The sequence below is a fragment of the Oryx dammah genome, unplaced genomic scaffold, assembly GCF_014754425.2.
Source record: "Oryx dammah isolate SB20612 unplaced genomic scaffold, SCBI_Odam_1.1 HiC_scaffold_11077, whole genome shotgun sequence".
NCBI classification, from domain to species: domain Eukaryota; kingdom Metazoa; phylum Chordata; class Mammalia; order Artiodactyla; family Bovidae; genus Oryx; species Oryx dammah.
This window is the reverse complement of record NW_024080471.1, coordinates 173,605-245,693: the sequence shown is the minus strand read 5'-3', so window position 1 is coordinate 245,693 and position 72,089 is coordinate 173,605. Positions and strand designations below refer to the sequence as shown.

At 40.9% G+C, this 72,089-nt stretch overlaps 1 protein-coding gene across 1 annotated transcript; it reads right to left on the bottom strand.

The window, feature by feature from the left end:
* Positions 1-23,494: 23,494 nt before the first annotated feature.
* On the bottom strand, positions 23,495-69,868 carry LOC120860510 (monocarboxylate transporter 9). The gene is made up of 5 exons (XM_040236344.1): positions 69,529-69,868; positions 52,291-52,434; positions 32,782-32,877; positions 26,561-27,469; positions 23,495-25,626 (listed from the first exon to the last, which is right to left on the bottom strand). The coding sequence occupies exons 1-5, from the start codon at positions 69,722-69,724 to the stop codon at positions 25,439-25,441; spliced, it is 1,533 nt and encodes a 510-aa protein (XP_040092278.1). The 5' UTR covers positions 69,725-69,868; the 3' UTR covers positions 23,495-25,438.
* Positions 69,869-72,089: the final 2,221 nt, after the last annotated feature.

The window sequence follows — 72,089 nt, the reverse complement described above, 5'->3', positions numbered from 1 at the left end:
TCGTTCTTGTCTATTCTCTCACCTATAACCATCAGATTGTACACTTTACCAGCAAATGGAGGAAGGGGCAAAATTCTTGCCCCTGCCATTGAATTTTGCTGTTGAACTGAGAATCTCTTATTTCTCATGTGAAAATTCATATAAGCACATTTGGATTTTCAGTTCATTACCCAAAAGACAAGGATCTTTTGAACCAGAGGAGGGCATTCCCCAAGAAACAAAGCAGTAAGAGGGGGTCAAGACTGTGGGCAGGAGTGGCACCTGCTTCACTGTACCCCTCGCACCCACAAAGAAGAGATGATAAGTAAATATACGACAGACAAATTACTGGTAGAAAGAAACCAAGGCTCAGGCATCAGGAAGCCTGTGTGCCCGTCCTCTAACCAGCTGTCTGTCCTGGAGTAATCATTTCCTTAATCAGGATCTCAGTTTTTCTCGGGCAGGGATATGGAGAAGCAGTTCTTTCCAGCTATTAAAAGCAAAAGCATTCAATATACCTTGCCCTGCCTTTGCTGGGTGGAAGTAGCCAGATTGATTACAACTGCATGACAGTCACAGAAAATATTTAGGGCGGCCACTTCCAGCAGCTTCAGTGATTGCTCCTAAAGGGAAAAGGGGAGTGAGAATAAACAATGCAGCTAGTTTTCATAGCTATTTTTCCAGATCAAGCCACTTTTCAGCAAATCAAGAATTAAACAGGCAAGACTTTTTCATTCTCTTATTTTAAAGGACTTATTATTTAAAGATTTCTTTAAAAATTCTGGTTTTGCCTTAAAGAATTTTAAAAATTCTTCTTTTAACAATTTGGTTTAATAATTTTTAAAAGCAACTTGTTATTTACAGAAATATGACCTATGCATAGTGGAAAATAATAAAAAGCAAACAAGAAAAACTTAAAAAAAAATCACATTTTTACCATGCAGAGATCACCCCTATTACACCTTAGGGCAAGTCATTTGGGGTCATTTTCTACATATATTTGTATGCATGTTTTAGCTGACATGAGACTATACACTATTGTCTATTTTTTCAATGAATGATCTTTATTATATCAGCTAAAATCCAGATTAACATTCAAATTTTCTGAACTGACCCCAAAATTTCCTTCAGCTGGTTTTTTTCAAGCCGATATCTAATCCAGAATGACTCACTGCATCTTTTCCTTTTTCCCTGCAGTCTTGCTTAACTTGGCCGCCATGAAATAGATGGCCCCAAGTGTCCTGGGAAATGCCCCCCCTTCTGGATTTGGATCTATCTTTGTGCTGTTTAACTGTCCCTGTACAATAGAGGCTCAGTCTGAAGGGCTGAACGGATTCAAGGTGCATCAGGAGGCTGGAACTATCTTGGCATGACATGAATGGCGCCAAGTCTGATCCTCGATTAGACGGTCTGCCTCACACTGCGCTGTGCAGTTCGTGCCTTCCTCTGAGGATGTCTCCCCCAAATCCATATGCTGAAACCCTAACCCTCAATGTGATGGGAAGAGGAGGTGGGGCCTTTGGGAGGTGACTGGGTCCTGAGGGTGGAACCTCCATGTTGGGATTAATGTTCATATAAAGAGGGAGAGCCATCTCTCCTCCCTGCCATGAAAGGATCCAACAAGACATCCACAAACCAGACAGACCCTGATCTCAGACTTCCAGTCTCCAGAACCACAAAAAATAAATTTTTCTTGTTTATAAACCACCCAGTCTATGGTCCTTAGATACAGCGGCCCAGACTGACTAAGGCAAACACCGTGTCAGTATGAGCTTCATCTTCATCATCAGGCACCCACTTTCAGAGTCATTTTGTACCTCACTTATCTCATCTCAGTCCTAGCCCTAGTTATCAACATCAGTGAATTCTTAGCAGGTCCAAGTAAAGGCCTTTACATGTTCATAAATTCATTTAATGGGAAGAGGAAATTGAGGCACAGAAATCTCACCAGTAAACATTCTGCCCAAGTTACACAGCTAATGAAGAATAGAGTTTGGATTTGAATGGGTGACAACAGTTAAATGTGTCCCCTAAGGCTTTGGTGTTTGGACACTGGGGCCTCTGGATACCGACTCTATTTATTGCTCTTTAGTATGAGCATATCTCTGCAAAAAAAAAAAAAAAATCTGAGGACTTATTTTTAACAGAAATCCGTGGGATGAAGAGGTCAATCATTAAGAGTGGTAAGTTACTCAGAAGAATCTGCCAGAGACTAATGGTGTGACCACAGGCAATCAATTGTCTCTCTCTGAACCAGTAAGGAAATTGCAAATGGTCATACCTTTCTGCCAGAAGTAAATGATACAGGGATAAAGGAGTATGGGTGCCAGATAATAGGGAATAAGTGAGGTTATGGAGGTTAGGCTTCTGCCCCATCTTTCTGTTTTCTAATGCCATTTATTTTCAACCAGTCCTGGCCAAACCCACAAGTCTTAGAAAAATTCATCTGCAGGTCGAGTGAATGCAATTTCCAGGGTGTATCATCAACGGCCAGGGGCTAACTCCTGACTTGGAGCAACTGAAAACATGAGCTCAACGTTTTACAGTAACAGCAGCCGGAGATGCCAAGTTCCCTGGCTAAGCCAAGTCATCTGTGAAATGTGGACACAATTCAATTTAAATAATAGAACAGTAGCAGCCCGGATTTATGTTTCTGTGTGACTCTCTGCTTAATTCAAATTGGACCCACTACACTGCCTGATTTCTCAGCAGGCAGTTAGCCTGTAGGAGATGTTCCATATCCAATAACAAATCTCATTTCCTCTCAGACTCAAGGAGACAACAAAAGCCAGATGGCCCTTCAAGGCTGTTAATTATGCTCAAGGATCCCAAGATGGATGCGGCCTACTTCAGGACTTTTTCCTCTAAACCACAAGGTGGCACTGAAGCACAGGAAATGCTTCTGAAGCTTTGGGCGTCACCTGCCAGGAGCAGTGGAGAAAAAGGAAAGCAAACAACTCAACTGAGGTCGCTGAACTGAAAAGGACACCAGCTCAGGAGGCCTAGCAAAGAAGGTCTCAGCATGCAGCAAATTCCCAGTTAGACATCTAAATCCACAGGTGCCCAAGTTTCAGGCTGCAGGTAAATTACATCTGAAAATGCAAAGCTTAAAGAGCAATTAAGTCATGCTCTGGTTTGTTAATGAAGCCAGCACTAAGCAATGGGGCAGGTAATTAATGTAACTGAGCTCCAAACTGAAAAAGCTACCAAGGCTCTTGTCATAAATTCTACACCTGTTAAGGGATGTGTGCCCATATAGGTGAGCTGAACGGTGGGGAAAAAACCCTGGGAAGACCCTGCAGAAAATCACAGACAACTGGGAGGTCACCTCCCCCAAAATCCAGGAAGCAGAGAGAGAGAAAGAAAACAGCTTTCCCCACAGTCTTTCTAGACCTGTGCTGTCATACAGTACCCACGTGTGCCCACTGGGTACTTTCTGAACTGAGAAGGGCTGTAATTTCCAAATATACACTAGATTTTTTTTTTTTAAAGCAAACTATCTCATTAAGCACACTATGTATTAGTTACATGTTGAAATGATAGCATTTTGGATCAATTGAGTGAAATCAAATATTAAAATTAATTTCCCATTTAGTTCCTAAAAAACTGTAAATTACATATGTGCCTCTCATTGTATTTCTACTGCATATTGCTGCTCTAGAAGCAAGAGCTTCCCTAGTGGCTCAGATGGTAAACAATCTGCCTGCAATGCAGGAGACCCGGGTTCAATACCTGGGTCGGGAAGATCCCCTGGAGAAGGAAATGGCAACTCGCTCCAGTATTCTTGCCTGGAGAATTCCGTGGACAGAGGAGCCTGGCGGGCTACAGTCCATGAGGTTGCAAAGGGTCAGATACCAGCAAGCAATTAACACACATTAGGAGCGAGGCACTGGTACAACCGTATTGTTTGTAAAATACTGAAATACCAGTGGAATGGTAACCCTGCCCTTGTCCCCCAATTCCTCTTTGAGTTCTCACTACCTTGGCTGCTGAAGTCCCTCAGTCTTACAGTGCCTGCCACCCAGCCAGCTCGTGGTAAGCCCCTCATTTCCTTGTGTCCATCCCAGCAATCCCAGATTGACCCTGGATCCGCAAGAGAGTTGACAGTCCTGGGGGTGGTGCTAGCCCCCTGCAGACAATGCCCCGTGTCCATCTGGCCTCCACCTAGTCATCCTGCCTTGCTTGTTGGTGAGAAATGCAGACTTCACAGTGACTCTGCCTGTCAAATATTTTGCATCTCACCCACACCTATAAAGCTTGCACTTAGCTCCATCGTGATTTTTCTCAATTTGCGCTCTGTTTATATGCTGATTTCCCTAAGTAGAACGTGAGCTCATGGGTGGCAGGGCAAATTTTAACCAGCCTTTTATTCCGTGTTCGCAGTACGGGGAGTAAATGCATAGATACATGTTACACATATGTTCTTTGTATATACGTTGGTGAAAGTAAGAAATGGGAAGACTCTTGAGCAGCGTCAGGAGGCCACACAGTGGTCCTCAGATCAGTCTCCACATCCAGAAAGGAGGCTGACTTCTCCCTAAGAGACTTCAAGGTCAGTTTCCCTCTTGGGGTTATGCTACTTTGGAAAAACAAGGAGGAGGAAATCTCTGAAGGGTTTGCAAGGTGAAGAAAGAATCTCAATTTGTTTTGTTGAAAATCCTCATGGAGTAAGATGACAGAGTCACTTTTAGTCTGTACTTCAAGGTCTCAATCTGATTCTTCAAATTCCTGTTCAGTTTCTCACCTATAGTTGTCTCTCTGAAACCAAGTCCCCCTAAAACCGAGTTCATGATTAATGTCTCTATCCAAAAGTTTATTCCCATTCTTATCTTCAATCCTGCACTGAGCACTAATCAAGAGTTAGATGATTGAAATTGTTGGTTGCCGATAACATCATTAATGTACTGAAGTTGCTATTACATACATCATCATTAACAAACAAACTCAGGTCCCTTCTACAGGGCAAGACAAGCTAACAGGCCCACGAGTGATGGACCACCTAGCCAGAGTATCCTAAACCAAAGACATCCTGACTCCTGAAACCACGATTAAGAAATGTCACAGAAATGTCACAATGATTAATCCCAGCCTCCATATTCCTCTCCCTTAAAAACCCTCCTCACTCCAAGACCAACTGGAGTAGACCTGAGGCTCATCTCCCACCCCTTCACTTGGCACACGCGATAAACACGGTACTTTCCATCCCCACACCTGCTGTCAGCAGACTGGCTTTGCTGCATGTCAGCTAATGGACCCAAGTCCAGTTTGGTAATACCTCCAAGCTGTCACTGGACTCAAAATTTCCAAGACACAGGACAGTTAAGTTTTCACTTCTCAGACTACATTTGAAAAAGTCCTTGCAGCAAAAGGTCTTAGAAATGAAGCCATGTTAACCTTGATCTTTGAAAGAAGAACAGAGATTCTGCCCTTGCTCCCCAGTGATGAATCCCTTGTCAGCTTGAAAAGACGGGATTACTGTGCCCCCTGGGGGAGATGGAAGAGACTCAGAGGCCCCACACCTGGCAAGCACAGTGAGGCGTTCAGTACTGTGGAGAGGAAGAACTCCCCCAGGGCTGCTCTCTCTTAGCCCTCCAGTCATAGCTGCCATGGAGCTGACAGAAGGTATGGAGGAAATGGCTTGCCCATCTAAGTGCACAGCACTTGAAGTGATCCCCCAGACTCCCAGGGCTTCCACTGGATGAGGCAGAAGCAGCAGATGTGAGCCCACAGTAACAAAAGCAGGGTGGCTGTGACTAAAGAGGAACATGGTGCCTTCCAGATAGGACCCCAGCTGTGGCCAGCCTCACAGTTATTACCCTTTATCGAGTGCTCATGAGGCCCCAGGATCCCTGCTAAGGTATTTCCAAACCTCAATCATCATTCCAAAGAGATGAGTACTTTCATTTATCCCTACTTTACAAAGGAGGAAACAGACACTCGGAGGGGTTAAGCAACTTGCTTAATATCATGCAGCAAATCAGTGCTGAGGTGTATCAAAATTCAAAGTCCATGTTCTTAATCACTACAAAATGTTACTCCTCATACATGGGAGGTATGGATTAGCCAAGAAGGGACTACACAAAACTATGCCTGGCAGAAAGGTAAGTCTCAGCAGCATCTCTCTACACAAGTGATGTGGAGGGGATGAGACTCTGCACTGAAGGAGGGGAAGGGTACCACCTTGCAGGTGTGGGGTCAAGTTAACCCCTGACGATTCTTCTTTGAATTCATGTGGCTGACTGGGGGGGGGGGGGGTGGTGTTTGATGAGCGTGATACCTGCCAATCAATTGTGAATGAGAAAGACAGTTATGGTCACCCACTGGTGAAAGGTACAGAAGAAGGGAAGAAAAAGAAAGCTTATCAGGATACATATACACACCACTTCAATCTAACCTTCACAGCAGAGAGGCCCAGAGAGGTTGACTTTGGAATTGTTCACATAGTTGGTAAGAAGCAAAGAAAGGATCCAACTCAGGACACAATATCCGAAGTTACAGGTGGCTGCTCTAGAGACCTTTCTCAAACCGATGATCCTGCACCCCTTCCCAATAAAGTCTTTTGCTTTGTCAGTATGTGTCTCCTCAGACAACTCATTTTCCAGTGTTAGACAAGCGCCCACTCTTAGGCCCTAGAAGGGGTCCCCTCATCATCTATACTACCCTAGGCTGTAAATTCCTGGAGGGCAAAGACCTCTCCTCTTTGAATTCACGCATGCAATAAATATAAAGCACCTAGCAACCATTATTTGGAGAAGGCAATGGCAACCCACTCCAGTGTTCTTGCCTGGAGAATCCCAGGGACGGAGAAGCCTGGTGGGCTGCCGTCTATAGGGTCGCACAGAGTCGGACATGACTGAAGCGACTTAGCAGCAGCAGCAACCATTATAACCATCCACAAAAGAAGGAACCAACTCCAATCTCTTAATTCCCTACAAGAAGTTCAATACTTTAAACTTTTTTCAAATACAGTATTAAATACATGTGCATACACATAAAAGTTTTTCAAATGGTCAGAAAAGAATGAAGAAGTCTCCTTCACATCCTAGTTGCACAGTTGCCCTAACCTTCAGAAATAGTCACTACATCTTATTCTAGATCATTCCAGAAATGTATGCATAAGCAAGCATATCTTATGTATATCCATGAATTATATGCATATATAATGAATATATATATTCCTGCATGTATGTATATACCTACATATTCCTCTGGTTTATATAAATGGAAGATACTGTGCTACTTGGGATTCCCAGGTGTCTCAGCATTTAAGAATCCGCCTGCCAATGCAGGAGACATGGGTTCAATCCCTGGGTTGGAAAGATCCCCTAGAGTAGGAAATGGAAACCCACTCCAGTATTCTCACCTGGGAAATCCTATGGACAGAAGAGCCTGGTGGGCTACAGTCCATGGGGTTGCAAAAATCGGACACTGCTTGGCGACTAAACAACTTTGCTACTTATTCTCCGTTTGCCACTCCCATTCTCAAGCCATTTTATGTCCTATTTGCCCCCAAGAGGTGGCCCCTGTGTACTTCATTACCCAGTCTCCCTTGCTGGCTGGTTTCCAGTTGAGTCTCCAATGACTGGCACAGAAGGAAGGAAGCTGGAGGATGGAGAGAGACAGAGGTTTGGGTATTGTTTCTTTCCCTGTTCTGGCCCCCTGTACCTGATGGTAGCTGCACACCTCCACACCTAAAGCTCCAATATGCAACCCACACTCCAGGCTCCAGCATTCAGCCCCTTTAACTCCAAGGATGTACCTTAATCTAGGTTTCCTGGAAACAGACTGAGATGGGGAGGTACATGCGCATAGCGTAATGAGGAGCATCATAGGAGACATAACTGTAAGGAAAGGAAGAAAGCAGGACTGGCCAGAAGAAGTTAACATGAAATACAGTTCAATGGGACCTCCGATGATGCTACAGGGAGCTCTGGACCTGTGGTGGTCCTTCAGAAACGCCCCAAATTGAGAAAAGGGGGTTGGGCTTTTGTAGGTCTGCATCAGATAGTCACTGGCCATGGCTATCCCCGGGAGAGAGTGTAACCTGAAAGAAGCTGTCCCTTGTGATGGCTGAAGGCAACCAAATGAGCAGACAGCTGCGAGCCAGCTGGGGTTGATATTCCCAGCCCCTGGGAACAGGTGCATCAGCCCTAGAAAGGAGACCTGGGTGGAGAGCCTCCGTTTCCATTATAAGGAGGCAGTGGCTTCTCCCACTGATGCTGGTGTCTAAATGCCTCTGCCCATACCGCTATACACAGTCCATTCATTACAGTCTCCACATCTGAACCAGCTGGGGAAATTTTTGTTTCCTGATGGGATCCTGACCAACACACCTACAATACATGAAACCCCTGCCTCTACTCACACACACAGACTCACACTTTCATTTAATATGCCTTGAAACACATTCCATCTCAGTCTATAATTATCAAATGGCTGCACTGTGATTCACTGCTTCAACAGAATATAATGCAATTACCAACTGCTTAGACACTGAGGCTAATTCCAGCTTTGCTCTTGCAAACAGTTCTGCAATGAGCTTTTGTACACACCAACAAGCAAAGGACAAATACCTCAGAGTGAAACTACTGGATCAAACAGTATGTACCTTTTAATTGTGATAGATATTGCCGCCATGAATAGTTTACTTCATTATCTGTTATCGTGAGCATATGAGAGTGGTTATATCAGTACCACATGTGTTCACCACTTTCACGGCAGCCGGTTGGATCTGAGATTTCCCAAGTATATCTACCTCTTACCCTTCTCGTTCCTCACCTGCCCCACATGACTTTTTTGGATATATCCTTATTACTGGCCTGCAGGGAGAACCCACTAAGACAAGCACAGATTTGCCAGCCATTTTTCCCAGCGTCTTTTTGTCTTTCCTTCATGTAGACTGACCTGTGATGCTGACTGCGGCCTCAAGGCCACGTGTCGAGTGCGATAAGTGAGGGAATATCCAACTGTTCTCTCTCCTCTCAGAGTTCAGATCCACTTAGTAATTCCATCAAGTGTCTAGGGCCAGAAAACCGGAAGTTCATCTGGAATAATGAAACTTGGCATGCGTAAATGCACCATACTGTGTAATTAGTAATCAGACCAGTGCCCCACATTCTACACATTCTCACATACTCTATATGGGTTTGCTGCTTGAGGATACGAGCAATCTCACAACAATGCCTTTTTAAATAACATCTTAAAGGAGGCATGATGCATGGCAGAAAAAATTCAGCTTCATCAATTCCACCACCTCAGCTCCAAATTTCCCCCTTTAATGCCCTCCTACCCAAGCATAACATATAGCTGCATTTCATTTGTTTTGACTGGGGACACTGATATGTAAATTACACTCTCTAAAATTAGTTCTGGAACATTCTTGGAAAATGGAAGAAAAGTTACCTAACTTCAGGAACATAAAATGAAGGGCCTCCTGTCATTTTATCTAATGCTTTAATCTCTTGGTTTTAAAAGGAGCTACGTTTGATTTTAATAGAAGTGGAATCATCCAGCACAACCTGAGAGTCTTGTCAAAGCCCATCAAATGCTGAGATACAACCAGTGAAAAACAGACAATCTAACCTAGAAGAGCCCAAGAGAAGAGAGCAGAGCTTACAGTTGATGACTTTCAGAAACCAGGGCGGGGAAGCCTCAGGCTCTTCAAGGACCACAGTAAGAGCTAAGTGCTGCCCTTCTTTCCCTTCATCTTACCAGGAACACGTGACATAGGGAAGCAGATCTAGGTTCTGATCACTCCTACTAAGTACAATAGTGCTGATTTGGCCAGTGGAATCTGACTGAATAAAACAGTCAGAAGTCCTAGGTGCTACTCCCAGCTCTGCGCTGTAAAGCAACACCTCAGTCACTGAAGTGGAGTCCTCTGTTTCCTCCTCTGTAAGATGCTGAGAGCATCATCTGCCTGGGTGACATCACATGGCTTTTATGAGGATCCAATGAGATACCAGATAGGAAAGCAGTCTGTAAACCAGGCAGTGCTGTACAATCAAAGGGGGCTACTATTTTCTACCCTCATCCAGGGCACCTGCCGTTCAGCAGGCCCAGTCAGAATGATTTGCCCCAGTTTACTTCACATTGTAGAGAGAACTTTCAGAGCAGAGAAGGCCAGCAGCCACTCATTAATCAGACAAACACTTCAGGCTGGTTCTCCAGAACTATGGTTGAGTTTGTAATGGTTTATATACAGCTCTCTCATGTTATCCCCAGAGGTGATTAACATGCATGATCAAAGTCAGGAATTTGTTTTTGGCCACAAAACAAAGCAAAACTAATTGGCCCTGTCTTGAAGGCTCACAGAGGGACAAACACAGTAATTTGGGGCTAATTAACACCAGGCCCAAGTCACTTCAGGCTTCCTTGCTGGCTCAGTTGGGAGAGAATCTGCCTGCAATGCAGAAGACCCAGGGTTGGGAAGATCCCCTGAAGAAGGGAATGGCAACCCACTCTAGTATTCCTGCCTGGAGAATCCCAGGGACAGAGGAGCCTGGCGGACTATAGTCCATGGGGTCACAAAGATTATTCATCATACTTAAGAATAAATCTCCTTAAGAGTCATTTATACTCATGATCTCCCATCACCCATTCTCTTTTGAACCTGCTCTAATAAGACCCTTCTGTACTGACTGCTTCTCCAAATGAGTTGTCAAGACCACCAAAGGGTCAGGGAATGTAAATTGGTGCAGCCACTATGGAAAACAGTATGGAGGTTCCTCAAAAAACTAAAAATAGAACTGCCATATGGTCCAGCAATCCCATTCTTGGGCATGTATCTGGACAAAATTATAATTTGAAAAGATACCTACACCCCTATGTTCATTGCAGCACTACTTATAATAGCCAGGACATGGAAATGACCTAAACATCCATGAATGGAAAAGGAGAAGTGGTACATACATACAATGGAATACTACTTGGTCATAAAGAAGAAGAAAGAATGCCACTTGCAGCAACATAGATGGACCCAGAGATTATCATACTAAGCGAAACAAGTCAAGGAAATACAAATACCCTATGATATCACTTATATGTGGAATCTAAAATATGACATAAATGAACTTATCTGCAAAACAGAAATACACTTACAGAGCTACAGAACAGACTTGTGGTTGCCAAGGCAGAGGGAGGGGGAGAGGGGTAGGTTGGGAGTTTGGGATTAGAAGATGTAAACTATCATATATAGGATGGATAAACAACAAAGTCCTACTGTACAGCACAGGGAACTATATTCAATATCCTATGATAAACCATAATGGAAAAAATGTGAAAAAGAATATATGCGTATAACTGAATCTCTCTGCTGTGTAGCAGAAACTAACACAATGTCACAAATCAACTATACTTCAATAAAATAAAAATTTTTTAAAAGACCACCAAAGGATCTCCACGCCACTCAAGCAAACAATGCATCAGCATCATTTAACACAGTTGATCACTCCCTCCTCCTTAAATCACATCCTAGTTAGGGGACATTATTCTCTCTTCTGCAAAACCTGTTTTACAGAAATTGCTCCTTAAGATGTTGGTTCCATCTTATCTTCCAAATTTTTAAATCATGGAATATCCAGACCCACTCCTTGCTCTATCTACACTCATCCCCTCAAAATCTCCTCGTGCCTCATGGCTTTTCTCCAAATGCACAAACATGACTCTAAACTTTGTGCCTTTCCGTCCAACTGCCTGCTCAGCAGCTCCACATGAGTGCAGAGTAGCTTTCTCAAGCCTGACACGTCCAGAGCAGAATGCTTATTTCACAGCCTATGAAACACCTCTGCAAACAGTAACTCTATCCTTTCGGCTACTGAAGCCAAGAGCCTTGACATCATCCTTGCCTCTCTCTTCCTCTCTATCATACCTCATACCAAATCCATCAACAGATCTTCTTAGCTCTACCTTCAGAGTAAAACCAGAATCGGGTTCCTTTGCAACACCTCTCATCTGTTCCACAGCACTTCTCAACTGAATCACTACAACAGCTTCCTACCTCATCTCTTGGCTTCCCGCCCTTGACTCCCCCGTCCATTCTCAACACAGGAACCAGGATGAACCTCTGAAAACACAATTCAGATTTATCCCTTCCTTTTTCCCTACCTTCCTCCCTCCCTTTCTTTCCTTTCTCCCTCTCTCCCCCTCATCACCAGAGTTGTCTCAACCTCATTGAGAGAAGAAGCCAATATCACTTTTTTTAAGAGAAAAAAGTGATTTTTATTAAAATTAAATCTTCTGTTCTTGGAACGCACTGCTAAGAGAATGAAAAGGCATGTCACAGACTAGAAGACAATATGAGAAGCCAACATCCTTACAACAGTCTATAAGGGCCTAGAAGAAAGCCTGTAAGCTCCTTCACTTCTTTGATCTCATCTCCTCTTCAATTCGACTTCCCTGGTGGCTCAGACAGTAAAGTGTCTGTCTACAATGCAGGAGACCTGGGTTTGATCCCTGGGTCGGGAAGATCCCCTGGAGAAGGAAATGGGAGCCCACTCCAGTACTATTGCCTGGACAATCCCATGGATGGAGGAGCCTGGTAGGGCTACAGTCCATGGAGTCACAAAGAGTCGGACACGACTGAGTGACTCCACTTTCTTTCTATACCTCTTCAAATCACCTATTCCACCCATCAGTCCTAAGAAGAGTCCTGCCTAATGGCCTCGGCACTTTGTTCCTTCACCCAGGCTGATTTTTCCCTAGATAGCCATACAGCTTGTTCTGCCTCATGCCTCTACTCAAATGTCACCTCCTAGTGGAATCTTCCCTAACAACCGTATTTAAAAACACTCTCATCCCTCTTACTCTTTTTTCCACTGTATGTGTACAATATGGCATATGGCAGACACATAGTGGCCATTTAGTTTGTTTTATAACAAATAAGAGGATCCCTTGGACAGAGGAGCCTGGCAGGTTACAGTCCATAGGATTGCAAACAGTCAGACACGACTGAAGCAACTTAACACACACACACGTTTAAGCATTCGATTATTTTGAAGCTAGCATATCATGTGACTTCTTAACAGATGATTTCAGATTTTAAAGTTGTATTCCATACTGTCTATCTAGATTTTAGATGGAGAGAGAGTATCATAAATCGGGTTCCTACACCATGGATTTGGTACGTGTGAGAAAGTGATTTGAAAGTGCTGTCTCACAAAGTTTTATATGAGATCCTAGACTGAAAATCCTTGACCCCAAATTCTCATAGTGTCAGCAGATTTTCCTCAATGTTTCCTCTTAGAAACTGTCATAAGATAGCTGATTAAAAACATAAATTATTTAACAAGTCAGACACTTAACTAGTTGTTCAAGGAAAAAATAATAAGCTTAATCCTAGCTCATTTATACCAACATGTATTTTAGGTGGATCAAAGATTCATATGCTAGAAGTAAATCTGCAAAACCACACAAGTGATTCCTTCCTTTTTTCTTGCTCATGATCATTTGCGTTAGGCTTTTCTCAAGTTCCAGGGTTAAATCTTCATTAAGTTATTTTGCCAATTTAAATTCCAATGCCAGTGATTACACTGGAAATGTGCATAGGACACAATTCAGACTTAAGACTTGCCACAGGGCTTCTTGAGAATCATTTTCATATTCTCAAAACCTGAAATCTGAGGAGGTACCTCCTTTCCCTATGTCTATAATTGTTTGCATGTGATAGCTGGAACAGTGGTGGCTCTCTGAGGCCAGAAGATTCAGCCTACAAGGATAAACTATTGCGCTCAAGATTGCAAAACAAAAAGATGTAAAGAGACCGAGTCCCTGATGACATTGTTGGGCTACAAAATTAATGCTTTGACTTTCTGAGTGCCAGATCTTTATTTTAAAGTGTTTTCAGTAATCAGGTAATTCACAATGATAGTTTTATCATTATTTTAAAAATAATATATACATGCTAAAATATAATAAATACTATCATTAGAAAGTCAGAATTTTCACTACTCAGCCATAAAAAGGAATAAAATAATGCCATTTGAGCAACATGGACACAACTAGAGATTATCATACTAAGTGAAGTGAGAAAGATAAATATCATATGATATCACTTATACATGGAATCTAAAACACAAATGAACCTCTCTGTGAAGCAGAAGCAGAAACAGAAGCACGGACAGAGAACAGACTTGTGGTTAGCAAGGGGTAAGGAGTTGGGGGAGGGGTGGATTGGGAGGTTGGGATTAGCAGAGGTAAGCTTTTATACATAGAATGTATAAACAAGGTCCTACTGTACAGTACAGAAAACTATATTCAATAGCCTATGATAAACCATAATGGAATGTAGATATGTATATAACTGAATCACTTTGCTGTACAGCAAAAATTAAACATTGGAAATTAACTATAATTCAATAAAAAAATAAAATCAATGAAATCGGACAAAAATATGTGACCCTCAGTTTAAATAAGAATTATTATTAACTCATGATGCACTTTCTATTGAAAAATAAATATATTATTTTGTAGAAACAATTTTCAACCCACTAATGAACATTCCTACTGCCAAGACTATGGTCTGAAAACCATCCCACACAACTCTTTGGAGGAATGACTAATTCCAGATCTGGGGCAGAAAATGTGAAAGATCAGCCTAAAATATTGTGTCATTTCAAAAAGTAAAGAAACTAATAAAAGACTGCTGATTTTTTATCAGTGGGACTCAGGAGGCAACTTGATAAGAAAATTTGAGCATCAAAAAAGAAAACTCTACAATTGCTACAAATCTACTACCCCCGAAATTTTAAATCTATGAGTTCATAATGCAGTCTTCCCTCAAGACAGGACAGGGGAATTCACTGGGGACATTTGGAGGATTCCAGAAAGCCAACCTATTTTTCTGCAACTGATAAATAAAGACAAAGAATCAAGTATGTATCTTACCTTTCTTGTATCTGCTGCTCCTTGAGGAAGTTGATCATTTGACAAGGGGAATCATCTCTTTATAGAGGGATGTCAGCTAACAAATGAATGAAAGAATATTCACCACTTTGCAACCTCTAGTGAAATAATGAGCATAAGCAATGATCATAAAAAAGTACAAAAACCATTATATGAAGAAAATATTATGGGGAAATGTACACTGGATAATCATGCTGAACCCACTGCTCAATCTTAACACCAAAAAACTGAGGCAACCAGATAGATATTTAGACAGAAGTACACACCACCAATGAATTTTTCTTCCCCGAAAAATCAAATCTCAATGTGACCAAGCCTCTAGATATAACTCCCAGTTTCCAGGTATCAAGCTACAAAAGAATATATTAAATGAAACGAGGAGGGTACAATCAACAAGATCAAGAATATGGGAAACTCTACAGGCCAAATAAATCTGATTTATTTACCAAATAATTGAAGAAAAATCTTAAGGTTCATAGCAACAAAATATATAAATTAAAGAAAAATCTTAGGAGAGACTGAAGATATATATCAACCTAATATAATGTGATGAAAAAAAGTGAAAGTGTTAGTCACTCAGTTGTGCCCAACTCTTTGTGACCCCATGGATTGTAGCCTGCTAGGCTCCTCTGTCCATGGAATTCTCCAGTCAAGAATACTGGAGGAGGTTGTTATTCCCTTCTCCAGGGGATCTTCCCAACCCAGGAATCAAACTGGGGTCTCCTGCATTGCAGGGGGATTCTTTACCAACTGAGCTTTCAGAGAAGCCCTGAATGCAGCTTCAGTTCAGTTAGTTCATTTCAGTCACTCAGTTGTGTCCAACTCTTTGCGACCCCATGAATCGCAGCACACCAGGCCTCCCTGTCCATCACCAACTCCCGGAGTTCACTCAGACTCACGTCCATCGAGTCTGTGATGCCATCCAGCCATCTCATCCTCTGTTGTCCCCTTCTCCTCCTGCCCCCAATCCCTCCCAGCATCAGAGTCTTTTCCAGTGAGTCAACTCTTTGCATGAGGTGGCCAAAGTATTGGAGTTTCAGCTTTAGCATCATTCCTTCCAAAAAACACCCAGGGCTGATCTCCTTGAGAATGGACTGGTTGGATCTCCTTGCAGTCCAAGGGACTCGCAAGAGTCTTCTCCAGCACCACAGTTCAAAAGCATCAATTCTTCGGCGCTCAGCTTTCTTCACAGTCCAACTCTCACATCCATACATGACCACTGGAAAAACCATAGCCCTGACTAGACGGCGGACCAATAGTACTGCCCAATAAATATATAATATGAGCCATGTGTGTAATCTTAAAATTTCTCACAGCCACATTAAAAAAGTAAAAAGAAACAGATGCAATTAATTTCATAATGTATTTAACCTAATATAGCCAAAATATTATCTAATTATCAAATAATCATCAAATATATACTCAATATTTTAAATTATTAACTGGTGCCTTACTTTCACACATCTCAAGAGCTGCCTAGCTACTTTCACCAGTGGCTACCATATTGGACAACAAAAAAGCTTCTTACTAATCATGACATTCTTCCTACATATTAAATGCATGTTTATTTTCAAGGGGAGGGAGTGATGTCATGAATTTCTAGGTATAAAGAGGAAGGAGAGTTCCATTCGGGACTGTCTCTTTCTGGCCCATGGTGTTTTCTTCCATGAGGTCAGAGGGGTGGGTCAGATCATTTCTGAATGTACCCTCACCTCCCCACCTTTGTCAATAGATAGGAGCTGGGCCTCTGCCTGAAGCACATGGCTTGATTTCCTTGATTCCTCGGTTTCTGCAACTGTCCTTGGTGATGGTGGCTCCCTCAGCAAAAGTTGTGTATTGCCCAAGTAGACTGTCCTCTGAGCAATATGAATCAAACATCATGCCTCTGAGCAGACATTTGCACAGTGGCTCTGACCAGCAGCACTCGGCTGTAACCTGACTAAAGGTATTAACACATCAGAGGAGAGAACACTGATTGGTCAGCCATGGTGCTGCTGCCATGGAGGCAAACAGTATCTGTGCCCAACAAGCACTGTCCAGAGACAGTGCTTAGAGAGGTGATAGCAGAATCAGGCTGTCCTCTCATGATGCTGTTAAAAACACACCTGTTACTCAATGAGCCACCATGGGCCTGATCCCAGGAACCTCAAACACCTTCTGATTGGTACTTGGCTTCCCACTGGACTTACCTACTGGGAAAGGGTGACTAGCAAGTGAACTGGAAAGTTCTCACACAAATTAATAAATTGGCATTTTAGCCCCAATATCCATTCTTTTGGGAATCTTAGCGACTCAGAGGTGACTTGACTAAAATGGGACAATGCTAAAGAGCCGTCCCACCTGGAGCTTCCCGTAACACCTGAGACTTCTGCTTCAACTAGCTCCAGGGCTCTGACAAGCTCAAAGAGGTTGGGAACCTTGTCTACTTTGCTCACATTTACAACCTTGGTCTCTGGGAGAGTATCTGACACATAGTAGGTGCTCAGTTAATGTGGGTTGGGTGAATAAGAAATGAAGAATCTGAATCTGCCACAAGAAAGATGGGCACTCAATGTACCAAGTTAAAAGGCATGTTTGTGCTGGGACTTCCCTGGTGGTCCAGTGGCTGACTCTGTGCTCCCAACACAGAGGACCCAGGTTCAATCCCTGGTCAAGGAACTAGACCCCACATGCCCCAACTAGGAGCTCACATGCTGCCAATGAAGATCACGTGTGCCAAAACTAAGACCCCGGTGCAGCCAAATACATAAATTAGGAAAAACAAAAAGCATCTTTGTGGCATCGCAGCAGGCTTTGCCTGCTAATACTTGATCTTTGCCAAAGTCCTAGGAACTTAAACAGGCCAAGATTTGGTTGTGAAGTATCTGCAACAATACTAGGCACATAGAGGCCCCCAAGAAGGATGTCTCCCTTCTCCCTCTGCTCTGATGACCCTGTGAGCAGGGCATTCATTATCTCACTGTACTGGGATCACGGATGTCTTCAGTCAGGTTTCCTGGTGAAAAGCTGACTATGCAATGGAGTTTGTATGCAGGATGTTGACTGGCATGTAGAAAAGCACCTTCCAGAGAATAGGGAAAACAGGATTGGGCAGTAGGAAAAGTTAAGCTGTGATGCAATTGCAACAAAGGACTTAGTTCTTACAGAAAACCCTAGAGAGAGGATAGCTTCAGAGTTATCCCAATAGAGTCAACGAAGCCATTCATTAGTCACTGAGGCCAGGGTTACTGAAGTTCAGCTTCCCCTCAAGTGAAAATGAAGTCGCTCAGTTGAGTCTGACTCTTTTGCGACCCCATGGACGACTGTAGCCTACCAGGCTCCTCCATCCAGGGGATTTTCCAGGCAAGAGTACTGGACTGGATTGTCATTTCCTTCTCCAAGGGATCTGCCTGACCCAGTGATCAAACCCAGGTCTCCTGCATTGTAGGCAGACGCTTTACTGTCTGAGCCACCAGGGAAGTCAGCTTCCCCTAAGGAGGGAGGTAATTTCTTCAGCTGAAGGCAGTGCCCAGAGCATGACTCAGCTGTGGGCCCTTAGCAACCAATCCTGGCCCCCAAGGCAATGAGTGCCAAGGTCTTGCAGAGATACTGAAATGACACAGACAACAAACACAGATACCTTTTTCTTCCCCTAGACACATATCAGAGAGAGAACTGACCTTTCAGCACAAGTACTGGTTAGAATACTGATACCATGGAATCTACTTTTCTTACAATTTATTTTTAATTGAGGATAACTGCTTTACAATACTGAGTTGGCATGGGATCTGCTTTGTGTTCTAAGAAATAATTGTGAACACAAGGCTACGTCTGTCTTGTTCCTCTCCATTATCTCAACGCCTGCATACTCAGCACGCTGTGCTGTGCTAAGTTGCTTCAGTCATGTCCAACAATCGTGCGGCCCTACGGACTGTAGCCCGCCAGGTTCCTCTGTCCTTGGGATTCTCCAGGGAAGAATACTGGAGTGGATTGCCAGTCCTTTCTCCAGGGATGTTCCCGACTCGGGGATCAATCCACCGTCTAACCTGCACTGGCAGGCGGGTTCTTTACCACTAGCGCCACCTGGGAAGCCCTGCATACTCAGCACACAGTGAGTGCTAAATAAAAATTTGTTGAATGGATACATAAATTAACAAGTTTTTAAAAGTGGCTTCCGCATTTATACTTAATTGGATATAGGTTGTTCCTATTAAACCATTAACTCCTCAGGGCAAGAGACTTTCTTAATCCTGTATTTCTAGCATCTACGGCAAAACCTAGTCGTAATACACTGTCCCCTACTACTATAAAAAGGATGGCCCCACCATCACACACAAAACTGTTTTGCAGAACAATCGCTTGATAATATGCCCAGTGAGACAAGAATTCAATCTACTGTATATTGTGTATCTACTACTTTACCATATACTTATTTTTATGATACTGAGGTTTCCTTTAAGAGAAAAGTGGGAGCAGGGATTAAAAATAATGTCTTTTTTAGAAACAATTATACACTGGACATTTTGCATCTATTATTTCTAATCGTTCCGACAGTACAGTTCACCAGTAACAAAAGCTGAGCTCAGAAAGCTTAACAAACCAGAGTACCCATCTAGAGAGGTGGTAACTGGAGGAGCTCGGAAGTAAAAGCCTGTTCTGCTGGACTCCAGATTCCATGCTTCCTCCCCCATGCCAAGCTATTTTCTTACTACCACCTATCTCCAATGGTAACTTACCAGGACCCTGGAGTTACCACTGCCATCAGCGTTTCAGCAGATGCCCTGGGAGGACGCGCCTGCTCACAGACCAGTCCTAGCTCACTAGGCGCTGAGCCACTGTCTCTGCTGTTACCCAGAGCCCACGCCCTTCCTGAAGATCCCCTGAAGGTGGGGTTAGGCAACTCCTCCCAAGGCAAAGTCAATGACCCGCAGAGAAAATCTATCAATATCTTGAACTTCCTGAAGAAGCCCAGCTAAAAAGAATCTTCCTCTTGCCTAGAAACAACGCAGAGGTCTTCAATGTTCAGGTCTTTCTGGAAAGACTGGGAGGCTCCAGGTCCCGAGACAAGATCTTCCTGAGAAATTTCATGGTGGGCTGTGGGCTGAGGTAATGAACACCCGTCCCTCCCTGTCTCTCTCAACCTCTCTTTCACGCACGCACGCACGCACCACACGCAGGCACGCATGCGCGCAAGCACATATATCCACGTGCGCATGCGTGCCTGCGTGGATACAAACACACACACACACACGCTTTCTCTCACATTTCTTAGGCACATCCCTACCTAGTCACGTCAAAGCTGACTGCTCAGGTCCTTTGCTGCTTCTGTTTACCTTTCCTTGGTTCACACCGCTTCCCAGGGCTTTGAGAACAAGGCAGGACAGAGCTCTTTTCCTCAGCTAGTGACTGCTAAAATGCCCCTCGGAAGTTACAGTTGTTTTCAGTCTTGGACAGTGAACGTTCCCATTTCATGGAACAAACCTATACTCTACTTACAGTTCTGTCCAGGGACCTGAGCCTCATCCTGGCTCTGTGTGTACCATGGCCCTCTCACTGGCTTCAAATGATTCCTCTACCTGGTTCTTATTCTCGCTTAACCTTTCCCAGGACTCTTCAAAATGGCAGCTTCCCAGCAGCCTTAGTGGCTATTTGCAAATGAGTTGCTGACCCTGTTCCATCCCTCCTTGGAGATTGATCTAACCAGTCCCACCTGGTCCCCTTAGGTGTTAGAGTTATCTGGACTAGTCTTAGAAACTGCCTCTGAAAACTGTAGATGTTCGGGAGTCCAGATCCAAAATAATAATTCATCTTATCACATTGGGAATGATTCCCAGAAAGGAAAAAACAGGCATAGCTCTGTGGCTATGTAGTTTTAAGGTGACCTATGGCAGTTCAACACCTTAACCACAGTTCATTATTCGTTTTTGAAAATGTGCTGTTTACCAAAAGTTAACTGACAAAATTTTTTTAAGTACGTTTTTTTTATTTTTGAAGGGAGACAAAAGTAAATAATTTTATGAAACAAGGAATATATGTAGCAACAAGCTACTGTGACTGAGACTTGCTAGGAACAGAATCCCAGAGGACCTGGCAAGGAATTACACTCCCTCAAGGGTAAATCTCAAAGGCATACTGGGCAGGCAGTGAGGTAAAGGCCCTGAGCTGAAGCCAATTAGTGCTCAATAAACAAACGGGAGCCTTTTGCTTTCTGCCCAATTTCAGTCCCGCCTTCCAAGCAGCTTGGGTGATGAGTTCTTAAGGGAAAAAAAAAAGTTCAAATTCCCAGTTTACAAAGTGGATTCTATGTGATTTGTGCAAGAACAGCGTGTGTTTTGTTCTGTTCTGTGTCAAAGCTTCTGAATGGCAAGTTCAAAAAAATGTGCTGAGTCATGAATCCCTAAGGATGAAAGATTTTGAGAAGAACATGCTTGGGGGAGGGCAAAAACTGTGACAGTTGTACAAGTTGTAGATAACAGAAGGCTTATTTTCCTAAATGAGATCCTTCAATACAAACATTTACCCCACTCCTATGCCCAGGAATACTCGCTACTTGCCCCAGTACTTAGAAGCCACACACTCACGAGTAAGGACTGTAACAAAAATAATAATAGCTAATATTTATGAACATCGGCCAGTTATACATATAGGGGGATGGGCTTTCAGAGGTTAAATAATTTGCTCACAATCACCCAGCCACAGGAATTGGAATCACAACCTTAATAAGTATGTACACCATCTTTGCAAATATTATCCATGTATGATTTATAGATCTTGGATATTTAACTGATTGTGGTTAAACTCTTTACTCAAAGAGGCATCTTACTGACATTCTTCAGACACAACTGACGGTAGCACAAAAGGTCCCAAGATTCTTACTAACAAAAGAGAAATTGTACAGCACTGTTCATGTAAATTGTGTATTTTACGTGTTCAATATAATCCTCTGTCCAAGTCAAAGAAAAAAGGAGCCATTCTTTTATTCAAAACAAAGTTCTTCATTTCCCGTAACATCCTGGGTTGAGATAATCCTGTGATGATTGCTAGAAGTTGAGGCTATCTCAGGTCACAGGACTCTTCAGCCAGCACAAGAAAACTGCTATCCTGCTCAATCATGACCTCCGGAACTCCTGATTCTGGGGCTTGTTCCTCACGAGGCCTTTAAAAGTTGGTGGCTGAAACTTCTCCTCTGAAGACCTAGTCACCCTAGAGAAAATTAGATCATCAACTGGCTCCTAAGAAGCTCATGAGAGAGAGAGGCAGGAAGCAGAAAGGAGAATGAGGAGCTGTTTAAGTCAGGGAAGAGGGTCCCTAACAAACTTTCTTATTTCATACATTTCCCAAAATCAACCCTAGGCACTTGAAATGTCAGGAAATATCTTCCGAGTCACAAAAGAAAGATCATATTCTAGTCAATAAAATTTTATTAAATGGTGTTTTTAAATACTCGGGAAATAGGCAAGTCATGAATAACTGTCTTCATAAACATGATTCGTCTATTCACTACAGGACTGGCTTTGCAGCAATCTTCCCAGCTAGGCCCTATTATCCTAGCCATGTTAGAAATCAAAGGGCTTGCTAGAAATATTTCTCATTTTGCTTTTGGAAATGACTTCTGTACATCGTTTGTACCATGACAACTATGTTTTATACCATACAAAGAGGGTCAGAATCCCCATGTCACAGGGCTATTATGAGGGATGAATAACATAATGTGCTTGGAACATAACAAGAATTCCATTAAGGATTAGCAAGATCAATATTAAGAATTCCAAAGGGGAGTCCCCCTTTCCTCAAAAAGATTCTGTAGGAATGACATTTTAGCTTTTTTGGAAACTAATGGTCAAAATAATTTTGTTGTTCAGTTGCTAAGTCCATATCCAACTCTTTGCAACCCCAGGGACTGCAGCATGCCAGGCTTCCTTGTCCTTTACTCCTCCTGGAGTTTGCTCAAACTCACATCCACTGAGTCAGTGATGCCCTCTGGATCCCCTTCTCCTCCTGCCCTCAATCTTCCCCAGCATCAGGATCTTTTCCAGTGAGTCAGCTCTTCCCATCAAGTGGCCAAAGTATTGGAGCTTCAGCTTCAGCATCAGTCCTTCCAATGAATATTCAGGGTTGATGTCCTTTAGGATTGACTAGTTTGATCTCCATGCAGTCCAAGGGACTCTCAAGAGTTTTCTCCAGAACCATAGTTCAAAAGCATCAATTCTTCAGCACTCACCCTTCTTTATGGTCCAACTCTCACATCTGTAAATGACTACTGGAAAAATCATGCTTTGACTATATGGAAGTCAAAGTGAGGGTCAAAGTCACCAATTTTGGCAAAGTGACCTCTCTGCTTTTTAATATACTGTCTAGGTTTGTCATAGCTTTTCTGCCAAGGAGCAAGCATCTTTTAATCTCATGGCTGCAGTCACTGTCCACAGTGATTTTGGAGCTCACGAAAATAAAGTCTGCCACTGTTTCAACTTTTTCCCTATCTATTAGCCATGAAGTGATTTTGAATATGCTAATGTCTAAATCACCAGATTCTGGATCTGAAGTGAAATCAGAGAATTCTTATTTTTACATTCAAGTGTGACTGTAATTTCAGTGCTGGAGGTATGGCGGCTAAGAAGAGAAAAAGCAACCACACTGATGAACAACAAACAAACAAAAATTTATTGTAACTTAAAATTTATTCCCAAGACAATGGATAATCCACACATTGGATGATATTAGTAGACATGGTGAAGATGTATTTGGACAGGTATCAACGTTGATGAATGTGGGGATGGCATAAAAGTTTAAAAAAAATAAAAAAAGGTTATAGGATTTCCTGAACATGATATTGGCAAAAAAGAACTTTTATCACAAAAACATTTCAGTTAATTTTTTTTTGAATGTTGCTTATTTTACTTACTACCCTGATAGTGACTAAAGAATGAGGTACAGAAAACTTTCCAGAAGTTGGAATATGGAGCAGAAGTCCAAGGCGCTTTGGAGCCCCACTGGGTTACTGAGTAGGATTCACTCAGGTATGAAGTTCCCCACAACTCCAGGTTTCCTGCCTAGAAAAGCACTATTTACTGACCTCACTGAGGTTTTGTGGGGATTCAAGCTTATAAAGTGCTTCAGGTGCCTTTGAAGAAAGGCAACATAGACGTATAAAATAACCTTACCTATTTCAAAAGAAATGAAAAGACAATTTTGGCACAATGGGCAGAGTGCCTCCTACTTAAAGAACCAAACTTGGCTGTTTATTAAAAAACCCTAACCTCAATGGTTTACTGGTTTTATTTTTTTAAGAGAAAAAAATGTTTCTCTATTGCCAGTCTTATAACAGTCATTCTCAAGTCAGGCTGTGCTCTCAGAATCACTTGAAGAGTTCATTAAAAATATAGATGCTTAGCCCACAGCCTAGATGTACATAATTAAAATCTCTACCAGTGGTACTCAGACAACTACATTTTAAAAAGGATCTATAGAAAACTGTTGCATAGCAAAGTTTTAAAAAACATTTCTTTAGAAAAAAGTCAATTTATTAAATGTTGATTTTCTTCCTAGAATATTTTTCTTACAATTGAATAAAGCTGGGTGAGGGTATCAATATCTTATTGCCCCTTTCCCTTTCCATAGAGCACACAGACACAGAGCACAGTGCTCACATGCATGCGCGCACACACACCACACACTTTTTAGTTCTGCCCTTGAATTAAAATTGGATAGCAGTAAAATCTGATAGTTGCAAATAAATGCCTCACTGAGAAGACATGCAAAGACTGGCAATTCATCCCCACTGTGCCCAAAGCAAATGGATGTTTCCCATTTGCCAGAATGGAATGCTTTAAATATGCATTTCCAATTTGGAAACAGGTAAAGTCAGCACTTCTTGGGAAACGTCATTGAGTGGCTGCTGACAAAAGTGAGCGAGGTTCCAGCGACCAACCAGGAAGAAAGGCTATGGTGACTACCCCTTTGTTTGGAGACTGCCTAGATCTCAGCAAATACCTTAGGAATTGAAAGGACGTGTCCTTGGTGGGCACCAAACATGCGGGTGCTTCATCAAGGTAAACAGAATCATGAAAATGGGGGACGGTAATTTAAAAATCATGTTTTTAAAAAATGACCAGTTTGTGCCACAGCAATTCTTAACGCTGTTTTAGGAACCACTTTCATTTCCTGACTGGCTCGAAATCTTCTATGTACTAGTGAGTCTAACAGAGAGAAGAGAGTGTTTTAGTCCCTGGCGGCCTTCACACATAACTCATCACGCTGCTTGCATCAGTTTTAAAATAGCCAGAGTCCCCTCTGGCTGCCCTGCAAAGGAACTAATGGAGTCAGCAGAGAAATGATATTTCTTTACACAGAGAAAGCCTTCTGAGGCTGGCCAAAATGTTCACAATGTCCAGAACTCATGAATAATAGTAAAACAGAGTAGTCCAACTTTTTGGAAAAGGGGAGGAAAAAAGAAAAAATACAGGAGATCGAGTCTACATATACAGTACATAAAGGATATGTAAAAAATAATAATAATTCAGATCAGACACAGTGAAATTTCGCTGTGTGAAAACAGTCTTTAGCGCCTTCCAATATTCCTCTAAACGTTAGAGGAATTAGAGGCAACTTTGTATAAAAAGGTTGTCGGAGCTGGCTTGGGGAGTTGCTTTTTGCATGTATCCCAGGAAGGCAAGGCTGCCAGCAGCAGAATAAAACCTCCCAGCAGGACGCAGAGGCCACTAAAATAAAATGCAATGTCATAGGTCTGGGTCCAGTCATAAAACCAACCTGAAAAGAGAGTAAGAAAAAAGTGAGTTTGATAGACATAGTATATATAGGAATACTCTAATCTCATCAGCTTATATACAGTTCATGGGACTGACATATACATACTACTATATATATAGAATAGATAACTAATAAGAACCTACTTAATAGCACAGGGAACTCTATTCAATACTCTGTAATGACTTACATGGGAAAAGAATCTAAGAAATAAGTAGATATATGTATATGTACAACTGACTCACTTTACTGTACAGCAGAAACTAACACAACATTGTAAATCAACTATAACCTAATAAAAAAGTTAATTTAAAAATTTATATACAGTTTGGATTAGGATATAAATTACCCAGTTCTACTCCCAAAGTGGCCTAATGGGAGTTAGAAGAGAATTTCTTAAATAATTGGACAAGACTAAGCAGGCATTTTGGGTTTCTCCCAAATGAAGAATAAACACAAATTCCTGAGCAAGTGTATTGGCTTTTCCAACTATAGCAAAGCGATTCTGAATAAATCATGATCAAGAGGCATTCCAAGCAGATTTATTTTGTATAAATCTGTGCTATTATTACAAAAGCAATCCCTGTAATCAGAGACATTGCAAAGAAGAACAGTAAAATGGGCTTGCTGCTGCTGCTGCTGCTAAATCATTTCAGTCGTGTCCGACTCTGTGCAACCCCATAGATGGCAGCCCACCAGGCTCCCCTGTCCCTGGGATTCTCCAGGCAAGAACACTGGAGTGGGTTGCCATTTTCTTCTCCAATGCATGAAAGTGAAAAGTGAAAGTGAAGTAGCTCAGTCGTGTCCGACTCTTAACGATCCCATGGACTGCAGCCTTCCAGGCTCCTCTCTCCATGGGATTTTCCAGGCAAGAGTACTGGAGTGGGGCGCCATCGCCTTCTCTGAAAATGGGCTTACTATAAGATAAATATCTTACCAACAATTGGTGGTCCAAGGCTATTTCCAAGTCCAGCAAAGAACATTAATATCCCATAGGCGTGGGCTAATTTTTCAATTCCCACTGTCTTCGTGGTCACATAAGGAAAGATGGACCAATTACCAGTAAGAAACCCTAGGATCCCAGAAAGTAGTGCCAACGTAACATAACTTTTGGCAAATGGAATTGCACACAAGGCCAGGCTCATGATTATTAAGGTAGCTACATAAAGATATAAGGTATTAATCCACTTGAAGTCAGCCAGTATCCCTAAAATGAGTTTACCAACTGCTGTCATAATGCCAATAATAGAAATAAGAGGCATAATAAACTCCTCTTCTTTCACATTTGAACTTCTTGCCACGTCTTCCATAAGTAACGAAGGTGGAAACCCTCCGATGTCAAAGAGAAAGATGGCAATGAAGAGTGCTGAAAATACTTTGTTTTTAAAAAGAGCCACAGTTTCTCCACAATAGTTTTTATATAACTGCCATTTCCTCTTGGCAAGCTGTTTGCAAAAATATGTCCGTTCTGCAACTTTCTTCTTGTACGTTTCAGTCTCTTTTGTGTGTGCCACTGTTGCTGGGTTTTTATGAAGCAGACTCTCTGACTTGCAGCCGCCATTGGCTAAGATGCTCTTGCATGTTTCCTCCTTCTTTTCAAGCATGTTTATGTTTTCTTCTGGGTCCTTTTCTTTTTCTTTGTAAATCGAGTACCTATCTGGTACATTTTCCAGAGCTGTTTTCTCAGGTAAAGGGAAATCAGAGGACTGGAGGGGTCTCATCAGACTGCCACAGGCTAATATATTTAAAGCTAAAGCACCCACAATCAGCAGGCATCCATCCAGTCCATAGAACTCAATCAACAGTCTCTGCAAAGCTGCATATATAAAGAGTCCAACACTTGAACCTAAAAAGGAAATGGGAACTGTTTAATCTTAACCGCTTATCATCAGGACTCTCAGAACAAGCATTATTAGTACTAACGTTCAATTTCTTTGTCACGCTGGCATTCATGAGTGTGCCTTCACATTAAAATCACAACAAGAAAACTAAAGATGACGACGATGATGACCTCAACAATAGTAACCCTGATCGATCTATTTTTAAAATTAGCATTTGCCGTTCAGACACTGTGTTAAATACTTTACATGGCACAATAATGTTTCCTTGCAATAATCCTATTGGGTGCATGTGAGTGCTTGTGTTTGCTCAGTCATATCTGACTCTCCGTGACTATAAACTGTAGCCCGCCAGGCTCTTCCGTCCATGGACCATTTCAGACAAGAATGCCGGAGTGGGTTGTCATTTCCTTCTCCAGGGGATCTTCCCACCCAGGGATCAAACCCACATCTCCTGTGTCTCCTGCATTATCAGGTGGGTTCTTTACCTCTAGCGCCACCTGGGAAGCCCCTCCTACTGGGTATGTCCTATTGTTATTCCCAGAAAGATTGAGAAATTTGCCACAGATCAGAAAGCTACAAGTGGCATAGGTAGCATTCGCATTCAGTCTGACCCCAGGAACCTATGTTCTTAACAAATACCTTATACAACTACATTTTTAGTACTTACAGGCTCCATGCTTTATATGTATTCCTTTTGGAAAAGAAAAGTTTTCATATTTTTTAAGATGAAGAATATATTAATATTTTAGTTGTAGGATATTTATAGTGGTTTGATAACTCAAGTGTGTTAGTCACTCAGTTGTGTCCAACTCTTTGCGAACCCATGGACTGTAGCCTGCCAGGCTCCTCTGTCCATGGCATTCTTGAGGCAAGAATACTAGAGTGGGTTGCAATTTCCTTCTCCGGGGGATCTTCCCAACCCAGGGATCGAACCTGGGTCTCCTGCATTGCAGACTAATTCTTTACCATTTGAGACACAAGGAAAGCTCAAATCCATTGCTAATCATCAGAATGAATGATTGATATTAATAAACTATGAGAAAGTAAAGTGAACTTCGATAGGATATTAAAATTACAAAGTATGCCTGCTTGCACACTTGTGCAACACTGTAAATACACCATTTTTTAGTAGATCACACAAACCACACTGGAATGGCAAATTACATCAGCCCAATTAATTTGAAGTGTTCTTATCTGGTTTGGATTTCAGCTGTTGATTGACTATTTTAAAATTTAAATATCACTGAGAAATGTCAACTCAAAAAAAAATAGGAAAGAAAGTGATCTGTCATTAAAAAAAAATAGTCTAAAGAGGTTAATCATACTTTTTAAATGGTCTACACCAAATTACATCATAATCCCAATGGGATGCCAAGCTTATTGTAAAAATTACAAATAACCAAATGACTCTTAGAATTATTTTTTTTTTAAAAATTTGGTACCATAGTTGTCCATTCCTAACATATTTAAAATTAACTCCTTTATCCTCAAAGAAAAAAACTTTGCTTACAAACATTAATCAGTAGTTCACATTAGTGTAATGACAGTTAATACAGTATCCTTTTGTGGCTACTTAGGAAGTCTCCCTGTGCTGACTATTAAGTAATAAAAGTAGACAAGTTGAATCCTTCCTTATCTTTTTAAAAGTGGCACATACTTCAAAGGTTAAAAGCACTTCAGAAAACAAATGGAAAGAACTGAAAAGAGGACTATATTTCATGCACTTCCATAGTGCATTAGCATCCATTTACTATTAATTCATATTTTCTCTAACATCATTTCTTTGTAGAAGTTCTAACAAAGTGTCATATAATTACTTTAAAATATTCTTGATGTTTTGAAAGTTAAATATTTTGATCTTGAGAAAGTAAACAATTCCCCACTGCTCACCAACTAAGTTTATCTATCAACATTATGAAATATTAAGGGAAACATATCAAATCACTTCAATAGGTGGTTTATCAAAAACCTATGATATGTTAAGTGTACGATAGGGCACCAAAATAAAATTCCACTTTGGACACTAGTGTTTTCAGCCCACATCCCATGAAAATGTAGTCATGGCTTAGGAAGATACGGCAGGGAATACTCTGGTGGTCCAGTGGTTAGGACTCCATAATCCCACTGTCAAGGGCCTGGGATCAATCCTTCGTCAGGGAACTAAGATCTCACAAGCCATGTGGCACAGCCAAAAGACAAAGTGCAGAAATTCTTTCAGGGCAATGAAGAGTAACTAGAGCTCTCTTGTGGAACTGTGTAAACTGTAAAATTATAATTTTTAATCTTTAAAAAGAAAATCCCAATTTTAAAATCATCAATGTTAAGGAAAAAGTGAAATAAAGCACTAATTATGCTTCCATGCATGTCTATAGAATACATGATCACAAAGAGGCAAAATATGAATTTGATGTTCAGGGAACCTGAAATGGTAAGATATACACGTACATCTTGATGAACTCTTCTTCAAGACCAGGAGTCAATAGACTTTTTCTATAAAAGGGCTAGAGAGGAAATAATTAACTCACAGTGGGCCATCCAAGCTCTGTCACAAATGCTCAACTCTGCCCTTGAAACATGAAACAGCCAGAGAAGAATCATGAAGGAATGAGTATGACTGTGTTTCAATAAAGCTTTATTTATAGACACTGAAATTTTAATTTTACATAATTTTCATGTGCCATGAAATATTCTTTTGATTTTTTTTCAACCAATCAAAAGTGTAAAAACCATTCTTTATGCATGACCTGTCCAAAAAACACTTAGTAGATCAGACTGGGTCCATGGGCACTAGTTTATCAATCCCTGTTCACCAGGGAGGAGGACTACTCCCCAAACTTCCACTTTATGCCCATGTTTCTTTCTTTCATCTAGGTCACAATATTTAAACTAAGTCACATTAATTCAGTTATTTTGATTTGGGGTTCTTTTTCAATTTTTAAAAATTTATACTGTGAGTCTTATTTTTCTTGTCACCTCTTTCACTGATGGTAGATACTATAAACTGAATGTTTGTGTCTCTCCAAAATTTGTAAGTTGAAATCTTAACCCCCAACATGATGGAATTAGTAGGTATGGCCTTTGGGAGGTGATTAGGTCAAAGGGTGAAGCCCCCATGAATGGAATGAATGCACTTATTAAAGAGAACCCCAGAGAGCTCCCTCTTCTTCTGTTCTGTAATATGAGGACAAAGGAAGAAGATGACAGTCTGCAACCTAGGAGAAGGCTCTCACCAGAACCCAGCCCAGCTAACCTTGACACCCTGATCTCAGACTGCCAGTCTCATAACTCTGAGACATACATTTCTGTTGTTTATAAACCGCTCAGTCTAAGATACTTTAGAGCAGCCTGAACAGACTAAGATAGTGGATTCATACTGCTCCCTGATTTCTGCCTCACCTGGCTTCCTATGTGTTGCTACTGAAAACTCCCTAATTCTGCCAAATCTGGATTGTCCACAGTCAGTCCATTTTGGTTCAGTGTGCTAAGGTCCAGGCCCTTATGGTTTCCTCTTTAGATGGAATGGAAAGCAAGAGCAACTCTCTCAGCATACGATTTCTAACACCTTCATCCCAGATACATCTGGATGTTAAGGGAAACCTAGGTGATAGTTTTAATAGCTAACACTTTTACAGCCCTTGCCATGTGCCTTATGCATATGCTCCTTTAATATTCCTAATACCCCAGGGGGATGGTGTATGCTCAGGTCACTCAAAGTGGCTGTTCTCCTGCTCTCTGTACATCCCCTGCTTGACCAGTGCCTGCTTCACTTATACCTACTCACATGTCACTGGGTTCTTTCTTCAGTCATGAAGCTGGGCCAATACAGGCTGTACAGGGTAGAGTCCAATAGATGGAAACTATTATTATCCTCATCTTATAGTTCAGAAAACTGAGGTTTAACAGTTAATTTCACGGAACAGTTAGGTAACTTGTCTGTCTCACCAGGCAGCTACTGAGTGAAAGAGGATTCAAAACAGTGATTTGGCCTCAGAGTCTGGGTTTGTCACTACATTACAGTGCCTTTACAAAAAAAAAAAAAAAAAAAATACAGTATAGGTGAGACTTCCCTGGTGGCCCAGTGGTTAAGAGTCCAAACTCCCAATGCTGGGGGGCACAGGTTTGATCCCTAGTTAGGGAAGATCCCGCATGCTGCATGGTCAAAAAAAATACAGTATTGGTAAGAACTATTGTCCTTTAAGGTGCCATGCCTGTCTCATAGTCCTCCCCACACTTGTGGAAGATGCTGTCAGTTCTTTAGACTGCTAATGAACTGCTCTGGATTCTCCATCTCTTTGTTTTTTCTCTTTCTTCTCTCAGTTCTACTTTAACCATGCCCTCAGACCCTGGTCCTCTCTCCTCCTGGGCCATGATTCACATTTCTTACCTGGTAAAGCTTTCTTAAACCACCTCGGGTAAATATCCAGCTTAATTTAATCTGATCTGGAGTCACTCTGCTGCACTGGCCTCGGGAACAAAACATTAGTTTGGATCCTGCTGCCAGATACACTACTGAAGTAATTCAGCTTATCGGAAAGTCTGACCTCTCAGGAATAGCCACCCATTAGCAAGTAGCAATGTAAACGTACAAGTTTCAGTAAGCCTGGACACTTTATCTCCTAAACAAACTCATAAAATATTGGCCACAGAAATTTTGATAAGTTCTCTAAATGGCTTAGAAAAAAAAATACATCTGAAAAATAAAACACTACTCAAAAATATCAGAGACTTGAAATCCAGAAGGTTTTATACTTACACTCTGCCTCCCACCCAGTGATGGTCTTGATTATTAAAGGAATAATAAGGATAAACAGTCTGTCATTTGGATATGCATATAGACTAGTTGGATGTATTCACAAATCAGTACTTTAGAAAAACTAAGTTCCACAATAAATGGAGTCGGAGAGGTATCAGCATTGGTCTTCTTGACAGTGGCCTAAAGGATCTCCATTTTCCTTTCATTTCTCCTGTCTTTCTCAGGGTTCAGGTACTTTTCTTAAGTGCTGTCTGCTTCTTTTAGCAAGGATCTCACCAGGATGTGATTCTCAAATTATTGGACCCATAAGTTTTCTTTTCCTATGTTATATTGGACATCTAATGCCCCAGCTTTTTTTATGTATGTATCTTTAGTGTGTTTTGAAAGCTACACCCATATTTACAGTGGAAGATAATTTCCTTCTAGGATTAGAGTAAAAAAAAAAAGTTATGCTCCTGAGTGGTAGATGTGGGGTGGTTGGTTAAACCTATCTGTGCTTGGTAACTTTCAACTTTGATTACAAGGCTGAAGAGTGGCAGTGCTGTACTTATATTGAAAATGTACCTGTTGAAATCAGGCCAAGGGCAAGGCCACGACGGCTGTCAAAATACTGGCACGTGATGGTCACCGTTGCAGTGTATAATAAACCACATCCAAGACCTACACACAAGAAGACATTGCATAAATTAAGGCAGACTGTATTATTTCAATGCAAGAAACAAAGAGGGGTAATTAAATAACTCTGAGAGAAACAAGCGTTGTACATTAACGCATGTATATGGAATCTAGAGAATTGGTACTGATGAACCAATGTGTAGGGAGGGAAAAGAGATGGAGATGTAAAGAACAGACCTGTGTTTGAACACCCACAAGGGGTGGGGAGGGTGGGACGAATGGATAGATTAGTATTGATGTATATACACTACCAATAGATAGCTAATGGGATGCTGTTATATAGCACAGGAACTCAGCTCAATGCTCTGCGATGATCTAGATGGGTGGGATGGGGGAGGGGTGGGAGGGAGGCTTAAGAGGAGGGGATATATATGTAATTCTATATATCTTATATAGAATTCGATATATCTTAAGTGAGGGGGATGTATACATATGGCTGACTCACACTGTTGTATAGCAAAAACTAACACAACATTGTAAAGCAATTATACTCCAATAAAAAAATGTATTTGTAAAATAAATAAATAACTCTAATAGGACATTCTGTTACTGATTGGCTAAAACTCTTCAAACTATGTGTTCCTAGATCCCTCTGACGTTAGCGGTGCAGCTCCAACGAACACATTTTGGCCAGCCTCGGTTTTCACTCCCACCCACCACCCTTAAGGTCAGTCAAAAAAATCCAATTTCTAAAGCACAAAGGAGTAATGTAAATTTAAATTAAGACATTATGGAGAGATAGAGAAAATGGTTAAATCACCCACCAAATAGCAAAATTTAACCAAAATTCTCCATTAACTATCTCTCTCTGGCTATCTTCCACATATTTATCCTCAGCTCAGTGTTCTTCCTCCTCTAAGTCCTCTAAACAATTTTATAAAATCCCCTTCATCATTCCAAGTGATTTTGCTAGACTTCACAGCTTGGCACATCCAGTCTACAAAACAAAGGCTTCTGGGGCTCTCAGATCATCCCATCACTGTAAAATGTGTATTTGTAAGTTTTAATCTTTTACAGATGCAAATTGTTTTATATAGGAATAAAACGTCATGTCTTTAGCTTAAAATCTCTTTGAAAAAAGTGGAAGAAAATATAATAATATATTAACAACAGTTACATTTAAGAGGTGCTCATATGGTTCCTTGCTATACTATTCTTTATTTCTCTGTGAATTTGAAATTCTTTTATGATTAGGAAAATAATACCTTACAACCCAATATCCCTTTCTTTAGACCCTAGGGCAATATTTAAGGCTCTTGTCTGTTAGCTTAATCTTTTTCTCCCTATTAAGGATCTAATATCCCCAGTTTTGTTTTCCATAAAGCATTCCTCTGACTTCTAACTTATAAATGTGCCCTCTTTCTGCAATATCATCCGTTCTTGAGGGTCACTCTATAAACAACATAAAAGCCATTGTCTAAAAACTAATTTTAACCATGACTCATTAGGTGAGTTATTAAAGTCATTTTCATTACTTTCGATTGCCACCTGGACTATGATTAGAAAGAATACATGAGTTTAACAAATATGCTGCATAAACATTTTATGAAATTAGCGCTTAAGACAACTCAAGACTCAGATGATCATCCATGACTGTATTAAAAAGTACTCTTAAAGAAACAAGGTAGATTAAAATAATTACACTTTAAATATTATGAATTTTTTAAAATACAGCACCCTTTTGTATGATTTAAGGGAAGAGATACTATATCTCATAAACTAAAACATGAATTGGATTGACTTACATACTTATCATTATCACATATAATATACTTCAATAAAATAAGACCTGTTCCTGAACAATCAGTTTTGTGAAACCAAAAAAAATGCCACCCTTAATTAAAATTGTAATTCAAAAAGTTTTGGAGAGGGAATGAATTTACTTTTGGGTAATTTGGTTATCAGGGCTCCATTAAAAGGACATTTCTATTTGCCAATGCCAGAAAAGTTAAAACAGTAACTTTTAAATGTTTTCCCTTAGACTAAAAAGAAAGAAATTTTTAAAAGTTATTTCAAGTCATGGGTTTCAGATAAGATCACCTCACTTTTTTTTAATGTAGCAGAAATTTTAAATGCTTTTTCTCTAAACTTTTCAAAACACAGGTGACATGACACTTTCCCAGATCAGGATTAGGATGACCTTAAACCATCAGTTATTAAGGAGATAGCCCTCAAGGTCTTTCTCAGAGTGCATGAAGTCAGAACTATTTTCATAATGATACTAATATATTTTCAGCTTTTTTCCCACTCTGTTCACATTTATGCTATTGGTACAAAAGAGATGGTGAGTAAAACTGGAAGAGCCTTAGTACAAATCAAGGTATTGGTATCCACCTTCTTATCTTATATGCTTCATCACCACTCATTCACAGTAAAAACAAACAAATAAAAATTTTTTAAATGCTTCATCTGAATTGCAACAATTAAGGCAAGAAAAAGTAATTACTCAACTGTTTTAGTAGCCAGCTAAAGTAGCCAAATTTTCCACGTAACCCTGCATGTATTTGAAAGAATGTCTGATAGACAAACTATGGTTACTCAGACTTATATGTTGCGCAGACATTTTCTTGAAAACAAGCAAGAAAAATAACTGACAATAATGGTTACCAATGATAAAATTAGAATTTTCCAGTAAAAATTAGAATTTTTTGAAACTTGTATCTAACACCGTGATTTGACCCCCAATATTTTCTGATGAGCCTGTTAGGTACTTAGAATAGGCAACAGGAGTCCAGAATGGTGGTGGCTAAAAGACAAGGAAGAGAAAAGCCCTCGAAAATTGAACAAAGGAAGGTCCGAGGACCGGAGTGAGGACCTCAGGTAAACCAAACAACACTCCTGGCTAGCCCAATTTACACAGGGCAGGCCCAGGGGGAGAAAAGACATATAAAAAGAGGATCCAAAGGGCTGAGGGCTTCTCTCTCTCTCCTGTATGCTGGGGAGCTCTTCTCTTCGTGTTTTTGGGTCAACTTGCCCTTACGCCTCAAGGATGGATTTTCCTGCTATTATCTAAATAAAATAGAGCTGTAACACTGATTTGTCTAAGAGCTATAACACGGTCCATTCGAGACCTGAGAGCTATAACACGGTCTAAGACCCGAGAGCTGTGACACGCCGAGGGGGGCTTTAATTTCCATCACTCCAAATCTTTGTTGTGACGAGACAGAACCGAGGAGCATATACTCGCCTGACAAGCCTATTGGTGATACTAACAGAAGTGATATTTTTAGCTGTTGTTTAAGAAAATATGTCAACATTTTAAAGTTCCTGCCTAACTCAGAGAACCAATATTTTTCACATATCCAATTCACAATGTTACAAAATCAGACTTGAATGCTGACCTAGTCAAAGTTACAGATCTAAATAAATTGATTTAATATTACAAAGCATGAAAAGTATACTGATGTGGTTTCAATTTCCATATTGCAATTAACCCTTGGAAAACTATCATATATCAAGTTTCTGAATAGGAGCAAAGAAAAGTATCTACAGTGACGTGAGGAGAGTATTATAAACCTCTCCCTTTTCCAATTACACCTTTGTGTGATATTTTCTTCACACACTTCAATCAAAAAAAAACAAAAAACAAAAACAACATATTACAACAGATTTGAGTACTGAACAGATCAGAGAATCCAGATTCCTTCCATGAAACCAGATGTTACAGAAATTTGCAAAAATGTAAAACAATGCCATTCTTCTCATTAAACTTTGTTTTGTTTTGGAAAACAGAATTAGTTTTTGTAATAAGTATGTTACTAATGCCCTTCCCAGGTAAAGAACCTGACTTTTCCCAGGTAAAGAATTCCCAGTGGGTAAAGAATCCATTTGCAATGCAGGAGACACAGGAGATGCGGGTTCAGTCCCCAGGTAGGAAAGATCCCCTGGAAGAGGGCATGGCAACCCAGTCCAGCATTCTGGCCTGGAGAATTCCATGGACAAGGGAACCTGGCAAGCCATAGTCCATAAGGTCACAAAGAGTCAGACACGACTGAAGCAACTGAACACAGCATAGCACATGGTATTTTTGCTGGATTTGTTATTATTATCTTTAAATGAATTACTAAACAAATACTTTAAAATTTCTCAACTGTTAATACAGTAACAAAGTAAGTCTAAATAAGTATAATCCACATAATTAAAGGTTCCTTGGGTTTGGGTAGTCTCTGGCAGCTGGTGATGGACAGGGAGGCCTAGTGTGCTGCGGTTCATGGGATCGCAGAGTCAGACACAACTGAGCGACTGAACTGAACTGAACTGGGGTTCTAAATAAAAGAGTGTAGAGTCTGAAGAACAGAAAATTTGGAACCGCTGCCTTAAAGCCTTCCTTGGGGAGTGAGGGATAAATTGGGAAATCAATACTGACATATATATACTACTATATATAAAATAGATAACTTATAAGGATCTTCTGTATAGCACAGGGAACACTACTCAGTATTCTGTAATGGCCTATATGGGAACAGAATCTAAAAAAGAGTAGGTATATGTATATGCATAACTGATTAACTTTGCTGTATATCTGAAACTAACACAACATTATAAATCAACTATACTCTAATGAAAAGAATAAATACATAAAGATAAAGCCTTTCTTGGTCTCAAATCATTTCTGATTAGACTGTGACCAGTGAAAAAATTTTGAGCATCAACCTCCAGTATAGCATAATAATTTTTTAAATGAAATATCTATACTACTAACAATTCAAAGCATAATCATTAGTAAAATATAATTGCTATCTTTTACTTAATATAGGTGAAACTAAACATAAACATAGGTGGCAAGAATATACAGAAGAACTATACAAAAAAGATCTTCATGACCCAGATAACCATGATAGTGTGATCACTCACCTAGAGCCAGACATCCTGGAAGGTGAAGTCAAGTGGGCCTTAAAAGCATCACTACGAACAAAGCTAGGGGAGGTGATGGAATTCCAGTTGAGCTATTTCAGATCCTAAAAGATGATGCTATTAAAATCCTGCTTTCAATATGCCAGCAAATTCGGAAAACTCAACAGTGGCCACAGGACTGGAAAAGGTCAGTTTTCATTCCAAACCCAAAGAAAGGCAATGCCAAAGAATGTTCAAACTATTGCACTCATTTCACACGCTAGCAAAATAATGCTCAAAATTCAACAAGCAAGGTATCAACAGTCCATGAACCATGAACTTCTAGATGTTCAAGCTGGATTTTAAAAAGGCAGAGGAACCAGAGATCAAAATGCCAACATATGTTGGATCATCAAAAAAGCAAGACAATTCTAGAAAAACACCTACTTTTGCTTTATTTACTATGCCAAAGCCTTTGACTGTGTGGATCACAATAGACTGTGGAAAATTCTGAAAGAGATGGGAATACCAGACCATCTTACCTGCCTCCTAAGAAATCTGTCTGCAGGTCAAGAAACCACAGTTAGAACCAGACATGAAACAACACACTGGTTCTAAATTGGGAAAGGATTATGTCAAGGCTGTATATTGTCACCCTGCCTATTTAACTTCTGTGCAGAGTACCTCATGCGAAATGGTGGGCTGGATGAAGCACAAGCTGGAATCAAGACTGCCAGGAGAAATATCAATAACTTCAGATACGCAGATTATACCACCCTTATGACAGAAAGCAAATAAGAACTAAAGAGCCTCTTGATCAAAATGAAAGAGGAGAGTAGAAAAGTAGGCTTAAAACTCAACATTCAGAAAACTAAGATCATGGTATCTGGTCCCACCAATTCATGGCAAATAGATGGGGTAACAATGGAAACAGTGAGAGACTATTTTTTGGGGCTCCAAAATCACTGCAGATGGTGACTGCAGCCATGAAATTAAAACACGCTTGCTCCTTGGAAGAAAAGCTATGACCAACCTAGACAGCATATTACAAAGCAGAGACATTACTTTGCCAACAGAGGTCCGTCTAGTCAAAGCTATGGTTTTTCCTGTAGTCACGGATGGATGTGAGAGTTGGACCATAAAGCAAGCTGAGCACCGAAGAATTGATGCTTTTGAACTGTGGTGTTGGAGAAGACTCTTGAGAGTCCCTTGCACTGCAAGGAGATCTAACCAGTCAATCCTAAAGGAAATCAATCCTGAATATTCATTGGAAGGACTGATGCTGAAGCTGAAGCTCCAATACCTTAGCCACCTGATGTGAAGAACTGACTCCTTGAAGAAGACCCTGATGCTGGGAAAAATTGAAGGCAGGAGGAGAAGGGGATGAAAGAGGATGAGATGGTTGGATGGCATAACCGACTCGATGGACATGAGTGTGAGCAAGCTCTAGGAGTTGGTGATGGACAGGGAAGCCTGGTGTGCTGCAGTCCATGAGGTTGCAAAGAGTCGGACACAACTGAGTGACTGAACTGAACTGAAACATATTTACATGTTCTTACATTTCTTTTCCATACCTTATGTTTATTTCACATATCTCTGGGTAGACCATAACCTCAGAGGCCTTTTTTCCTTCATCTCCTCCCCCAGACATCAAGTTCGTTATCACACCTACTGCTTAAATTATCAACCTCTCACTCTGTGGACTGCCACTGCCTCAATTCATCTCCTCCAGATCTTTTCTGTTCCGAACAAATGGCTTCCTCATTGCTGTCTCAGCCTCCAGTACTCTGTCCACCAATCTATCTTCTAATTATCATACAGTTCTCATCACATCACTCTCCTGCATTAAGACCCTTCATCATCAGGTCTCTGCTGCAAATCAAGCTTTTTTACAAATTTATTTTTTATATTTTTATTTCAGGTTTTATATTTCAGAATTGGAATATTCTCCAGAGGATCTTCCGGACCCAGGGATTGAACCAATGTCTCCTGCACTGCAGGCAGATTCTTTACCGTTTAAGCCACCAGGGAAGCCTGTGTTAGTTTCTGCTGTACACCAAAGTGAATCAGCTATACATTTACATATATCCTCTCTTTGGATTTCCTTCCCATTTTAGGTCACCACAAAGCAATGAGTAGAGTTTCCCGTGCTATAAAGTAGGTTCCCATTTGTTATCTATTTTATTCATAGTAATGTATATATGTCAATCCCAGTTTCCCAATTCACCCCACTCCCCCTTTCTGCTTTGGTATCTCTATGCTTGTTCGTTATGTCTGTCTCTTTATTTCTATCATTTGAAGAGATGTGGATAGACCTCGATACTGTCATACAGACTAAAGTCAGAAAGGGAAATACAAATACCGTATATTATTGGATCTATATGGAATCTGAAAAAATTGGTATAGATGATCTTATTTATAAAGCAAACAAAGCTTTGACATATTTGCAATTCCACTCAGGATCTGTGTGTTTCTTAAGCAAATATCCCGAAAAAGACCCCTATTATCCACTATATCTCATGCCCCTGACATTTGAGCTCCTGGAATGTCCTCCCACCATGCTCACTCCCCCAACTTGTGCCCACCTGATCACATCCCACCTGCCCTTGTAGACTTAGCTCAAGCACCAATTCCTGCATGAAGCCTTCTTCCATGCCCCCACCCCCCGACATACTATACCTGCACTGAACGTTGCTTTCATTTTATTACTGCACTTAATTTTGCTATGTTACGAGTTACATATTTACAAGTCTCATCCCCCAATTAGACAATGAGCCAAGCCACTACCTGAGGGCAGGCTGTGTCTTATTCATTTCAGCCTCCTGGTTCCAGGTCTGAGCCTGGCACAGAGTGTTAAAGTTATTCTTCTTCTTTTTCCCATCAACTTCATTTGAATTCCCAATTTTAAGTTACATTGGCTAATTTCAACCATTTCTGTCTATTCTTACTCTGGCTGTCACTCTTTCTTGCATTTTTCTCTCTCCTTTTCTCTATTTATATAACAAACATACACAAGCTACATACATGCATGCTGTGTGAATATATATATATTTTTAAAGTATCTTATGTCTGCTTTCCAACTAAATTGTGCTGATTTTTTTAACTTAGGCCAGAAAATACATCTTAGCTTAAAAAATATTAAAGATTATTTTATTTCACAATAATTCATGTAACAGAATAGAATCTTTAGAAATAGAGAATTAGAATTATATGGTTTGAAAAAAGGATTTACAACTTGTATGCATTATGGGGTGATGGTCTGAGCAAATCTTACTAAACAGCCTCATTTTCTCATTTTTCTTAAATTAAAAAAAAAATTTGTATTTATTTATTTAGTTGTGCTGGGTATTAGTTGCAGCACTTGGGATCTAGATTTTTGACCAGGGATTAAACCTCGTCTCTTTGCATTGGGAGCACGGAGTCTTAGCCACTGCACCACCAGGGAAGTCCCCTTCAGTTTTTTTAGTCCTTATCTACAACTAAAAAACACCCAGACCAATTAAACTGATAAGAGATATGTATATCAGAAGACTATATAACTGAATGGAATTTTCATTTATTTTAAGAGGACAAGCAACAAAATATTGGAAATTGTGCACACATTTTGAAAATTGTTTATGAATTATTTTAAACTAACTTAACGGACATCTATCGAGCCCCTGTATCTTCTATGAAAATTTCTCCCTGCAGTATTATCTTTACAGAAAGGAAATGGTTTAGTACTAGTTCATTTTAATACAGCAATCTTCAAAAGTGATGAGGGTCAAGTTACAGAATCCAGATTCTACGTGTGAAATAGGGGTCAGGGGTAGCACCTAGGACTTTCTCGGTTTGGCCACTAGAAGTCTGGTATCCTGGAAAACCCTTCATCCTGGGCAAACTAGAACAGCTAGTCACCGTGTGTAAGGACTTGTCTCTCGGGAGACAAGTCTCTCGTCTCATTTGGGAGAATGCCCCCTCTCCATGTTCCGGAACAAGCATTTGAGCACCTCTTAAAATAGCTGAGCCAGAAGGATTTATCATCTTGATCAAAGGTTAAGGTAGGCAATTGCATATAGTATTCCAGAAATATCTACTTTAAGAAATGAATTTGTGAGAATGGAACTTCAGATGCTAAAAAAGATAAGTTTAGAGCATCCAAATGCAATTATTGGTTATGCTTCTAGCCTAAAACATCCGCATGGAAAAAGTTTAAAAGTTTAAGCAACTGGCTAGCTTTCTGATTGCCATGGTTTTATACAGGCTTGATTAAAGCACAAACTTTATATGCTTAACACGAGTACTCTGAACATAACATTAGCTGGTCAAAAGCACAGGTTTGGGATCAAGCAGGTATGGATTCAAATCTCAACTCTAACACTTACTGGCTGTATGACTTTCAGTTTCCTTATCTTTAAAACAATCTCATAGGTTAGTTGCAAAGATTACGAGACATTTAAAAAATGTAAAATATTTTAGTATCTGTGCTTGGACTATAATAAAATATCCTGAAATAGACATTATACTGATATATTTTTTCAGTTTTCACCTGAGTATTATGGAATTACATAGCTATATTGCCTGAGACTAATGAGAAAATCAGAGTTCCTTATTATAACTGAACATCCACGAGAGACAAAAGGAGATCTTTAGGCATAACCATCACAAACAAACCAAAAAAGGCTTCTAAAAGTCTAACTGCTAAAGTGAATATCCAGAAAATGACCTTTACACAATTTGCCATCACTAGAGGAGAATGAGATTGTCTATGAATGTGGGCTATGCCCTCCTCAAGCTCAATGGACTATGAAGATATGACCAAGAAAATGAAGGAAGAAAAAATTGAATTTTTCCAAAATCGAGAAGATATTATTAAGAAAACAGTAACCGGGTAGCCAAGTATCAGTATGAAGAAAAGAGACTGCAAGAAATTGATTTTTTCAGTTGTTTTTCAGAAAAGCAAAGAAAATTAATTGGGAACAAGCTTGAGCAATTCATTAATGGAATATTGCGTCCCTGCTCCCACTCCTCCCCATCTCCCACTACACTTTGTTTTTTCTAATTTTTTTAATGTGGACCATTTTTAAAGTCTGTAATGAATTTCTTACAGTATTGCTTCTGTTTTATGTTTTCTGGCTGCACGGCCTGTGGGATCTTAGCTCCCTGACCACGGATGGAACCTGCACCCCCTGCACTGGAAGCATACAGTGCCTCCAGGGAAGTCCCTGGTTTTCCTGATTTTAGGAAAGTTTTTGAGAAAACAGGAGCCTGAATTCCTGGGTTTGTTGGCAGTGTGACATAGAGCCACTTGAAAACCAAGCAAGCTGTCATTTTATTCCAGGTACAAACAAAAACAAGATAATCTTCCATTTCCAAATGGTATTTTTTTAAAACGGTAAAACAGAATTATGCCAATTAATACACGTCAATATTATTTTTGATGTTTTACATTATAAACATACTACATGACTTAATTTTTTCATATTATTTCATCTGTTATACAAATATTTCTGATTCAATAGAGCTTCTTCAGTTGCAAAAATCTACTGCTGTGGTCTTAAACTAAGAGGTCTTAGAAAGGTCTTTCCTTAGAAAGGAATATAAGGAGAAAGGAACAAGTATGCATTAAACACCTTTGTACCTCTCTACACACCTTATTTCATGAATAGTCACAATATCTCTGAGAAGTCTTATTAGTCTCATTTCTTAAGAATACAAATGGAACCGCTCAGAGAGGTTAAATAATCTTCCAAGGTCACAAAACTGGTAACGATGGTTATGCTAACCAATACTCATTTCATTAACTCATTGTTCAGTTCAGTCACTCAGTCATGTCCGACTCTTTGTGACCCCATGAATCGCAGCACACCATGCCTCCCTGTCCATTACCAACTCCCAGAGCTCACCCAAACTCATGTCCATTGAGTCGGTAATGCCATCCAGCCATCTCATCCTCGGTCACCCCCTTCTCCTCCTGCCCCCAATCCCTCCAAGAAACAGGGTCTTTTCCAATGAGTCAACTCTTCGCATGAGGTGGCCAAAATATTGGAGTTTCAGCCTCAGTATCAGTCCTTCCATGAACACCCAGGACTGGTCTCCTTTAGGATGAACTGGTTGGATCTCCTTGAAGTCCAAGGGACTCTCAAGAGTCTTCTCCAACACCACAGTTCAAAAGCAGCAATTCTTTGGCATTCAGCTTTCTTCATAGTCCAACTCTAACATCCATACATGACCACAGGAAAAATCATAGCCTTGACTAGACGGACCTTTCTTGACAAAGTAATGTCTCTGCTTTTGAATATGCTGTCTAGGTTGGTCGTAACTTTCCTTCCAAGGAGTAAGCGTCTTTTAATTTCATGGCTGCAATCACCATCAGCTGTGATTTTGGAGCCCCCTAAAATAAAGTCTGACACTGTTTCTACTGTTTCCTCATCTACTTCCCATGAAGTGATGGGACCAGACACCATGATCTTCATTTTCTGAATGTTGAGCTTTAAGCCAACTTTTTCACTCTCCTCCTTCACTTTCATCAAGAGGCTTTTGAGTTCCTCTTCACTTTCTGCCATAAGGGTGGTGTCATCTGCATATCTGAGGTTATTGATATTTTTCCAGGCAATCTTGGTTCCAGCTTGTGCTTCTTCCAGCCCAGCGTTTCTCATGACATACTCTGCATATAAGTTAAATAAGCAGGGTGACAATATACAGCCTTGATGTACTCCTTTTCCTATTTGGAAACAGTCTGTTGTTCCATGTCCAGTTCTAACTGTTGCTTCCTGACCTGCATACAGGTTTCCCAAGAGGCAGGTCAGGTGGTCGGGTATTCTCATCTCTTTCAGAAGTTTCCACAGTTTATTGTGATCCACACAGTCAAAGGGGCATAGTCAATAAAGCAGAAAAAGATGTTTTTCTGGAACTCTCTTGCTTTTTCGATGATCCAGCAGATGTTGGCAATTTAATCTCTGCTTCCTCTGCCTTTTCTAAAACCAGCTTCAACATCTCGAAGTTCGCGGTTCACGTATTGCTGAAGCCTGGCTTGGAGAATTTTGAGCATTACTTTACCAGTGTGTGAGATGAGTGCAATTGTGCGGTAGTTTGAGCTTTCTCAAATGAATGAAGCAGGGCAAAGGCTAAGAGAGTTTTGCCAAGAGAATGCACTGGTCATAGCAAACATCCTCTTCCAACAATACAAGAGAAGACTCTATACATGGACATCACCAGATGGTCAACACCGAAATCAGATTGATTACATTCTTTGCAGCCAAAGATGGAGAAGCTCTATACAGTCAGCAAAAACAAGACCAGGAGCTGACGGTGGCTCAGATCATGAACTCCTTATTGCCAAATTCAGACTTAAATTGAAGAAAATAGGGAAAACCACTAGACCATTCAGGTATGACCTAAATCAAATCCCTTAGGATTTTACAGTGGAAGTGAGAAATAGATTTAAGGGACTAGATCTGATAGACAGAGTACCCGATGAACTATGGACGGAGGTTCACGACATTGTACAGGAGACAGGGATCAAGACCATCCCCATGGAAAAGAAATGCAAAGCAGCAAAATGGCTGTCTGAGAAGGCCTTACAAATAGCTGTGAAAAGAAGAGAAGCAAAAAGCAAAGGAGAAAAGGAAAGATATTCCCATTTGAATGCAGAGTTCCAAAGAATAGCAAGGAGAGATAAGAAAGCCTTCCTCAGCAATCAATGCAAGGAAATAGGGGAAAACAACAGAATGGGGAAGACTAGAGATCTCTTCAAGAAAATTAGAGATATCAAGGGAACATTTCATGCAAAGATGGGCTAAAGGACAGAAATGGTATGGACCTAACAGAAGCAGAAGATATTAAGAGGTGGCAAGAATACACAGAAGAACTGTACAAAAAAGATCTTCACGACCCAGATAATCATGATGGTGTGATCACTCACCTAGAGCCAGACATCCTGGAATGTGAAGTCAAGTGGGCTTTAGAAAGCATCACTACGAACAAAGCTAATGGAGGTGATGGAATTCCAATTGAGCTATTTCAAATCCTGAAAGATGATGCTGTGAAAGTGCTGCACTCAATATGCCAGCAAATTTGGAAAACTCATTATTAGGGAAATTTTAAAAATAGTCTTGTTTAGGTTTCAGAGACAAAGCAGAGCAGGCCTCTGGCCTTGCTTCTAAGCTGCCTGGATACTGTCCTACCTGGGAGTGACTGCCTGCTGTGACTGCAAGACTCGTAGCACCATAGATAAGATGGGGGAGAAATCCTGAGATTGTTGAGCCCCTGGAGGGGGCCTGGCCAACCAAGCCCCAGGCTTACCTATATTCCAATTTTTACACAACAAAACAAACAGCATTAACCGGAAACCAGAGCTGCAATTTGGTCACAGATTGAGGATGATATCAGTCTGCTACCGTCCTGGGATTATAAGCAGGAACCCCAAACTGCAATCTTTGAAGTCTCACCCACAGAGCGGATGCGCTGCCTGGGACCCCTTCCCAATGGGACTCCTTCCCAATGGGACTCCAGATGTGCGGTGACACGGGACTTCTCAGCGCTGATTAACTCTCGATGTTGGTCAAAACTTAATTTGGTGATGTATCCTCTGCTCTATTTCTCTTTTAATGTCAGTATATTGAAAGTAAGATAGATAATTCTAATAAATATTTGTATTATTTATTTGTATACAATGAGTGCCTTATTTGTTAACAAATCCCTTGAACCTGAGACGAAAGTGAAAACTTTCGGCAAAATACTCATCCATCCACAAAACCTTCTAAGGTAGATACCATTGATATGTTCCATTCAAAAAATGAGAAAACAGTATGTAACTTGTGTGTAGTCCATGCGGCTAGCAAGTAAGATTAACCCACATGGTCCAACTCCAGAACCTACTTGTTAGTCCTTGCTCCTGTGTATGCCATACTGCCTTTCTCAAGAGACCATCTAGTTCATTCCAGATGAAAGAGAATGCTTAGAATACTGCACAGAATGGGTGCTCAATATATGTATCGTTAGACTGAATCTTTCTTGTTTTTTTTTAAAGGAATTCATAATACACAGTCTCAACTTATAATTTCCTGTCACTTCCTTTTCAACTGGATACTCTGCTTTCAATGGGAACAGATGAAAGTGTCATTGTTCATTAAATTCCCATTTCTTTATCCCATGAATATTCTATGAGCCCTATACTCTGAGCTTACTGACAAAATAAAACCACAAAGAAGTCAACCATGATAAGAACTGTTAATAATCTGCCAGCAAAGAGGTCCAATTATTACTACAGTGAGTGACTTTTTAATTACTGAAATTAAAACTTGAAAAAATTTTAATTATTTAAAATGATTGGAAATTACAAAATAATTATTGAAATGAAAACTTCAACTGATTTTTTGCTGTTGAAATCCAACTCAACATTCTTATATATCTTATTTTTATTTTGCCTGATTTCACCTAGTCCTTACAAGACCTGTGTGATGCAGGTTTCTTAGTTTGCCTTCACAGATGAGGAGACAGTCACTATTGGAGATCAAGAGCTTTGCACAAACTCATAGAACCTGTATCTCCTGAGCTTATAATTTTCTCCTAGCCACAGAGATTCAGAATCTGTTGCTAAATCAGAGTCATATACAATCTTCAGACATAGCTTGTTTTGCTCTTTTTTTAATCAGACTTGTGACTGTTTTTGTTTTTATGTTTTGGCCATGCTGCATGTAGGATCTTAGTTCCCCGAACAGGGATTGAACTCTGTCCTTCTGCAATGGAAGCGCAGAGTCTTAACCCCTGGAGTGCCAGAGAAGTCCCCATAGACCTGTTTTCTGCCCCAGCTTCCGTTACGTGAAGGAGTGGCCAGGATTCCAGAAGGAAGACATTGCAAAAAACACTGTGACAAATATATAGATAATAACATCTTGGATCATTCCCCGAAGAGAACTACAATCACTTATTTAGGTATCATACACTAGAGACAGTGGGATGCCTTTGAGCAGGGTGCTGCTGCTGCTGCTAAGTCGCTTCAGTTGTATCCGACTCTGTAACCCCAGAGACGGCAGCCCACCAGGCTCCCCCACCCCTGGGATTCTCCAGGCAAGAACACTGGAGTGGGTTGCCATTTCCTTCTCCAATGCATGAAAGTGAAAAGTGAAAGTGAAGTCGCTCAGTCATGTCCAACCCTCAGCAACCCCATGGACTGCAGCCTTCCTGGCTCCTCCATCCATGGGATTTGCCAGGCAAGAGTACTGGAGTGGGTTGCCATTGCCTTCTCCATTGAGCAGGGTAGGACACAGGAAATGAACTGGCACTGTTAGCTAGGGGCCTGAGGCACTTACATGGCCTCCCCTTAGAGTGGGATCTCATGGGAGCCAGGGACTACATGGGATCATGGCCCTGGTCTTGCTCACAGTGAGTCCACTGAGTCCATGGGCACATCATACAGTTATTTACCCAGTTCCGACTTCCCTGGTGGCTCAGACGGTTAAGCGTCTGTCTACAATGTGGGAGACCCGGGTCGGGAAGATCCCCTGGAGAGGAAAATGGCAATTTGCTCCAGTGCTATTGCCTGGAAAATCCCATGGACAGAGGAGCCTGGTAGGCTACAGCCCATGGGGTCGCAAAGAGTCGGACACGACTGAGCGACTTTACCTTACCTAATATTTAATTGGAGCACCAAGGTGCTTACAGGTTCAACAGCAGTGTGGGCACTTGAGGGTACTCAGTCATGTTCGACTCTGCAAGCCTATGAACTGCAGCCCGCCAAGCTCCTCTGTCATTGGAATTCTCCAGGCAAGAATACTGGAGTAGGTTGCCATTTCCTACTCCAGGGGAACTTCCTGACCCAAGGATCGAAACTGAGTCTCTCGTGTTTCCTGCATTGGCAGGCAGCCCTTCACCACTGGTGCCACGTGAGAAGCCCATGTACATGATATTTGGCATAACCTTCTTTCTACACTGCTCTTTGCCCAGGGGAGTAAAAGTCACCATAGTGGAGAAAGCCATGTGGAAGACCTGCAAGCCCACCACCAGCAGCAGCCAGTAGAGTAAATCAAAAAGTGAAAGTGAAGTCACTCAGTCGTGTCTGACTCTTCGCAACCCATGGACTGTAGTTGGCCAGGCTCCTCCGTCCATGGGCTTTTCCAGGCAAGGATACTGGACTGGGTTGCCATTTCCTTCTCCAGGGGATCTTCCTGAATCAGGGATCAAACCCAGGCTCCTGCATTACAGGCAGATTCTTTACTGTCTGAGCCACCAGGGAATCCCAGAGTAAATCAAGAAAAGTATCAAATCCTATCTAATGAATAGAAGATCATGGATTCACAGAGGAAAGGGAACAGGATTAACTAGTGAAAGGTTACAACACCATTAGCCAAATCCAAATCAGTTGTACTAGTTGATAAAGCCCTTTCCATTGCCACAGAAAATTTGAAATTTAATTATAGGGCTTAGTTCATTTTCTCTTTGTCTTTCTATATACCCTTAGATATGCTTCCAACAATCAAATGCACATAAAATCTTGGACAACCTACACTCATATTTTTTCTTTTTAAAAATTCATTTTTATCTATGGTAATACAAATACTATGGGATCACCCACTTTAGATCATTTGTTTAAGTCAGTGACAACTTTGGAATGTACTCACAAAGGCTATACCTTAACTCTGAAATCATGTGAGACGGTAAAACCCCACGAAATTTTAAATGCTTAGTCCAAAATTTTGGAGAAAATGCCCAAATCATACCAATAACATAACGATTTAATTTTCTATGTTAAAAGGGGTTTGTCCTACAAGGAGTAATCGAATGTCCATGCATAAATAGCAATATTTTTATTTTCATGATTTTAGAAAAGAATTCAAGATGACTATTCAATGAATATTTTCAAATTTTACACCAGAGATGATCATATTTGCATGTACAGATTAAACTGTAATAAACACTATAGTGAATAGGTAATATAAAATACCACATACATAACCTGTTCCCAAAGAACTAACAAGTAACCTGCTTATTTAGATTACGATCTGAGTAGAAACTGAGTATGGAGTTAAATTCAAAAGAAACTTTAAGAGTTCTAAAAGCATTGAAAACAATTATAAACACATAAAAGAGGTCAGGACCTGATGTCAGACTGAATGGATTTAACCCCAAGTCTCCCAGCTTTGCAGCTTTAGTTAGTAATCTCACTTCATTGAGCTTCACTTTCCCTCTCTGTAAAATGTGTTCATATGAAGACTGAATGAGATCATATAAAGCACAGAGCTTAGAGTACAGTTGTTGGTGTTATTGTTTGTCAATAAGTCACGTCTGACTCTCTGTGACCCCATGGAGCCTGCCAGGTCCATCTGTTCATGGGATTTCCCAGGCAAGAATACTGGAGTGGGTTGCCATTTCCTTCTCCAGGGCATCTTCCTTTTCCCAGGGATCTAACCCTATCTCCTGCTTGGCAGGCAGATTCTTTACAACTGAGTCACCAGGGAAGCATATAAAGCACAGAGCTGAACACACAGTATCAACTCAAATATTAGAGGTTATTATTTCCATCATTTATTATTAGGGAAATATTCCTATGTGAAAAAGAAGAATATTGGTTGTCAACAAAATTAGGTTCTTTCAAGTTGGACTCAAACCAGCCATTTTGCTGGAATTTGTCTCTGAAGTCTTTAAACACCAGAATCCTTAACTATAGTCCCTGTCTGGGTCATGTCCGGCCCAGCTGTGCTCTTTCCTTTGCGGCCACATGTAGTAATGAGATCTTCCCCCTGTTTCAGTCTATTCCCTTGAAGCCTCTCCTCCTATTAATTAGCTGTGTCAGCATTGAAAGGCATGTCTTCCTCCACCCAAATACGCTGTGTTCTAAGAATTTTGGCACCACTTCTGAACCAATGTCATATAGATGGTACTACAGAACTCCTGTCTAGAAAATAGGCTCTCGACATACATTTATCAAATGTGTTGTAACTTTTCTGACAGTAAAGCAAAAACATGTTAATCAGGAATAGCCCATTCTTTACATCAAATGTTTGAGGTTATTTAGCCTTTTATTGGAATTTTATTTGGAAAATGTCAATTTTCCTATAGATGTATAACTTATGTTCCTCTGATTATAACTTAAATTATTTCTTAACCATTTCATTACTTAAACAAATATTCAATTACATTTTAATAGATAATAAGAGTAGAGAAGGCAATGGCACCCCACTCCAGTACTCTTGCCTGGAAAATCCCATGGACGGAGGATCCTGGTAGGCTGCAGTCCATGGGGTCGCCAAGAGTCGGACACGACTGAGTGACTTCACTTTCATGCATTGGAGAAGGAAATGGCAACCCACTCCAGTGTTCTTGCCTGGAGAATCTCAGGGGCAGGGGAGCCTGGTGGGAGGCTGTCTATGAGGTTACACAGAGTCGGACATGACTGAAGCGACTTAGCAGCAGCAGCAGCAGCAAATAATAAGAGTGGGCATAATATTTTTACAATCTAAAATATAATATTTAAGGAATTCCCTGGTGGTGCAGTGGTTGGGACTCCACTTTCACTGGTAAGAAACCAGGTTCCATCCCTGGTCAGGAGATTAAGAACCTGCAGCCTGTGTGGCGTGGCCAAAAGTAAGAAATAAATGAATAATAAAATATTACTACGTGACTAATACACATTTCTATGTATTCAAACTGAATATGAAAAACTAGAACAACTTCTGCCTATACTTTATTTCAACTGATTCCCCTCCAATTTATATAACACTGGTGTATTGTTTTTTAAAAAATCTAATAGCTGAACATTTGGATTTACAGAAATGATATATTTGAAAGTGACTATCTGATTTACAAAATACATTTTTAACATTTAGAAGGAAAAATAATTAAGTCTTTCAGACATTCAGAAGAAACTTTGAAAGCTGGTGTTTTTAAAAAATTCCCTGCCAACAGCTCCTAGGAATCATGAGTCTGGTGATGTTTAACACAGAAGACAACAAGTACAATACATCACAAAAGTATTTCCCCCAAAACTGTCAGTGTTCTCAGGCCCCGAGTCCTATACCCTTTCCTCTCCTATAACCAAGATCATCATTAACCAGTCGGTTTTGTCTGCTCATGCCTTATATTTCACAAAAACAATCATTATTATGATGTACTTTAAAATCTACTTTTTACTTCTGCTATGACCTTGTGATTGAGGCCCTGGTGACAGCTACTGCGGAACAGCAGGATGTTTAGAACACAAATGGTTCAACACAGCCCTGTTCAGCCAACCGATATGAAAGGGACCACTTCCTACATTGGTGAGAAATGGCAGGTGTCAGTGACATCTAAGTTTCACTCTTCCCTCTCTCTTTTCCTTTGTTGTGCTAGAGAGACAAGTGCTAAAATTTAAAAAAACCCTTCCCATGCCTTGCAAGAAAACATAGTGCGCATTGTTAAACACACTTATCCCTTGAAATACTGTAATTCACTGGGTGGGCATTTCATTAAAGCAACAATTTTTGGCAAAGCAGTGGTTTGAAAGTGAATTATTCCTGAGCATTTTCACTCCTTACATTAATGTCATTCATTAAAACGACATTTAACTCTGAAAGCTTAGAAAAGTGTCATAGTGACCAGATTTCTTACCTACAACAATGCCATAGGAAAAAAACAGAAAGTAGATATTGGGGGCAAAACTGCTCAACATCAGGCCTCCTGCCACCAGGAAGCCACTGAAGATTGTCACGGCTCTCGCTCCAAAAGATGAGACACACACGCTGCAGACAGGACCTAAAATCATAAATGAAACCTTCACTTATTTACCAGCAACCTCCTCTCCACAATCCTATTATCCATCCCATGGGAAGTTTAAAATGATTCTTTCCATCATAAAACAACAAAATAACAATAAGCCACTGCATATTCACTATGGGTTGGACACCCTGCTATTTCACATAAACAATCTCACTTCACCGCATTCCTGGGAGCTAGGTGTTTTTGTTATCCTCGTTTTTTTTTTTTTTTTTAATAAGGAAATTAAACTTGCAGAAGAGTAAGGTTACATAGTTAAGAAATTGGGGTTCTGGAGTCAGACTTTATTAAATTCTCAACGAGGGTAACAGCAGCAGCCACAGAGTAGCAATAAAGAAATTAAAACCCAGACTGTCTGACTCTTTGAGTCCACCAGTTTTGGTGGTTTTTTTTTTTTTTTTTGTAGCATGCCATATGGCATGTGAGATCTTAGTTCCCTGACCAGGGATCCAACCTGTGCCCCCTCACTGGGAGCACAGAGTCTTAACCACTGGACCACCAGGGAAGTTCCTTGAGCCCACCATCTTAACCATCACACTCTTCTGAGGATTTTGGTCTCCTAGACAGGCGATACATCTTTTCTATCCCTAGCTCCCATCCAGCACAAGACCCGTCATATAACTGATGACAAAAATAAACTTGATGATTGACTCAATGCAGTCAATAGCAACCCTATAGAGAGACAAAGTGAGGAGTGAGGTTACTCCCCTCCTAGAGAATGTTCCGGCAGGGGTTTGGGGTGGGGTGGGGGTGCAGTGGCAATGCTTTGACCCTACTCACCCAGGCATGAGTTTGTCAGAAGGTATGAGTAGGTTCAAACCACGGACTATGATAAAGCATGAGAATGAGTCATCTACAGCTGCACCAGCAACAGCAATGCAGCAGTAATCTCACGAATGAATGCAGAGTGGAAGGCCCAACGGGAAAAAAGAACACGCTGGGTAATCTCAATTATTTTCAGCACTTTTTAAGATTTTTTTGGATGCGGATCATTTTTAAAGTCTTTATTGAATTTGTTACAATATTGTTCTGTTTTACCTTTTTTTGGTTTTTTTGGCCACAAGGCACGTGGCATCTTAGCTCCCCAACCAGGGATCAAATTCACACTCACTACGTTAGAAGGCCAAGTCTTAACCACTGGACCTGCCAGGGAAGTCCCAGTACTTAATCCTTCTCAGTACAAAAAGAGGCAAAACTAATCTAGTCAGAAGTCAGGACAGCAGTTATCTTTGGTAGGGGTTAGGGAGCTGTATCCAGAAGGGAACGCAGCCCAACTTCTAGGTGCTATAACATCCTGTTTCTGGATGTGAATGTGCTCATTACATGAGTCTGTCTGGTTTGTAAAAAAAAAAAAAAAGAAGAAGAAGAAGAAAATCACAGAGCTATCCTCTCATGACATGTACACTTTTCTGTACATATCTTAAAAGTTTTTAAGAAAATGCAAATGGAGAGACGGTGTCATCCATCCACAGTCTTGTAAGTGGTGGAACCAGGATCTGACAATCTGACAGGCCCATGCTTACCAATACCAGGCCCATTCTTATTCAACACGTTATTAACTGGAGACATACATATAGTGTATTATGGCCACAGGGATTAGTTTCTGCAAAAATCCCCCAGTCAACAACGTGCTAAGCACATATTTAAGACTAGGTTATGATCACTGAGATACTGCTGCTGCTGCTAAGTTGCTTCAGTCATGTCCAACTCTGTGCGACCCCAGAGATGGCAGTCCATCAGGCTCTCCCATCCCTGGGATTCTCCAGGTAAGAACACTGGAGTGGGTTGCCGTTTCCTTCTCCAATGCATGAAAATGAAAAGTGAAAGAGAAGTCGCTCAGTCATGTCCGACCCTCAGCGATCCCATGGACTGCAGCCCACCAGGCTCCTCCGTCCATGGGAGTTTCCAGGCAAGAGTACTGGAATGGGTTGCCATTGCCTTCTCCACTGAGATACTACCAGCTTTTAAAGCCCACAGACATCCCACATTCCTCCCTGGTCATTTCAGGCCCTCTTCTGTGAACCAGTACAGAGAAGAAAAGTGATATATTTACATGACAGAGGAGAATATTATACCCCAGTGTTTTAGGAGGAAAAGCCATTTGAAAGACCATACTTTTTATCTGACAGTTGAGTTATTGAGCTATGTGTATACCCAAAAAGAAACACTTAGATACTTCAAAAATAGAAACGATTTTAAGAGTCAAATTTCATAAATGGATAAAGTCGTGACCCTTTTCTGCTCTTTACTAAATTGTACTGACATTGAGAGTCAGTGTTTACAAACTCAACAGTCACACGGAATTGAAACAGAGATTGTAACTGGCATACTTGAAAAGGTTCAAGTTTCACCCTCAAAGTAGGTCTTTAAATTTATGCTCCTTAAGGCATGTGCATTCTACAAGGAAACCCAGAGTTTCAAAAGCTGGGAGTGGGATGAAGGGCAATACATTTCATAGCATGTACAGTCAAAATCACTACTTTATAAGATATGTGATATTATTATCCATTTTGTGATAAATTCTTTTATCATGCTGTCTAATAAATGAGTCTTTGAAACAACTGAAGCTTAAGAAAGAAGCAAGCAGAGATTCTTTTAACAAATGAAAAGCAAATTGAAACTGGTTTTAAAGAAAGTCTCACTTCACACCTGACTGACTTTATCAAAAAGATAACAAATAAGTGCTGGTTACAATGTGTAGAAAAGGGAACCCTCATACACTGTTGGTGAGAATGTAAATTGGTGTAGCCACAGTGGAAAACAATACGGAGATTCCTCAAAAACTTAAAAATAGAACTACCATAACATCCAGCAATTTCATTCCTGGGTCTTTATTCAAAGAAAACAAAAACACTAATTCGAAAAGATATATGCATGCCCATGTTAAGTGCAGCATTATTTTCAATAATCAAGATATGAAACCAACTTAAGTGCTCATTAATAGATAAATGGATGTGGTATGTGTGTGTGTGTGTGTATATATATACACACACACAATGGAATGTTACTCAGCCATCAAAAAGAATGAAATCTTGCTATTTGTGACAGTATGGATGGACCTAGAGAGTATTACACTAAGTGAAATAAGTCAGACAAAGACAAATACTGTATGATTTCACTTATATGTGTAACCTAAAAAAGTAAAATGAACAAACAAATCTAAACAGAAATAGTCATGGATACAGAGAACAAACTGGTGGTTGCCAGAGGGGAGTGGTGTAGGGGGAGAGAAAAATGGATCAGGGAAATCAAGAGGTGCAAACTTTCAGTTACAAAATAAATGAGTCACAGGTATGAAATGTAGAGCGTGGGGAATACAGTCAATAATTGTAGAGTGTCTTGGTATGGTAACATAGTGTAATTACACCTGTTATGGTGATCATTTAAAAACATGTGCTGTGCTGTGCTTATTTGCTCAGTTGTGTCCAACTCTTTGCGACCCCATACATTGTAGCCCACCAGGCTCCTCTGTCCATGAGGATTCTCCAGGCAAGAATACTGGAGGTTGCCATGCCTTCCTCCAGGGGATTGCCCCAACCCAGGGATCAAACCCAGGTCTCCTGCATTGCAGGTTGATCCTTTACCATCTAAGCCACCAGGGAAGCTCACTTAAAAACACATCGAAATAGCAAATCACTATGCTGTGTATTAGAACTGACATGGTGCTATAAGTCAGTTATACTTCAAAAACAAACAAGCCAACACAAAAGCTCAGAGGAAGAGAAATCAAGTATGTGGTTACCAGAGGTAGAGGGTAGAGGGAGGAAGAACTGGAGGACAGTGGTCAAAAGGTCCAAACTTTCAGTTATAAGATAAATAAGCACTAGGGTTGAAATGTACAACATGATAAATATAATTAACACTGTTGTGTTTATATATGAAAGTTGTTAAGAGAGTAAATCCTCACAGTTCTCATTGCAAGGAAAAAATTTTTTTTTTACTTCTTTAAAGCTGTCCATATATAAAATGTTAGATGTTCACTAAACTAAAACATAATGATAGGGAAAAAAAATGTTTTCTATGTCTTTAATGCTGTGCATATACGAAAAGATGGATGTTCACTAAACTTACTGTGGTAATCATTTCATGATAAATATAAGTTAAATCATGCTATGCACCTTAAACTTATACAGCACTTTATGTCAATTATTCCTGAATGAAACTAGAAGAAATAAATTCTCTACTTTCACACCATCTACTGCTGCTAACTGAAATGAAAAAAAATCCTGATGTCAGAGGTTAAAGACAAAGAATTTTAGAGCTGAAAGAGGCCTTGGAAAGGGTCTAAAGGTAAAATGATGAAACTGGAGCCTAGAAGGATCATGTGATTTGACCAAGAATCCATAGCTAATCAATGACAGAGCTAAGGCCAAAGTCAGCCCAACATTCTTCCCAACTGAGAAGTGTTTCCATTGGCACCTTGATGTTTTTCTAGAAATATATTTTAAAAACACCTACATACTTTTGTATTATCTCACAGTTTAAGTAGCTTAATGAATTTATGGAAGATGAAAACATGACATTTATGCTCATTTTGGTGCTTAAAGGTTTAGAACAAATTATTTTATTCTCATCCTCAGAACCAGGGTATTTCTAGCCTTGATTTACACAGCTTTAAACCACAACAGCCCCAGGTTTCATCAATAACAATTAGGGCAAAGTACAGCTGGAAGTGACCAGTAAGTCACATCCACAAAACCTGACACATTTATGTGTTTAGCTCTTTACAGTAACAGGCAAGTTCTCCAAGATGGTAAACCACAGATTACTCCTCAGCATTGGACTAGTTTCCATTCAAGAGACTAAATAAATCAAATGACTACTCTCAGGGAAGATTGATGAGGCTTCAGGTGTTTTACTCTGCAGAAGGAACCTTTGGAACAAAAGTCGGTTAACTTGTAATGTGAACCAGTGATTCCACTGCTTGGGATCTGTAAAATTTTAGAAAAAAAGAGAGGGAGGAGCATCATCATTGGGTTGCCGGTTTTTTTACTTTGACAAATAAAAACATTTTTAAATGTAATAACCATCTATTTTCATTGCCTCATCATTAAGGCAGAAGAAGGAATATTTTAATAAGGAAATAGTGAGGAGGATATAATTTCAGAGTAAAATGGAAGCCAGTACGATAGTGGGAAACACACACACATACAACGTATCACTGTCTTCATATTCATTTTGTCTTTTGTGAAAAGTTTTCTTTTTTCTTTTTTTGGTTTTGTTTTTCTTTTTTGGCCATACTGTGCAGCATATGGGATCTTAGTTTCCCTACCAAGGATCAAACCCATGCCTCTTGCATTGGAAGCTCAGAGTCTTACCACTGGACCACTATGGAAGACCCCATGAAAAGTTTTCTTGAACTCATAGTTTTATACGTATTGGGGTTTAGGAGCCATTATTACTATTACTACCTTCTGTTTGGGTAATTAATCTTGATTGCTTACATGAACTGAAAATGCTCAGTAGCAGGGCTGGCAGTCAACACAGAAGAATGGTTTCAGGATAGCAGGTGATGGGGGTGGGGCGGTAAGAGGTAGCATGTATGCATGCCCGCTTGTTTAGTCGTGTCGGACTCTTTGCAACCCCGTGGACTGTAGCCCACCGGGCTCCTCTGTCCATGAGATTCTCCAAGCAAGAATACTGGAGTGGGTTGCCATGCCCTCCTCCAGGGGATCTTACCCGTCCCAGGAATCAAACCCAGGTCTCCTGCATTGTGGGCAGATTCTTTACCATCTAAGCCACCAGGGAAGCCCTGTTGCTGCTGCTGCTAAGTCACTTCAGTCGTGTCCGACTCTGTGCGACCCCATAGACGGCAGCCCACCAGGCTCCCCCATCCCTGGGGTTCTCCAGGCAAGAACACTGGAATGGGTTGCCATTTCCTTCTCCAATGCATGAAAGTGAAAAGTGAAAGTGAAGTCGCCCAGTTGTATCCGACTCTTAGTGACCCCATAGACTGCAGCCCACCAGGCTCCTCCGTCCATGGGATTTTCCAGGCAAGAGTACTGGAGTGGGGTGCCATTGCCTTCTCCAAAGGGAAGCCTTACAACCTCTTAAATACAAAATGAAACAAAAATATAAAACCATTTGTTCATAGCCATCTGAAGATCAGACTGACTGATATTATTCTCAGTCAATGAGGGAAATGAAAATGAAAACTCCAATGGAAAAAGTGTTTTGTTATGACCAAGGGTGAATTAGAAAATGAGAAGGATGAGTTGGTTTAAGGAAGTCAGAATGAACTACTAGAAAGGGATGAAACTGTTTCCTTTAGCCCTTCAGGGTGACATGGGAAGAACAGTGTTAAATTTTTGCTGGTGCTTGAGATTAGCAAGGAGGAAGAATACACTGAGTAAAATTTTAAAATTTGCTATGAACAGTAACATAAATTTAAGGCTGCATTAAGCAAACAAAAAAGTAAATATTTGACCATTACCATTCCCCCACTATTTACCAAGCATCTGTTAGAGAAGCATTGCGGCAAAACAGAAAAATAAGAAGCCACACACGGAATATTAAAGTTTCTAGTAACTCCATGAGAAAAAGAAAAGAGGTAAAATTGATGTCAATAATATATTTTACCTAACTGTATCAAAAACATTATCCCTTCAACATTTCAATATCATTAGAGATATTTTACACTCCTTTATTTTGTACTAAGTCTTTGAAATCCAGTATGTATTTGTGACATTTACATCACATCTCATCTTGAAATAGCCACATTCTAAGTACCCAGCAGCCACATATGGCTAATTGCTGCTCTGGACCACACAACCCTGGTGTGCAGTCTCATGGCACCAGCTCTCGTATCATGGTAGAAAAGGACACAGAGAAGAACACACACAGTTTCCAAGCTAGGCCAAAAGGATAAACTAAGGTCCAAACCTAAGGTCATGGGTGATTAAGTCCCAAAAGAAAGTTTCAGATCATGTGTTTGGGAATTCCAGAAAAGAGAGATCATCATGGGCCAATGAACTGACTCTTGAACTGGGCTGTGAAGTATGGTTATATTGACAAAGGAAATGAAAAACATTCTCAATAGAGGCAACAGAACCATAATGCAGTTTTCCAGCTTATAAATTTAGTAAGAAAGCTTTGGGAAAGAAATTATCTCCTTTGAAAAATAAATCAACTTCCATGAACTTCTCCCCCCAAAAAAGATTCAGAGAGTCCCCAGAGTGGTAGGATGGCCTGACCTGCCACAGGGCGTAGAAATATCTCACTCTATTGATATTAGAATGAGAAATAAATTATAGGGACTTCGCTGGTGGTCCAGTGGTTAAGGTTCTGTGCTTCCAATGCAGGGGGTGCAGGTTTGATCCCTGGCTGGAGAGCTAAGCTCCGCAGGCCTCCAGGCTAAAATCCAGAACATAGACAATAGAAGCAATATTATTCTTGCTTCAACAAACAACAGAAACAAATTCAATAAAGTTTTTTAAAATGATCCACATCAAAAATATTCTTAAAAGAATGAAATTATAGCAGGTTGAAATGTGACATATATATATATGTGGCTTCCTTGGTGGCTCAGCAATAAAGAATCTGCCTACAACGTAGGAGATGTGGATTCAATTCCTAGGTTGGGAAGATCCTGGAGGAGGGCATGGCAATCCACTCCAGTATTCTTGCCAGGAAAATACCATGGGCAAAGGAGCCTGGCAGGCTACAGTCCATGGGGTCACAAAGAGTGGAACACGACTGAAGCAATTGAGAACATACATTCTGTGTGTGTGTGTGTGTGTGTGTGTAATGAAATTATAACCAGGCTGTGTGCTTACAGTGCTGTAAAGGTTCCCTAACAGAGTAGACTGCTTGGGTTCAGGACACCCATCCCTCCACTTACAATGCAGGGGGCCCAACAATGCAGGTTCCTCACTCTTGCTAAGACCAGAAATTTTATCTTCCTGAGGAAGAGAAAGGCACTACAGAGCCACGCCCACTCAAATCCTTGCTCTCAAGTATACTGATCACCTTTGCTTGTGGGCTGGTTTGGCATATTACGCACGTTTGCTTTTTTCAAGTCAGCAAAACCTACACGATTCGCACCAATCAACCGTAGACCTGCCTAGCACACTGGGAGCGGGCCAATGTAACAGGAGGCAGAAATTCAGCCCTAGACAAAGGAGTCTACAGTACTTGGGGGTAAAATTGTATAGATACACTCAAACTCAGCTCTGCCAACACTTGCAACTCAGGCAGCAAGTCTGCTGGCTATCCTGACTCATTGTATTAACCCAGGGATAGATGTACTGACTCCTTAGCAATTTGAAGACCTTTAAAGGAACTAAGGGCAAAAAAATGAGAGGGAAGGGACTACTCAATCTATCTGGAGTACAAAACTGCAGAACAAAAGATCCCTCTGTTCCATCAGCATCTCTGTTGTTGGGAAAATGGCCCCACCCTTTTCCTTGAATTTGAAGAATTACCAAAGAGTGCTTTCTCTCAATTTAATAAAAGACTGAATAATATTCCACTGTATATATGTAGAGCAGAAATTAACACAGTATTGTAACACAAATATACTCCAATAAAAATTAATAAAGGGTCTTCCTCCCCAGTGGTACAGTGGATAAGAATTAGCCTGCCAATGCAGCGGACACACAGTTGATCCCTGCTCCGGGAACATCCCACACACGGTGCAGCAACCAAGTCCACGTGCCACAACTACTGCAGCCCTTGAGCTCTAGAGCCCACGAACCACAACTCTCAAGGCCTGCACGCCTAGAGCCTTTGCTCGACAGCAAGAGAAGCCAGTGCAATGAGAAGCCCATGCATGGCAACTAGAGAGTAGCCCCCAGTCTCCACAACTAGAGAAAGCCTGTGTGCAGCAACGAAGATCCAGGGCAACAACAATAACAAAATATGTATATATAAGGCCATGATTGCCCTTTGGTTCAGTGACCTTCCATTCCTTCTGTATCCTCCAGATTCTGAGCAGAGAAACTGAACCAGAAGTAGACGTACGTTAGGAGATTTACTGCAAGGAAGTGGCTTATGCGGTTGTGGGGCTTGGTGAGGCAAGTATGGCATCCACAGGACAAGCATCAGTAGGGGCAGGTTGGAACTCTCTCCCACAGGATGAAGCCACAGCCCGCAGGCAGAATTTCTTCTTCTGAAAAGCTCCCTTATGCTCATAAAGCCTTTCAACAAATTGAATCAGATCCATCTAGTTTATTCAGGATAATCTCTCTGACTTAGAGTCAACTGACTATGGACTTAGAGCACATCTATAAAACACCTTCACAGCCACACCTCCATGGGTGTTTCAACAACCACAGAATGTAGCCTAGCCAAGTTGACACCTACTGTCACACCTGTTGGCTATACCTAACAGTGTTATATACCTATCACACCTGTGTCACACCTAACACACTCTCTCCTTCTCCAGCCAAATTTACTCTACCGGACCATGTCACGTGCAGTGTGGACACCAGGCCTCCGCATTCATGGACTCTCCTTGGACTGCCTGCTCCCTGCCCATCTGCCTTGCCCAGCCCATACAGACTGTCTTGTTCTTGCTATTCTTGGTATTTGCGGTGATGTCTCAAAGGATCACGACCCTTTTTCCCTGTCTCTTTCTTGAGATTATAAACGACTCATAGCAGAGAAGATATCTCCTGTCTGGGCGTCCCTAACATAGAGACCAGGCTCTCTGAGTGTCTGTAATGATGATGTATAACCTAGGGAGACCAAATCCTTAATATTCAGCTTTATTCATCCCAAAGATCATCTGGAAAAACAACCCAGATGCGAGGCCTACTTCTTAGTATTTCTCAGTTACTCAAGTTTCAAAGAAAAAGAATTAAGATTACAAAGAGTGTAAAGATAAGAATTGCATGTCTTTTCACTATTCACTATTGCAAGTCTATTCACTAGATTTGTTAAAGAAAATTGGTGGGCTTTAAATTCCATATGCTTAGGTACAATCTTCAGGCTTCCCAGGTGGTGCTAGTGGTAAAGAACCTGCCTGTTGATGCAGGAGACATAAAAGACACAGGTTTGATCCTTGGGTCAGGAAGATTCCCTGGAGAACGAAATGGCAACCCACTCCAGTATTCTTGCCTGGAGAATCCCATGGACAGAGGAGCCTGGCAGGCTAACAGTCCTTGGGGCCAGAAAGAGTCAGACACGACTGAAACAGCTTAGCACACAGGCAGGTACAATCTTGACAGTCCCCCGCCTGCCCATTGCCCTAGATGTGTCTTCATCTTTCATACTGAAGGGTCCCTTTCTTTTGCAGAGTCTACAGCATGGTTGGAACTGCCTGGGAGAGTAATTTTATTTGTGGGGAACTGCTGTTCTCTACTTAGTAATATTTGTTGAGTACTTACCATATGCCAAGCACCATCTCTGTTTTTCTACAAAGCAATCCTATGAAGTAGGTACTTCCATTATCTCCCATTTAAAGATGAAGAAACAGATTTAACAGGTCAGAAAAAACCCTTAGACAGTGTACTTCATCTTGGGCAGGTCACAAAACCCTAAGGACAATAACGCCTGCTTCACTGTATTGTATCTGGGTTCGATCCCTGGGTTGGGAAGACCCCCTGGAGAAGGGGAAGGCTACCCACTCCAGTATTCTGGCCTAGAGAATTCCATGGACTGTATAGTCCATGGGGTCGCAAAGAGTCAGACATGACTGAGCGACTTTCTCTCTCTCTCTCACACACACACACACACACACAGAGTGTATTGTTATAAGGATAAAGTAAGCGAAGGTGACTGCCAGACACACAAGGGGCACTTTTCAAACTAAAGGGACAAACAGATGAAAAACAGAATTTGTGGGACTTCCCCGGTGGTTCAGTGGCTAAGACTCCATGCTCCCAATTCAGGGGGGCCAAGGTTCGATCCTTGGTGACAGAACTAGATCCCACATGCCACAGCTAAGAGTTCACATGCTACAGCTAAAGATCCCACATGCCACAGCTAAGACTCGGTGCAGCCAGATAAATACAGTTAAACAAATATTTTTTAAAAGGAGAATTTGTATGTTGCTTGGCAAAGTACTCCTGCTATACTTCAGTTCAGTCCAGTCGCTCAGTCGTGTCCGACTCTTTGTGGCCCCATGAACCGCAGTGCGCCAGGCCTCCCTGTCCATCATCAACTCCCAGAGTCCACCCAAATCCAGGTCCATTGAGTCGGTGATGCCATCCAACCATCTCACCCTCTGTCATACCCTTCTCCTCCTGCCCTCAATATTTCCCAGCATCAAGGTCTCTTCAAATGAGTCAACTCTTTGCATCAAGTGGCCAAAGTATTGGAGTGTCAGCTTCAACATCAGTTCTTCCAATGAACACCCAGCACTGGTCTCCTTTAGGATTGACTGGTTCGATCTCCTTGCAGTCCAAGGGACTCTCAAGAGTCTTCTCCAACACCACAGTTCAAAAAGCATCATCTTCAGCACTCAGCTTTCTTCACAGTCCAACTCTCACATCCATACATGACTACTGGAAAAACCATAGCCTTGACTAGACGGACCTTTCTTGACAAAGTAATGTCTCTGCTTTTTAATATGCTGTCTAGGTTGGTCGTAACTTTCCTTTCAAGGATTAAGCGTCTTTTAATTTCATGGCTGCAATCACCATCTGCAGCGATTTTGGAGCCCAGAAAAATAAAGTCAGCCACTGTTTCCACTGTTTCCCCATCTATTTGCTATAAAGTGATGGGACCAGATGCCATGATCTTCGTTTTCTGAATGTTGAGCTTTAAGCCAACTTTTTCACTCTCCTCTTTCACTTTCATTAAGAAGCTCTTTAGTTCTTCTTCACTTTCTGCCATAAGGGTGGTGTCATCTGCATATCTGAGGTTATCAATATATCTCCCAGCAATTTTGATTCCAGCTGTGCTTCTTCCACCCCAGCATTTCTCATGATGTACTCTGCATAGAAGTTAAATAAGCAGGGTGACAATATACAGCTTGATGTACTCCTTTTCCTATTTGGAACCAGTCTGTTGGTCCATGTCAAGTTCTAACTGTTGCTTCCTGACCTGCATACAGGTTTCTCAAGAGGCAGGTCAGATGGTCTGGTATGCCCATCTCTTTCAGAATTTTCCACAGTTTATTGTGATCCACACAGTCAAAGGCTTTGGCATAGTCAATAAAGCAGAAATAGATGTTTTTCTGGAACTCTCTTGCTTTTTCCATGATCCAGCAGATGTTGGCAGTTTGATCTCTGGTTCCTCTACCTTTTCTAAAACCAGCTTGAACATCTGGAAGTTCATGATTCACGTATTGCTGAAGCCTGGGTTGGAGAATTTTGAGCATCACTTTACTAGCATGTGAGATGAGCGCAATTGTGTGGTAGTTTGAGCATTCCTTGGCATTGCCTTTCTTTGGGATTGGAATGAAAACTGACTTTTTCCAGTCCTGTGGCCACTGCTGAGTTTTCCAAATTTGTTGGCATATTGAGTGCAGCACTGTCACAGCATCATCTTTCAGGATTTGAAACAGCTCCACTGGAATTCCATCACCTCCACTAGCTTTGTTCATAGTGATGCTTCCTAAGGCCCACTTGACTTCACATTCCAAGATGTCTGGCTCTAGGTGAGTGATCATACCACCGTGATTATCTGGGTCGTAAAGATCTTTTTTGTGCAGTTCTTCTGTGTATTCTTGCCACCTCTTCTTAATATCCTTGGCTTCTGTTAGGTCCATACCATTTCTGTCCTTTATTGAGCCCATCTTTGCATGAAATGCTCCTTTGCATGAAAATATATCTCTAATTTTCTTAGAGATTTCTAGTGTTTCCCATTCTACTGTTTTCCTCTATTTATTTGCAGTGATCACTGAGGAAGGCTGTCTTATCTTGCTATTCTATGGAACTCTGCATTCAGATGCTTATATTTTTCCTTTTCTCCTTTGCTTTTGGCTTCTCTTCATTTCACAGCTATTTGTATGGCCTCCTCAGACAGCCATTTTGCTGCTTTGCATTTCTTTTTCTTAGGGATGGTCTTGATCCCTGTCTCCTGTACAATGTCACGAACCTCCATCCATAGTTCATCAGGCACTCTGTCTATCAGATCTAGTCCCTTAAATCTCTTTGTCACTTCCACTGTGTAGTTATAAGGAATTTGATTTAGGTCATACCTGAATGGTCTAGTGGTTTTCCCCACTTTCTTCAATTTAAGTCTGAATTTGGCAATAAGGAGTTCATTATCTGAGCCACTGTCAGCTCCTGGTCTTGTTTTTGCTGACTGTATAGAGCTTCTCCACCTTTGTTTGGCTGCAAAGAATATAATCAATTTGATTTCGGTGTTGGCCATCTGGTGATGTCCCTATGTAGATATACTTGCTCAGCTATCATCTCCAGAGGTTGGATCACAAAATTGGTAAGGATGACACCTACCAGACCTTCTCTGGACAAAAGTGGGTAAAGAAAACAATTCGTGTTTCTCGGCTATGATATAGCTTGCTGCAGAAGAATCGTCTGGGGAGCTAGTTAAAATGAAGATTCCTAGGACTTCCCTAGTGGTCTAGTGGCTAAGACTCTGCACTCCCAATGCAGGGAGCCCGGGCCTGATTCCTGGTCAGGGAACCAGATCTCACATGTAGCAACAAAGATCAGAGATCCAGCATGCCACAGCTAAGACCTGAGCAGCCAAATAAATAAATAAATACATATATATATTTAATGATAAAAAATGAAGATTCTTGGGACCATCCCCACTCTCACAGCACTGATGAGTAAGAAATGGGCTTTTTAAAGCTCAAGTAATTCATATATACTCCTAAATTGAAGAACAACTATCAAAGATGTACTTATATAAATACATATATGCACACACACACACATATATGTACAAATTATATTAATTTTTATCAAAAAGGATACACACACCAGACTGGAGCCACTGGACACAATTTATTTGTCATGATTTAGATAGAATGAGCACAGTGACACATTCAAGTAGAAACCTACAGTGTTTCTCCTTCTAAATAAGACAACAGCAATCATATATTTGAAAAATATCAAAAAATGCCAGAATGAAATCTAAGTAGAGAGGGCTTAAGCCAGTGGTAGTTCCAACTTGAAAATCACTTTGGAAGCTTCTTGAAAAAAAAAATCAGGTCTGTGGGCCCCATTATAAACTGAATTAGAATACCTAAGGTCTAATCTAGGCATTTATATGCTGAAATTTTCTGCGAATGATTCTGATTATCTCCCTATTTTAGAATCACTGATAGGACTTCCCTGGTGGTCCACTGGTCCAGAATCCATCTGCCAAGGCAAGGGACATGGGTTCTATCCCTGTTCCGGGAAGATGTCACATTCCACGGGACAACTAAGCCTGTGCCCCACGACTACTGAGCCCGAGCTCCGCAACAAGAGAAGCTACTGCAATGAGAAGTCGGAAAGTGGTCTCCACCCTCCACCACCTAGAGAAAGCTCATGTGCAGCAGCAAAGATGCGGCACAGCCAAGAGTAAGTTAATAGAGTTAAAAGAAAAAGAATCACTGATAAACATCGGGAGGTGTACTTTTTCTGTTTCCAAGGTAGTACTGATCTGTTTGTTGCTGCGTAGGACAAAGTGGTAGACAAAGTAGAAGCTGGACGTGGCTCAAACACTGCTCAACACCTCTCGCTAACGTTGTATTACCGTAGCTCTCAGGATTTGTCCCCTAATTTATGCTATGAAGAGCCAAGAGAGGCCAACAACACGGATATTCAGTGGCCACTAACTAAAGTGCACACAGGCACATTTGCATGTACACACACACACACACACACACACACACACACACCCGTAAGTCTTAGGTCTCCCGTCAGCATTTTCTTCTCACTGCTTCCCCATTCTGGAACCCTCTGGTCTCCATAGTCCATGTTTATCTTCAAAAGTTTGATTAGCTGGTCTAAGTGTCTCCTCATCTAGCCTAGACACTGAAGATAAGTGACTTGCATGTGGTCCCTCAGTTATAGGGTAGTGGAGCCAGGGCTCAGACTAACTCTGACTTCAGCCCAACATTTCCCTCAGTACTTGTTCACTCCCTGGACATTCAGTGGGATACTCTCTCTCCAGCCCAACCAGCGGGACAGGACTTGGCTCTAAAAAGGGCCATGCACTTGGTCTGCTGCCCTGCTCTTGCTATCTGGAAATTCTTAACTTTTTTAACAGAAGGTCCTGAATTTTCATTTTGTACATGGGCTTGCAAATTACGTATCTGGTCCTGCCTATAAGTGAAGAGGGCTGCTCGTGGCCCTGAGACAAACTAATCATTCACCTGGGAACCTGCAGAAAGTGGAAAGCCACAGTTCAGAATCTCAATGTCAGCTCTGACCACCCTACCCATCCCTAAGATGATCTTAGCTTCCCTGAACCCTCAAACCCTCAAGTCCTACCTGGACAAACTTCATGAAAAAGAGCTCTGTTCTCCAGGTATGTGCTAATGGAGGTAGTATTTCAATTACCCTTTGACTCTTGCTGGAAGGCAAGTAATTGCATTCCTATTTAACTTTGAATTTGCTAATAGAAATGATGACTAATTGGAAAACATTTAAAAATTCTCTTCTCACCAGATCATTCTCTAAAAATTATACTTTCAGACATATCAACCACCATTCACTTGTACTCCGACAGCTTTACAAACAGCCCACATTTTGAAAAATTCTTGCAAACAAATCTTGGCAAATGTTTCCTGTTTTTCTTAAGCTTATGACAGTGTTATTTTCATTTGTTTAGTTATGCTTAGTTATCTTATCTGACATGGCCAGATGATCCAGCATTGTTTTTCAAGTCTTGTTTTTAATTTAACAAAGTAATGCATCAGTTGGAAGCAACTGTTTATGTTTTATTTAGTTCTAAGAAGTCCCCTTTAGTGATCAGGAAAGACAACAAATTTAAAAGAAGGAATAGCCATTGCATTTTCTGTGGAAATCATTTTAGAGCTGCAAAAAGATCTTATAAATCACCACATGCGTTGTCCTTATTTTCCCATAAGAACAGAGATTGTGATTTGCTCAATGAGTCATCATGTCAAGTTCAAAGCACAGAAAGAGACTCCAGGGCTACGTTTTAGCATGTCTGTTCTTAACCAGTTCCAAGTAAGTTAGACTGACAATCACTAAATATACTGCAGAGTTCAAACTACAACTCTAGAAATTGAAGTGCATATAATCCTTAAAAAAAAACCAAAAACCCTCCACTACGCTCTCTAAAGATGTTAAGAATCACTATTGTATCATACTTGGTAAGTGCGAATCAAGAATATTACTTCTGGATACATTATATAAAGGTCACACAAAATGCATCACATACATAACACTACATTTAAACCCTTAATGGTGTCATCATTGTGAGATGGGACTACCCTTTGCCATGTCAAATTTTTCTTAAGAAGGTGACACAAATGTAGGACATGAAATCTGATCACAGTATATCTGAATCAGAGAGGAGTAACTATGAACCACAGAGGAACTGTTTCCAGGACTGATGCAAAACATTTGGCCTTTTGGTCACCAGCATTCATCGGACATACGTGGATCACTGTCCTCGCGCCCTTGTATCTTTCTTACTTGTGGAAGTATTTGTGTCTCACTAGACTGAACCTCTTTAAGGCAGAAATAAATGATGCGTTAGCCATTCATCCTTTCATATCCAGCATCAATGTCTAGTACACAGCAGCAAATAAATGAATAAAGATATGCATTCTTCAATATCTTATGGAATTTCTGTATTTTCACACGATTTAGTACAGTGAGGGCTTCCCTGGTAGCTCAGACGGTAAAGAATCTGTCTGCAATGCGAGAGACTTGGGTTTGGTCCCTGGGTCAGGAAGATCTCCTGGAGAAGGAAATGGCAACCCACTGTACTATTCTGGCCTGGAAATTCCCATGGACAGAGGAGCCTGGTGGGCTACAGTCCATAGAGTCGCAAAAAGTCAGACATGACTGTGGGTCAGACACACTATTACAGTGAAGGAGAGGTTTATAATCTCAGTGAAAGCAGAAAAGTAGGTATTATACTTTTTAAAAAATACTTGAGCCTCCTATGCCTTGTACAGTGTTAATGAGGCAGGAAACAATTATGTAATTAAACGATTAATGAGTGAGGAGAAGCACAAAGTTACCCACTTACTCGCAAGCAAGCCAACTCCACTTGCAAGGGATCCAATCCAGGCCGTTTTTCCTTTTCCTTCACCAAAGGCGTCCAGCCATTCTATGTACAAGACACCAACAGCTAACGGCGATCCATAACACAAAAACTGAGTGAAGAAGGAGACAGCCACAATCACCCAGCCCCAGCCACCGTCAGGCGACTTTTTCAATTCCATTGTGACGTGAGATCAAGCGGGCGTCTCTCAGTGGGTCCTAAGCGGAAAAAAAGAAAAAGCATACTTAGAGTATGGTAAGGCATGGTATTCTAGATTTAAAACAGCTCCTCCTAAATTAAAATATTAAAAGTTCCCTAAAAATACACAAGGAAAAGGATAAGAGATCACTGACATATCAAGTTAACTTTAGAATTTTTATTTCTGATTTGAATAAGTACTATATCCACGTGTTTCCAAAAAAAATGTTTTTTATATTATAAAAAGGATACAATAGGAGTTCGGAATAAACATATATGCACTGCCACTGCTGCTGCTAAGTCGCTCCAGTCGTGTCCGACTCTGTGCAGTGCCATAGACGGCAGCCCACCAGGCTCCGCCGTCCCTGGGACTCTCCAGGCAAGAACACTGGAGTGGGCCGCCACCTCCTTCTCCAACGCATGAAAGTGAAAAGTGAAAGTGAAGTTGCTCAGTCGTGTCCGACTCTCCGCGACCCCATGGACTGCAACCCTCCAGGCTCCCCTGTTCATGGGATTCTCCAGGCAAGAGCACTGGTGTGGGGTGCCATACTAAATATAAAATAGATAACCAACAGGCACCTACTGCATAGCATGGAGAACTATAATCAATATTTTGTAATAACCTATAAGGGAAAGAATCTAAAAAGAATACATATATATGTGTGTATGTATATATATAGGTAGTTGTATATATACATACGTATATATATACACATAATATATGTACAACTCAATCACGGTGCTGTACACCTATAACTAACACGACACTGTAAATCAACTACACTTCAAAATTTTTTTTAAAGGCATAGAGTGAAGTCTCCTTCCTAAATTTATCCCCATTCACCAGGTTCCCACCCCAAGCCAAACACAGGAAATGACTCTTTTGGATTCTTGTTGCATGTTGAGTTCCCCATGAAGAAGATCTTAGCAAGAGCAGGTTTATTAAGAGTGCTCTCATTGGAAGAGAACAGACAGCAGCAAGAGAAGGCAAGCCACCATACAGAGTTAAGGGCTAAGGAGATTTCCAAAGCCGGCTGACCTCTCAGAGTTGGGGCAAGAGGAGCTGGCCCTTCACAGCCCCATGTTGATAACTCACCAATTGCAGGCCACCTGGGAAGGGGGCGTGACCTCAGGTGAGGTGACTCCATTCAAAAGGGGCAACCATTACCCCTGGGGGCTGTTACCTGAAGCCATCTGTCAACAGCCCTTCAGTTACAGTTTCGGGGGCAAGAAACCTTTCATTCCTAAAGGGGGTCTGGAGGGAGGGTAGGCAGCACGTCACAATGTTTACCAACTTAAGTATCCCTCCAGAGTTTCTTTTCTTTCAAAAGAACGTATTTATTTATTTTTTTGCACTGGGTCTTCCTTGTGCTACGTGCAGGCTTCTCACTGCAGGGCTTCTCTTGCTGCAGAGTACAGGCTCTAGACTTGGGTTACAGTAATTGTGGCTCCTGCTCCCGGGCTCTAGAGCACAGGCTTAGTAGTTATAGCACACGGGCTTAGCTGCACCACGGCATGTGGGATCTTCTCAGATCAGGGATGGAATCCATGTCCCCTGCATTGGCAGGTGGATTCTTAACCACTGGACTACCAGGGAAGTCCCCTTCAAGAGTTTCTTTATGAATATAACAAGCAAAAATGAGCAAATAGTCTTAGATATCCTTTTTTTCAACAAAACATTCATTTGGTTCAAAATGGAAAAAAAATGACAAGATATACAGTCTCCCTCTACCTAGTTCCTGTCTAATTTCCATACCCTTCAAAGGTAATGAACGCTTCTTGTTTCTCTTGTATCTTTCTAGAACTGAAGCAACTTAGCACACACTCACACAGAATTACCTTATAAATACATAAGCTAACTCAAATACAGATTCCCTCTAATTTTTTTTAGACACACAAAAACAGCATGTTATATATATATTGGTATGTGTCTTGCTTTTTCTCACTTGAAAAATACCTTGAAGATCTTTCACATCAGTGCGTAATAACCATCCTCACTCCTTTCTTTCGGCTACGTTGTGTCCCAGTAATTCTTAATTCTTTAACCACTGCTCCCAATGAAAAACAATGCTGTAATGAATAACCTCACATTCACATATATCTTTATACATATCTGAAAAGAATTGCTGAGTCAACTACAAATATAGATTTGTAATTGTAATTAGTATTAGCAAATTGACTTCAAGGGATTAAACCAATTTATCTGAGCCCCAGCAACTTTGGGTGTGCTGTGAAACTTCTGGATTTTTGCCAATTTGTTGGCTTTAACTTGAATTTCTCAGCATTCTCTGAATGATATGTGTTGTTTCATAGGTGAAAAGTCATTTGTAATTCCTATCTAATTCTTG

Coding starts and splice junctions, on each gene's coding strand:
- LOC120860510 (XM_040236344.1), bottom strand. CDS start 69,724: ATGGAATTGAAAAAGTCGCCTGACGGTGGCTGGGGCTGGGTGATTGTG. Junction 32,878..52,290: donor TTCCTATGGCATTGTTGTAG/GTAAGAAATCTG, acceptor TCTTGTGTGTAG/GTCTTGGATGTGGTTTATTA. Junction 27,470..32,781: donor CCTTGGCCTGATTTCAACAG/GTACATTTTCAA, acceptor TTTCCTTTTTAG/GTTCAAGTGTTGGACTCTTT.